This window comes from Abramis brama (genome assembly GCF_963993115.1).
Source record: "Abramis brama genome assembly, chromosome: 17".
Lineage (NCBI taxonomy): Eukaryota > Metazoa > Chordata > Actinopteri > Cypriniformes > Leuciscidae > Abramis > Abramis brama.
Genome location: NC_139979.1, coordinates 20405878 through 20472252, shown reverse-complemented (window position 1 = coordinate 20472252; position 66375 = coordinate 20405878). Strand labels below are relative to the sequence as shown.

Here is a 66375-nt window from a genome sequence, read left to right as displayed (position 1 = left end):
GCTTTTGCTGGTTTTGCACCTGTATATGCAAACACATTGAAGCCAATGAGCGCTCTTACTTTTTTTGAAACAGTATTCAATTTTTACAACCTGTTTACTGGTCTCAGTACAAATGTTTCAAAATCTATTAGTTTTGTGGTTCCTCGCTGGTTCTCCAGTCATGTCTGTTTCTTTCCTTAACGACCATTAAAGTAACTTCACTTATTATGAATTATTATTGATCTGATCATTATTATTACTATTGTTGTTGATACTACGAATGAATTATTATTTTTGTTGTTTTATTTCCTTGATATTGTCCCCCCCCCCACCACCCCTCACAAGTCTCCTCTCAGCTATGGAGATTTTGTCAGTTCCTCTTTGTTACAGCATTCATCGTCAACACCAGTTATAGAAGAAGTGTTGCCCTGACAGCCAGGTCAATTTGTGTATCAAAGGAACACTGGGAAAAACAAAAACTGGTGCCCTTGGTGATCACAAACTGCTTCCCCGAAATAAATGGATTTTTTTCTCTTTATTTCTGTGCACTAGCATTATAAAGACCCATCATACCATTTGCTCTGTCTTTCTCTTTTTTGTGCATGTAGGTGTTTTAGCAAACCGCCTTTTTTACCCAGTAATTTGCTGCCTGTTTCTCATCAGTGACAATATACTTTCTGCAGATGGATTTTGGGGTAATGTAGTCCTTACTTTTCTGCACTTCCACATGTGGATGACTATGAACATTTTGTGTTGTGACTCTTGTTTTCTTGATGTACAAATGCCCTAATGCATCAGTGTTACCCACACTGCACCTAGCCAAAGTAATGCAGGGGAATGTAGTCTTTTTCTCCAAGACCACAAATAAACTCTTGTTCTTACTCACTAAACACTAAGGTTGATTATTTTGTATGTCGTTTGTGCCTATTCTGTGCTACCAAGTGTAGTATCTTCCACTTCCTTACTAAAAAAATTGTTCATTAATAAAGCGCAGATCCGGATGATGTGTGTTCTTGAATTTTAACCGGCATGAAGGAAGCACCGCAAACAGCAATCTGTCAAACAGATGTAGCTTGTAGAAAACCTTTCTACCATCAAGCTAATACACAATGCTGTCATGAACTGCAGTTCATTCAGAATAATTTCTGAACATTGATTTATCAATTGATTTATTTATTCAGTCTTTATTCACCTTTTTCTCATGGTTTCTCAATAGAATTCATATAGAATAGCATAGCTCTAATCCTCTAACATGCCCTACCTGTGTAACTGGGGTTTAAACCTGGCTAGTGTCTTCTGCTGGTTAGATCAGCATTAAAGAATGATCTCAACTGTTAAATAACAGATCGGAGATTAAAATAGTATCAGATTTGTCTAATTTTAAACAAACACAAAAAACAGAGATGAAAAATTAACATAAGAAATTTACTTTTGCTATGGTCAAATAAATGGTCAGTGATATCTTCCAAAGATTTCTGAATTTTGGCGTAATTTTTTCTCTATATAGTGTTGATATGGCAACTAGTAAATGCAGTTTCGTCATGCTATCATGTGTGGAAGTATTTACAACTTGGTTGTGCCCCGCTCACCACTACAGTAAATGAAGAGGTACTCAAATATATAAAATCATACAAAATAGGGTTGAAAGATATTTGTTTAGAAAATAAATGGAAAAAAGAAACTGTAATCACAAATGATTATTGGTAATAAAAAATCATAAATAATTATGGAATTTAATTATTTGTATTATTTATCATTTTGTTTACTTATTTCAATTAATATATAACATTAAACATTTATTATTATAAGTATAATTGATAATATTTCTATAAATATTTAAACAATTAATTAAACTAATTTAAATGCCCACTCTTTGTCACGGTAATGTTCAGTATAATAGATCTCTTATTTTGATATTCTGTTCCTTTCCTTTGGTTCCTGTTTCCCTGATCTGTAATGTTTATCACCATAGATATCATATAATAGAGATTCGCGGCAAGATGGCGGACCAGGTGCATCTCGTGTTCTGAGCTCTGTGAGATAGTCCCAGTATTTATTTGCGTTCTGTAATCCATTTGTTATTATTTTGCCATTTTATTTAATTTTAAGCCCTCTAGCTTTCATACAGTTAATATTTGAAAATAAGTGCACCATGACGTCGAAAAAGAGTTCTACTCTAACCCGCTGCAGCGAGGCAATGGATTGCCACGAGTATGCCGTAAGGATGGAAGACTCCACTGAAAAGGCTAAAAGGAAAGACCCCTTCTCGCCGATGAAGAATCCTCCAGTAGCTAAAAAGAAAGACACTGGGTCAGAAGGTAAAGAGGGCATGAATGCTATCTTGGATGCTATAAAGCAGCTAACCGATAAAGTTGACTCATTTGGCTCTCAACTTCAGCAAAATGCTGCAATGCTAGCTAGTATTGTGAAGGCTGTCGAGTTTAACGCAGCAGAAATTAAAGACTGTAAATCCCAGGTGCAAACTACTGGTCGAGAAGTTTCGGTGTTAAAAAAAAATAACGAAGAGCTAAGGGAACGGGTCTTAGAACTAGAACGGTACAAACGCCGCTGGAATCTCAGGATTCGTGGGATAAAAGAAAAGGAAGGCGAAGATATACGCATGGTGGTTACCGACTTACTGGTGAAAATCTCCCCGTCATGGTCCCCGAACATTAACCACATCGTTGATACAGTCCACCGCGTGGGTAGACGTGAAGAAAACAAAACAAGGCACGTCATCATTCAATTCACTCAGAGAATACACCGAGACGCGTTGTGGCGGATGACCAAAGACCTCACCATGTGCAAAGATCTTGGAATCGGCTTCCTGGAAGATTACTGTAAGGCGGATAGGGATCTGCGGGCAGCGTTGTGGCCAAAGATACAGCAAGCGAGAGCAGCCGGCAAACGTGCGTACTACAGAGGTGGTGCTGGATACATCGATGGACAGAGAATCACTTGAGATCATGACATGAGGCATACTGACGAGGGCCTGTTGCGTTAAATAATACAAATGGTCTTCCGTCTGTTTTTTGAACAAAATCAGAATGGATTACAGTTACACAGTTATTGAAAAGGAATTTAAGGGACTGTGCCTGTTTTCTGGTTTTTCCTATATTTGTTGCCTTTTCTGGCTTCTTCAGTTTATAGTCTGTTGGACTAGGACTGCATCTAATTACGGTTGTTTGTTTATTTGTGTATTATGAATATTTGTTTTTCAGGTATTTCACTTAACGCTAGGGGATTAAGGGACAACATTAAGAGAAAATCTATATTTTTGTTCTGTAAGGGTGAAAAAGCTAACTTTATTTTATTACAAGAAACTCATTCAAAACCTGAGGATGAGAAATTTTGGGTAAACCAATGGGGAGACAAAATTCTTTTTGACCATGGTTCAACTAAATCTGCAGGATTAGCTATTTTGTTTTGCAATTCACCTGGTAAAGTAGTGACATCTAGGGGTAGCAATAACGGTCACTGGTTACTTTGCGTTTTGTCCATTGATGACCAGTATATCCTTCTAATAAATGTTTATGGATATAATAATTTAGTTCAAAACAGACAATTGATTTCAGATGTGTCAGACGTCATGGATGGCCTTAAAGTTTTCTATCCAACTGCTAACATAATTATGGGGGGCGACTTTAACATGGTATATGATGAATGGCTTGATCGATATCCTCCCAAATGTCAATATAGCTCTTATAACCCTACCCTGTCTGATTTCTGTCGCAAGCATAACGTACTAGATCCCTGGCGTATCAAACATCCGGATGTTGAACAATATTCTTGGTTTAAACCAAATAATACAGCAAAGTCAAGAATAGATTTCTGGTTAATCTCCTCCTCTATGATAAATATTGTTTCTGATTGTTGTATGTCAGCAGCACCTCTCACAGATCACTCTGTTATTAAGTTACTTCTCAATCCTTCTGGTGTTAGAGGCAATAATAAGGGGTATTGGAAATTTAATTCTAATCTATTAAAATGCCAATCTTTTCAGGATGGTATTAAAGACATAATCTCTAAGGTTAGGAACGATGATTCAATAATGTCCTATGTTGCTAAGTGGGAATTCCTTAAATTTAAAATGAGAGAATTTTCTATTCATTTTGGAAAATCCCTTAATAGAAAAAGCAAATTAACGGAAATTACAGTCATTAAGGAAATAAATGAATATTATAGCAGAACATCACTTACCGACACTGATAAACGGATGTTACAATGTCTACTAACTAAACTGGATGATATCTATCTTCAAAAAGCTGAAGGAGCCTTCATAAGATCTAGGGCAAAGTGGATTGAGGAAGGGGAGAAAAGTACCGCTTATTTCTGTCGTCTAGAAAAAAGAAGGCAGGAGAGACTTGCTATTAAAGCATTAATAATTAATGGTAATGTAGTCACAGACCGATCTTTGATTGCTAAGGAAGCTGTCTCTTTCTATAAAAAACTATATTCCTCAACCTTTTCCTCGGATAATGCTGAATCATTTTTCAGCCATATTAAAGATCTGATTCCCCGTATAGATGATGAGTATGCACTGTTATGTGATGCTGATATTACCTCTGATGAGCTGGATAATGCTGTAGACAGTTTGTCTGTAAATAAATCTCCAGGCAGCGATGGGTTCACAGCCAATTTCTATAAATATTTTTGGGGTTTATTGAAAGATCCTTTCTCTCTCATGTTAAAAGAAGCTACAGATAATATGACATTCCCCCTTACAATGAAACAAGGTGTAATAACTTTAATCCCTAAACCTGATAAGGACTCCAAATTTTTAAATAATTTCAGGCCCATTACTCTATTAAACACCGATTACAAAATTGTAACAACTGTCTACGCTAGCAGACTGAAAAAATTCCTACATAAAATTATAAGCGACTCTCAATCAGGTTTTATGAAAGGAAGATCTATCCATAACAATATTCGGTTAGTTCTGGATATTTTAGATTATAGACATCTTATTGATGATGATGGTTTTATTTTATTCCTTGATTTTTTTAAGGCATTTGATTCAATTGAACACCCATTTATTTTGAATAGTTTAAGGTTATTTGGTTTTGGAGAGAAATTTAGAAATACAATTGAATCCCTTTATGAAAATTCAAATAGTTCAATTTCTTTATCAGGAGGTACATCACCCCGATTCTCTATCAAACGTGGAGTTAAACAGGGTTGCCCCTTATCCCCATTTCTTTTTATAATATCTACTGAGCTGCTTTCTATCTTTCTTAAAAATTCAAATATAGCTCCGTTAGAGGTGTTTGGGCATCCAGTTCTCATAAGCCAGTTAGCTGATGACACTACCATTTTTATGAAGCAGCTTTCAGAAGTCCCCAAAATCCTGCAAAAAATCAAAATTTTCTCTAAAGCTTCTGGTTTAGAATTAAATTTACAAAAGTGTGAGCTGATGCCAGTTCATCAATGCCAGTTAACCGAGGCCTATAACATCCCTATTAAATCTATAGTGAAATATTTAGGAATATATCTTTCTAAAGATATAATGGAATGTGAAAATCTGAATCTGTGGAAAGTAGTTGACAATTGTCAATCCAAACTTAATTTATGGTTATTGAGAGATATTAGTTTATTGGGAAGGATTTTTTTAACCAAAATGGATAGTTTATCAAGATGTATCTACCCTGCATACTCTTTATCGATACCAAATAGAGTGATTAAAAAAATTAATCAGATCAACTTTGATTATATCTGGAGAAAAAAAGCTCATTACATTAAAAGAGCAGAGTTGACTAAAGAATTCAAAGATGGAGGTCTACAAGCCATTGATTTTGATTTCATAAATGGAACTCTTAAAATTAACTGGTTGAAATCCTTCCTTAATAATGATAATTTTTGGTTTCACATCCCCAGAGAAATATTTAAGAAAATGGGAGGGATTGAATTTTTGCTTAGATGTGACTTCATTCCCCAGCGTCTCCCTATCAAACTATCCCAGTTTCATCAGCAAGTCTTGTTGTACTGGAAGCTCTTATACAACCATAATTTTACACCACACAAAACCCCAATGTGGAATAATAGATATATCACAATAAGAAACAAATCATTGTATAAAAAAGAGTGGATGGAGAAAGGTATATGGTCGGTGTTTCATTTAATCGATAGCAGAGGATATTTTATATCACATGAGAGTTTCTGTCTCAAATATGATATAACCTGTAGTCAGAACACATTTAACTCTATGATTAAAGCTATCCCTAATGCTTTCATGTGTTTGGTTCAAGGATACCTTTCAACAACGAATCCTCCCATTTTTTGTCTCCCATTACTTTTAGTTGAAGGTGTCGATTTTAAAGAAATTAAACTTACAAACAAAATTATTAGAAATATGTTTGATAACATCTTATTCCCCATAGTATCCTATAGAAACTTGATTTCACAGTTTTTTTCAAAAAAAAATATTCACAGATTACGAACAATTTACTTAAAATTTCCTTTAACTCCCAAAGCTAAGGAAATCCATTTTAAAATTATAAATGGTGTATATCCATCCAGTGAATTTGTACAGCGAAGATTTGGATTTGAAACTAGTAATTGTATTTTTTGTGATAATGTTGAAACTACTGATCATCTATTTTTTCATTGTATGTATGTAGAGGCTTTATGGCTTGATATTCATGACTGGCTATATCCAAAGGTTCCTCATCTCGAAGTCTTCTCTCACAAGGACATTATTTATGGACTCGTTATGGAAAGCAACAAAGACGATTTTTTGGTTAATAGCATCCTTATTCTAGTGAAATTCTATATACACAAATCTAAATACCTGAAAGTGTATCCTAAATTCTGTGTATTTCACAATGAGTTTCTTTCTTATACAAATTCCCTTAAAATGATGAAAAGTAAAAATGCTAAAAAACTTTTTGCTATAATAGAAGAATATGACTTGAAAAGTAAACTCTAGCCCTTTTTTTTTTTTTTTTTTTTTTTTTTTTTTTTTTTTTTTTTTTTTTTACTTTTATTATTATTATTTTTTTTTTTTTTTGGTAATACAATTTTGCACCTGATTCTACTGTCATTATGTAATTGTATATATATTTTTTGCCATGTTGTTTGTACATGACATTGTTTAATAAAAAAAAAAAAAAAAAAAAAAAAAAAAAGATATCATATAATAAAGGCTAGATGTCTCGTGCGCGCTGCTGGCCAATGGAGGTCGACGTCCGCACGTGGCGGCCATCTTGCCACAGACAGCTCGCTCACTCGTAACATGGTGTTTTAATGGTGCATGTACTTTTAAATAACCAGAACTTGCTAAAATTTCTACCGATTTTCAAACGGTTTGGTTTGTTATAAACGTCAGAGATGTAGTTATGACACTGCATACATATGAATAATTATGACATACATGTTCAAGCATTCGGAATTATAGCCACGATAATAACGTTTGTAAGAAACCAAACCGTTTGTAAATCCGTCAAGATTTCAGCGAGATAAGAGTATTTGTGTTCGTGCTGATCACTCACCTTACATCAGAGCCTGCCTGTGACAAGATGGCCGAATGGTGATGCCGGAAGAGACTCCGCCGTAAGACATCTAGCCTTTATTATATGATCTCTATGTTTATCACTGCGTCCCAATTCCGCTACAATTGATTTAGACTAGAGAGCAGTCCTCCTGTCTCCTTGGCTTTCCCATCATGAAATACACTTCCCATAACCAATTGCCTCGACTCAATATGGTCTTATCACTTACACCTGTGTGTCATTGCCCTTGTTAACTCTGTCCATTAAGCCCTGTTTATTCAGTCATTCTCTCTGTATGTCACATTGCATTTCTGAGCACTCTTGCTTCTCCAGTGTTTTGGTTTTGATCTTCTGCCCTTCTGCCCAATTTCCTGGATTTTTTGCCTGTGCTTTCTACCCTGTTGCTTGTTTTGGATTGTTTTCCTTGTGGTTTTACCCTTTGCCTGTTAGTCATATCCTCCTGGGACCCAAGAATAGACTTTTGTCTACTGTAGTGGACATTATATTTTAGTGAATTTCTCTGACATCATACATGTCACATGACCTGGGTGTCCTGTAAAGAGCACATTCAGGACTTTTCAGAGATACGAAATGTTTGGAGGTTTCACCATGAAAACAACTTCTCCTTGGTCTTTAAAAATGTCTGACATTAATTTAGTGATCAAATGTAGCATTCTTATGGAAATATGCTAATATATTGTAATTATAATTTAAATTGGACTACTTTTCAGATTGTATTTCATAAAACAACATCTCAGGAAAATGTTAAGGGGTTTCAAAAAAAAAAAAAAATTCTGTTACAGAATAGGGCATTGATTTCAAACATGTCCACTGTAGAGGACACCAGGACTTAAATCATGTTTATCAGGCATTTTGTGAGACACAACAAGTGAATATGGAAATAAATTATACATCAATATTCCTATGAAATATTAGATATTATTATTCAAATGTTGCCAATTATTACTCCAATTATTACACTTCTTTTTTCATTAAATGTTGCTCCAAGAACACATTAAGGTGCAAATTAGATACAGTTTATAGATACATTGAATTGAATGGGAATATTAATTTATGGACATTTTACCCACATATTGCATAAAGTAAAATGGTGTATCAATTCATTCCGTTATTTCTTTCATAACATAGTTGAGAATAATCTTTATACAAATTTTGGTTGAAAAAATCCTGAAACCCCAAAATTTATTGGTGATTGAAAAAAAAAATCCCATTGTTTTTGCCTATACATATAATTTCATGTCATTTTATTTTTTAAACAACTTAGTCCTGGCGTCCACTACAGAGGACATAGCATAACGTATGAATAAAATATTATTTTTCAAAAATGTTTTTTTACCATTTGTTTATTGTGCTCTAAACAGTGTGATGACATGGAAAAAACTAAATTCAAAAAACTTTTTTTTTCTGGGTCCCAGGAGGATATGGATTATGATTTTGGATTACCCCTAATCAAAGCTGTGTTTGGATCCTCAACCTTTGTGTCTCGGGTTTGTGACATTAACATTGAATAAATATGTTTTCGTCAGGTTAGATATTATTAATCACTCAGACCTCTTTATCTAAACCTCTAACCGTTGGACTTCCAAACCCACCATTGTTTGTAGTTTTTAACACTCTTTATCTGTGTTTGTGTTTCTGATTGAATCCTTGTCCAACGCACAATGGGTTGTGGACAATATTAGCCGTTAGAGTGTGGACAGATCTGCACTTTGGATTTTAACTGGTAAAAGTAGACCATCCGGGTATCTTTGGAATACTCATTTCAACACACTATGATTTGGGACACACTGGCTGCGTCTGAATTTGCATACTCCCTTGAGTAGGTACTTATTTTGAATAATTAATTACTTCGACAGCTAAAAAAGTATGTTCTAATGTGAATGTGCAATGTTGTCATTATCATGTGACCTACCAGCGCCAGTTATGTCGCTTCACTGCCATTCATAAATCCTCTCCCGTGGCCTCATGGGATAGTAAAGCGTCCATCATATGCACACTTCAGAATCTTGCTGGAAGAAGTAGGTCATCCGGGTACTTTTTGCCTACTTTTTAATGAATATTGTGAATTCAGACAGACATCTTTTGTCACACTGTTTTTCGCCTACTATATACAGTAGTCAACATTTGAAGTGGATCAAAAAAGTTCATCAAAGTTGTCCTAAGACAAGAATGGGTATTGTTCAAAATTCATGTATAACTTTTACTGTAGTAGGAAGTATGCAATATCGGATGCAGCCTAATTCTAAATTTGAATACTATTTAGGACGGATAGTCTGTTTCGATGGTTGTTAATTTAATTACGCACGTGTCTCTAGTTTTGTTAATAGTCCTGTATATTTAAGCCCTTTTAGTTTCCTCAGTGTTCGGTCATGTCTTTAGTTTACGTGGTTGTGTGATCTATTTGTATAGTTAATAAAGTCTGTTCTTGCTTTGTTCTCCATCGTTCGTGTAATTCATTGCAACCCCACTTGCCACTCCTAGGTTCTGTGAATGGAAAAGTTTGAAAATGAGCATAAATACCAGAAATATCTTGGGGGTGTCTTCAAATATTGTCTTCGACAATTGCAGGCCTTGGAGTCAGAAAGGTTTAGATCCGCTGCTCTAAAACCTTTTTCAGTGTATTTGAAAAAACTTATTGTGCTCTCAAGGTCAACTAATATTTCAAGTGCATCAAAACCATTTTCCTGTGATGAGGAAGTCTTTAGACAAAGAGCTTGATAGCTCTTGCATGGATTTATGGGTCCAAATTAGCATGTTCTACAAAGAACTCTGTCTTTTTTAAAAAGGTGCCAATAGGTTTACCAAAGGATTCTGCTGGTGTGGCAAACCCAGGAACCCCACAGTGTAGTTTACTGTCCAGACATAACCTATGTAGACCTGTATCACCTCAGTGTCCTCACTGAAAGGAAAGTGAGTTACACTTAGTGAGTTGCCTCCAATCTTCCAAATCCAATATGATCTTCAGAGTACTCTTAGTAGTCTTTTCTTTATTATTTAAGATATTTATTATGGAAGAGTTCACCCTTTCTGACCAGTAAACAACAGCTTAAAGACAATATTGTGGATGTATGTTCATCCTTGAGAGATAAAGAGGTTTGTTTCATTCACTGAGTGTGACATTCATCAAAAGGGTGAGATAAATCAGTGGACGTAGCCTGAATGTGATTGTTTGTTGGTTTAGCTGGTCGTGTGGGAGCGTGTCACGTTTATCTGTCAAAGTGTGTATTTACTCTTGCTAAAGGAAGTTCCTTTCTGTCTTAGGATGCTGAGTTTAATTGTGGTGTGTTGAGATGTGTCGGCTCCCTCTTGCCGTATAACAGACACTTTGTTACAGTATTCGACTTGGCACTGTACGTTTGTATGTGGAGAAGAGTGTATCCACGAGGCCTGTCACTTGATGTGGGGGTAAGTGTGCGAGCTCTTTTGGCATCAATGGAATTGGGTGAAAGGTCATTTTTTCTGCGGAATTCTACCCAGTATTCAAGACACTCAATACGATCCAGATGTGTGTGTGCATGTACGGCAGCTCCACTCCTCCCTCGCCATCACACCATCACAAAACCCCCTCCTCCAGACTTTCCCCCATCTTTATATTCCCCCTTCTATCTCACTACCTCTTTCATAACCTCTACAGTAAGTGTCAGGGAAAGATGGAGCGATCTCTGCTTGTGTCTCTTCTGTGTGTGTGGGCCCTCAGCAGCCTGGCTGCAGCATCAGGTGAGCGTGTTAGTGTGCGTGGGTGGCTGAGAGAAAATGAAAGGATTATGGATGGCTTTCCATGTAAAACAGTTTTTTTCAATGATTTGTTAATGAATATTGAATGAATGACAGCTCATTTGATAGATTTTTGCCTTAGAGACTCTAGTTTTAAACTGGAGGTTCAGTATTAATTATTCATATTTTGTATTTAAAGAAAGTGTGATCTTTTTTCATTTATTTGAAAATACATTTTGAGTCTCCATCACATTGTTTATGAAATTTCGATTCAGCCAAAAATGAATATTCAGTCATTATTTACTTAACTGTATGTTACTCCCAACCTGCATGGTTAATTTATTATGTTAAACACATAATATATTTTGAAGAATGATTCAACTGTTTTTGCCAATACAATGAAAGTCAATGGGGTCCAAAACAACTTCAGACTCCACTGACTTTTATTGATGGATAAAAAAAAAATAGACATTTAAAAAATATATATATATTTTGTGTTATACATACATGTACAACTGTCTCTTTAAAATATGTCCGGTTTTTAATTTGATCATTTTCTACTATCATCCCCTCCCTTTCACATATTGCCTTGAGAATCTGTTTCTTAGAGCTGGTTTTCCATGAAATACGTAACACACAAACAGCCTGCTATTTTATGGCATGGATTAAATAGTTAAACAGACAAATGTACACTGTATTTAAAATGTGTTGATGGCATGGACGCTATGTATGCACTCTCTTATGCTTACCAAGGTTGCATTCATTTGATCAAAATACAGTAAAAACTGTAAAATTGTGAAGTATTAGGGACTGTTCGTTTTTTATTTAAGGGGCCACCGGAGTTTTGAGATCTGTTGTCAAAAAAGACATGACCCTCCCTTCGCCAGCAATACATTTTTCTATGACCCTCCAAAATAATTGTGAAAAAAGGCATGACCCTCCCCGATAATTTATTGATTAGCCTACTTCTGTACTGGTTTGCGCTTGACAAAGATGTTCAGATAGCCATTGTTTTTTTTTAGTTTTTTTTTTAAACCATAAACTCTTGCTTTCTCATCTTACTAGGGCTGTAACGATAGACCAAACCTACGATTCGGTTCGTATCACGATTTTTGATTTTAGATTTGAAAAAAATCATGTTTTCGGTGCTGATGCGGTGTGACAGAAAGCAGTCTGTTTTCCTTCGTTATGAATTGTTCTGTTTAAAAGTAGACATTTCAAGCTTTCTATATATTTCTCAGGTCTGTTAGGCAAGTAGAATACCTTACGCTGAGTTTCGGTTCATTTATGAGACAAGAGTCCAGTTCACTCGCCCGCACCTCCGTGTCATGATTAGGCCTATCTATTTTCTACTATATTTACTTCTTATTTATTAAATCCAGATAAAACATTGATTAAAATTAAGATACAATTAATAAAAAAACAAAATTCACTTTAAAGAAAGGCTTTGTGCTTTCTGTTTGAGGTCTCTGTGAAATTTATAGAATTACTAAAAAATATTTTGCCACCTAAAAGTTAAAGATTTTTTGTGTCACGTCACATGTGTATTTCCCTCATATTAAATATAAAACGCATGTGTAGACTGATATTTGTCTAATGTCTTGACTCCTTTCAGACGTTTCAAAATATTGGTATTAAATGCATTTTCTGAGAATTTATATTTCAAGTTTTGACTGCAAATGTCACGTCCATAACACTGGAATCGCCCAATTTTAACGAATTTATCCTCAACTAGTTTTTGTGGTATAGGTCTACGTATTTTATGTTAACTTAAATAATACTAATAGTAATTTAAAGATGTGGTAGCCCTACATCTCACACATCGTGGAAACAATAAGAATGGAAACTAAAATATGGTATTATCGCGCTACAGCGCACATTCTATCAGCTGCAGTTCTGGCGCCTCAGTCCTAATACTGTAAAACTCGACGTACGTTCATATCACATGTTAATGCAGCGGTAGAGTTACACTCAAAGGACACTGTGCACTTAACAAAAGTTCATTATTTGCTCGTGCTTTAAAGCTTTGCCGGGTAAACATTTTTTTGGCATTCTGTTCTGACATGATGCACTTTTTCTAAGCGCGAACTGAAGTGCGCGCGCACTATCAAACAGCGCCAAACTGGATTTGTGTTGGGTCAGACCCATCTGATATCGAAGGGGGGCTGATAACGCGAGATCAACATGGAGCTAAATGGAAAAAAAATAGCACCAAACAAGCCACTTTGAAATGTTGCTGTTTTCATGAATATAAAAGTTGGGTGACCCTCCCCCTAGACTAAAAAAAGTTGGATGACCCTCCCCTCAACAAAGAATAAAAAGACATGACCCTCCCCTATTTTCATCCGGTGGCCCCTTCCATAAATACCGAACGGTCCCTTACATTACACTGAAGACTGGAGTAATGATACTGAAAATTCAGCTATGCCATCACAGGAAAAAATTACACCTTAAAATATATTAAAATAGGAAACCATTATTTTAAATTGTAAAAAATATGTCACAATATTACTGTTTTTACTGTATTTTTGATAAAAAAAATAATGCAACCTTAAGCATAAGAGACTTCTTTCAAAAACATATATATTTTTTTACCTATTCTGATCCTTTGACCAGTAGTATGTGTGTCAGCTCAACTGCCTGTGAAACAAATTATGATCTGCATATTGTCTTTATTTCTGTACAGTGGATGTAACAGAACAGTGCCCAGAGAGAATACTGGGTAATGAGAGAAGACAAACATGCCCAAAAAAGTGTCAGCAAGATAAAGACTGTGTCAACAAACGTCAGTGTCTCTGCGACGGGCAGTGTGGACTCAGCTGTGTGGCCCCAGGTCAGAGCTAGAAACCCCATAATGCATTTATTATTAACCTTAAGAGCAAATAAACCTAAAAAAATTACTAAATCTATAATATATTATAAGGCAGTGTCCACAGTTTTCATGTGAGTATTCTTTGTGAACAGGTCGTACGTGTCCATGGCCTCTCCCACCTGCAAAAAATTTGGATGTAGTTCTCCTTTCCCCTTTGCCTTCTTTCTCTGCCCTGCTAGAGGTTCGTTGTAAGCCTGGGTACACCATGCATAACGGGCTGGACGCTACAATACGCCGCTGCCAGGGTGACCGACAGTGGAGTGGAGATGAGCCTGTTTGTACAGGTAGAAAGGAGTAAACATATTTTAACTGTTATGTATTGTTTTTTTGTTTTTTTTACTGTTTTTACAAAACATATTGTTTCAAAGCAAATGAAAATGACATCAGTCCTGTTGGGTCAGGTTGACCTCATCTTGTTTGCAAACCATCAAGTTATTGTCAGTATTATGCAATTTAGGATTACTTCATAGCATCAATATTATGGTGGTGATATTTAGCGCAGCCAGCCATGAATGCAAGAAGAAAAGAGAAATATGTGTCAGTGTCTGCATAATAATGCATTTTTGGATGCATGACTATTATGGAACAAAAGCTTGGAGCTTGTGGACCTGGGTCAGCGCTTATTTCTGGATGGTGGGGTTTTAGTCTAAAGACTCCAGCTCTGTGGAGAGGAGGCGTAAATCGGCAGAGCTCCAGGCTGCAGCATTCCCAGTATCACCCCCTCTGCAACACATGCACACATTCAAACACTCATTTCCTGGAGTAACATGAGAGGTATTTCTAGGAATGAGCTATCAAAAGAGCTGAGGTGTGGGCGTTTGGGGTCTGTGAGATATGTCCTGCAATACTCTATTATCTGCAGATCAGTGAATATTTAACAAGCAGAGACAGGCATGTAGATATGCCAGATTCACACACAAAGTTCAAGCACATTCAAAGCTGAATTGATGTACAGTGGAAGTTTGGTGTGTGTGCATGTTGACTGTATGATTTCCTCCCCCTTCATTAATCAGTCATCCTCACCAAAGAGGGAGAGATTCGATACATACTGTAACTGCATGAGTCAACTGCACAAGAGGGAATGTGAGAACAACTTGTTCCAGATGGATTTTTCTGATAAAACTTTGTTTTATCATTCACATTCTGTCCATCCATCATCTCGGTACCTGCTCAGCCATGCGGTGACTTGTGAATCCATTTGTTAACCCTTTTTACCTATCTGTTCATTCACCTAGTCATGTATTGTATGTTACCACATCTAGTGCAGTGGATAAAAGCTCCATGCCATTATCCACAGGATCATCCATTCGGATTCCTTTTCCGACTATGTATCAAAAATCAGGGAAGCTGAATAACGGAGGGCTTTTGATTGTAAATTCTCTTCCCTTACACCGCCTAAGCTCTTGTTTTGAACTTATACGGTGAAAAAAGGCACTTACCACCCTTAAACCATGCATGAGAACATTTAAATTATGTAAAACTTATTTTTTGTCTGTTTGTTAAGAAATACATAAAAATGCAATGTAATATTTACAATGACCTGCTTGAATAAACATTTTGTATGTTTTTAAAATCTATATTAATACTTTTGCGTTGCCCCAAGATTTGCATTCTCTTGCAAAGCTTTTGCGTTCCCCCAAAAAACTTGCGTTTGCTTGCAAAACTTTTGGGGTTGACTGCCTATATAAGTCACGCAGAAACGTCGTCAGTCAGAATCTTTCGACTGAGGAGCAGCTAGCATGACTCGCCGGGCAGCAAAGGTAGCACGGGAAGCTACGCAATACTCGTTCCCTTTATCTCAGGGAACCACTGTTACGTGAGTAACCATAAACGTTCTCTTTCGATACAGTTCACTCGCATTGTGCTCAATTGAGTGCCCCTAGACAAGCTGCATAGGGAGAGGCTCCTATACCTGCTACACAGCCCATAAATGTCTGAGACTGACATCACCCATGCTTGAAGAGCAGGGATGTCCAGGATGTAAAATCTGACAAAGGTGGATGGTGAGGACCAGCCGGCCGCCGCACAGATATTTGCGAGAGAGACTCCCCTGGACCACGCCCAAGGGACCAGGGCTCTGACGCAGCCGTGGGTCACCTTGAGAACGTGTCGGCCTATGCGCCACGCATGGGGTGAGACGAGACCTTTTAACCAGAGCTGGAGTGGTCGCATGTGGAGCAGGCCCAACGGAATGGTAGAGGAAGCTGCCGCCATGAGGCCCAGCATCTTTTGAAACCTCTTGAGGGGGTGAAAGGACCCCACTTTGGACGAGGTGGCCATGCTCCTGATTTTCAAGGCGCGTTCTTGTGAGAGCCAAGCCTTCATTTGGGCTGAGTCGAAGACTGCTCCCAGGAATGAAATTCGTTGGCTGGGGAGCAGCAAGCTCAAAGTTGACCCTGAAGCCCAAGTCCTCCATATGGCTGAGGAGCTGGGATCTGTGGATGCATAGCTCCTGTGTCGATTGGGCTATAAGTAGCCAATCATCGAGATAGTTGAGTATGTTGATTCCCTTCTGTCTCAGAGGGGAGAGAGCCGCTTCTACGCACTTCATAAAAGAACACGGAGCTAGAGAAAGTCAGAATGGAAGGACTGTATATTGGTATGCCACGCCCTCTAAATGAAATGTCAAGAACGGCCTGTAATGGGGGGCTATCTGTATATCTAATAAGCATTTAGATATTGAATTTGCGCAAGGATTTATTTGATAGTTAACATTCTGAAGGGCCATCTCATACTGGAACTGTCCCCATTGTTTTAAAAAGTAATCACGGAAAGCAAAATAAGGCATTAGCATGACCGCATCTTGCTAGCCAGGCCTTTCTAGTGTACCAGCTACGGGAGAAGCCTCGCACGGACTGCTTTCCTTTATCGTTAGCCTGCTGTTTGATAGAGATGGGCACTAAAAGGCACTTACCACCCCTAAACCATGCATGAGAACCATTTAAATTATGTAAAACTTATTTTTGTCTGTTTGTTAAGAAATACATAAAAATGCTATGTAATATATACAATGACCTGCTTGAATAAACATTTTGTATGTTTTTAAAATCTACATTAATACTTTTGCGTTGCCCCAAGATTTGCATTCTCGTGCAAAGCTTTTGCATTGCGTTGCTTTGGTCTGGCTCATGGGGGCCTTAGTGCCCTATATTGGCCAGCCGCCCCTGGCATAGACTGAACTTCAGCTCTGAGGACATGCAAACTGAGATCGTCTGAGACCGATGTTTGAATCATGCCCCTGAAGCGGGGCGGTCTACGAGCGAATTGGAGCAACCTCGTTCTATTATCCCCAAAATCCAGCTCAACACTCCGGGGATGGCCCGTCATGCCTGGAGTGGAGTGGCAAATGGTTGAAGTACTACAGGCTGTGTCTCGTGCTAGGGCGGGAGAACAGCACCTGTTACAGCATTGAAAGGAGGAAAAATTTTCTTTTTGTGAAAATGTTTTGGTTGGGTGCAAAAATGTTTTGGGTCCACAAACTGGTGGGACGGACCCAGAACCGGCAACAATTACATTGATTCTAGCGCCCTGAACTGAAGAGGGGACTGGAAGATGAGCACGCTTTGAGCACGGCCTTGGTGGGACTTAACCTTTTTCTCTGTCCTGAGGCATCAGGACTGCTTGACTGCACGGGGTCTAGCTCTAGCTTGGGACGAGGCCCTTGACACTTCAGATATGGGTAGCATTTGGCTGGGCGAGGCATTGCTTGACTTCCAGCTGGGGCTGAACGGGCACTGAGACTGGCCTGGGTCGCTGCTGGGTTGGCGGGGCCGTCTTGGAGCGACTGGAGGCAGTGGTGGAGCTGGTTCTTTTAGGCAAGAAGTGACGCATAGCCTGGGCCTTGATGTAGCATTCTGCGAAGCCGTCCACCACGGAGGCGAACAAGCCCGATGGGGAGACGGGATCAAGAAGAGTCCTGTCGGCGTCCTTAATCTCAGTGAGATTGACCCACAAGTGGCGCTTCAGCACCACTAGACTGGCCATAGCGAAGAGGAACAGTGGACTCGTGCCACATCTTAGTGAGTTCCTGGTGGACCTCCGGAAAGAATGGGGCTGGACACTGGCGAGGGTTTTTCTGGCACCGCCCCGGCTGCAGGAACCATTCGTTGAGTCGGCTGCGGGTGGGCTCTTCTGGGGCCGACCAGTCTAAGCTGAGCTCTTCGACAGCTTTAGTGAGGACTCGCAAAAGCTCTGAGTCCATGCAAGGCCGTGCTTTATCACTGTTTATGCGGCAGGGGAGCGGAGTCATCACCGGAGTTTGTTCACTCTTCGCAGTCAGAGGCGACCAGAGACATAGAGTCTAGTTCTTCCTCAGACCCGCCAAATGAGACCATGCCACTCGCACCAGATGAGGGGCGTTGATCCTCGCGGGTGAAGAACAGGGGACTCGTGACGGTGAAGGGAGAGCGAGGCACACAGGCGCTGGGCCGATGGCTGGGCCGATGTTAACTCGCTTCTGCCTTGCTGCTCAGCCTGGTGGCTCCGTTTCTTCTTTCACCTCAGCTCGAGAGGGCAAGGAGATGTGGAAGCGGCAGGATTGCTGAAGAGTGCTATCCAGACACTCAGCGTCACATGGTTCAGCTTCTTGCAGTGCGGGCAGCTTGAGTCTAGAAGCGCTGCCTCGGCGTGGGCCCAGGCAAGAGGTGCACTCAGAGTGCTCATCTAGAGCAGGCAGGTGAGCCCTGTACAAGCCACATTCACGGCACAACAGACATTTGAAACTGTCGCTGAAATTTGCTCTTAAAAGTTGCTCTTTTGTTTAACCTCCGGATGGCCGCAGGGGAGACACTCAATCAGCTTGCTTGCAGAGCACCGTTCAGTCAGCGTGTCAGCAGAGCGCCGTGCAGTCAGCTTGCTTGCAGAGCGTCTTGTTTCGCTGTGAGGCTCGTTCGATAGCAAGAAGCGAATAGAGGCTTCAGTCTTCTTCAGAACAGCGAGATTATCTTCGTGCTGAAGGAGAAAGATTCTGACTGATGGCATTTCTGCGTGACTTCCCTGCCCTTTTGGCGGGCTGAAATGCCACGCACAGACGTGAACCAATCAGGCTTCAGGATTCTGAGAAAACAGTTTTCCCCATAGGTGTCAGCTTATGCACCAAAGTATTTTTTTAACTCCTTCAGTATTTGGATTTACAGATTTTTGGCTGTTTTTGATAAGCCTATTATTTCTTAGGAAACAAAAACTGCTTTACTAATCAAAGTCACCCAATCAAAGTTGTGGTGCAACTAACATACAGTAACATGCAGTGTCAGTAACAGACTGTGTGTCAAGGTCAATAAGTATCTTGTAATATCAGATAATTTGACCATTTTATGACAAACAAGGTTCAGATTTGTAAAATGTCAATGGACACCCCAAAAACGGAATATGTATGAATTAATAATTCACAATATTTTAATTAAAAATGGAAAATATGTTACTAATTTTTATTTACTTGTTTTCACTTTCCTGAAAATGACAAAAGTTTTTTTTTTAAACAATAAGAAACACGAATACAAAGTGTACATTTCAAAGGACTTGACCAAATCAATTTAGCATTTAAATGCATTCTCAAGTGAAGAGATAAACAAGCTATTTTGATTTAGGTGGAGGTCTTGGAGCAGAGCCGGTTTTGGTGCCTGAGGTTTCCTGTTCTTTGCCTGATGATGATGATCTGCTCTCTGTGCAGGGCAGTGCTACTGTGGGATCCACCATCCAGTATCAATGTGCATCTGGGTGAGATTGAAGAGAAAAATAAAACTGGAAAGAGAAATATGTGACTGATATACAACAGAATGTCTCTTTTTATTATAATTATGCAATCTACACACCTTGTCCTTTTCCCCATACAGATCTGTGCTGATTGGAAATAGTGAGAATATCTGTCATGAGAACCAGACGTGGCAAAACCCTCACCCCATCTGTCGCCGTAAGTGTGTGTGTATGTGTGTGTGTGTGTGTGTCTGTCTGTCTACACATCCTCCTCCGCATGGGAATGACTGAGACAGAGATCTTGCTAAAAGGAAATAGCAGGTGTATTAGAATGTATGCTTGAGTGGAAGATGTTGATTCAAACTGCTAAAGAGATATTGTGTAGCTACAATTGCACAAAATGGTACAAAGTAATGAAAGAGAGATGAGAGGGACAGCGGGAGAGAGAAGAGCAATAAAGACTGTGTGGGTTTGAGAGTAGGCGGATAGGGCACTATGTGTAAATGATTTTTTTGAGTGTGTAGAGCTAGTGGAGCTTCACTAAAATGCCGGTTTCACTAAATTATTCTGGAGCAATGATGCCCCCTGTTGGATCAACATCATTTTTGCAGCCATGCTTGTTTTAAAGGCTTATTCCATTACGAAGTTATGTTCAATCGATTCGATAGCACCGTAATTTTGACTGGTCCTTTCTTTTCTTTTAAAAAATGCAAAGAATGTGCGTTAGGCTACTGTGAGGCGCTTTAAGTAAGACCGATCTGTAGAATGTAGAAAGCACCTCACCCTGCCTGGTTCTAAGCCTAAACTTGACATAAACTGTAAACTTCAGTACATAAACTGTAAACCCTCAAATCTGATTGGTTGATCGGAAAGTTGTTCCAGGATCAACAAAGATGTTGATCCAGGAACATGTGGTACTTGGTGAAATCTTGTTTGAGGGTTTACAGTTTATGTCAAAGGACATATATTTAGGGATAAGTTATGGGTAGGGTTAGGTTTAACAAAATTTTCAGACAGGAATGTTGTTCCAGGATCAACTAAATATATAGACCCTTTTACAGCCCACGTGATCAAATAGTTGCGCGCGCATTTTGGCAACGGAAGTGGTGTTTTTCCCCACTGGCTCTAACGTGTTGGCACCTCCGAAAGTTTATCAAAACGGTTTCCCAGCATCAAAATGTCTGGTTGTTGCGTTTACGGTTGCACTAATCGATATTCCACCAAGGGGCTTAAGTTTTATAGGATTCCGACAGGATCACGGCCATTTCAGAATAGTGGCTGCAGGCGATTAAACGTGTTGATTGGAGCGAGGACATAATAAAAAATGCTCGCGTCTGTTGTTTAATCCGCTCGCGTAGCTTGACACGCTGCTGATTCTCGCCATACTTCCGTTGCCAATATGCACGCGCATACGTCATCGTTGTGTACAAACAGTAAAAGGGTCTATTGATCCAGGAATACTTGGCAAAATCATGATGACCATAAAAATTTTACAGCTCAAATAATACACACATTATAACACAAAAAGTTATAATACATGATGTCGATTGAGCACAGGATTATTCCTTTACGAGTTTTCACATTAGACTTAAAGGAACACTTCGACTTTTTGGGACTTTGGCTTATTCACCATATCCCCCATAGTTAGATAAGTCCATACATACCTTTTTCATCTCTGTGCGTGCCGTAACTCTGTCTGACGCACCCACCGCTAGCCTAGCTTAGCACAAAGACTGGAGGTAAACGGCTACAGCTAGCATACTGCCTAGAGCCCTGCACGGGGCAAAACATCCAGCCCTAACCGAGACCTGGCCTGTGGTGTTCAAGCCCTAATCCGGCCCCAGCCCGAAAACGTCTGCAATTTTTCAGCCCGAACCTGACCCGAGACCAACATCAATATCACTTTGAGCTCTCTGATGCGCGCTGTCTCTGCTAGACGCACACACAAGACGCACACACATACACACACACGCTACTAGGTAAAATTTTATTATAGGCCTCAAACATAACTACCACCACCTACAATTATGCCCACAAATATTAATACAGACTGTCCATTACAGAGAAGCATAAGCATGCAGTAGAGAATATTATATAGCCAAATGTGATCCAGCAGTAAATAAAGATTTATGGCCTACCTTTTTTTGATGTCAAGTAACTTTACTGAAGAACAACGTTTCAAAGAACTCTTCGCCAACTGGCTAACGTTAAATAATAATAAAAATATAATAAAGAAAAAAAAATCCGTTAAACTGAGTAGGTTCATTCACTGTTTATTTGTGATCGTTGTGAAGAAAAAGAATAGCATCCACTGTTGAAGGCTTCAGGCTCGGAAATCAAATCAAAACTCTTTCAAAATGCAGCTTTTCCTGAAGTATTGGGAACTTTTAGTGACTCCTTACGCTCCAACTTCTCCCTGATGCTCTGCATGGTCAACTATCACATAATGCATTGCACGCACGTCGCGTTACTCGCGTGTTCGCGTATTGCGTTGCATATTTATAATATTAGCCTATCAAAATTATCAATATTCCATACAGTAGCCTGCGCTCTGCATGTATATTATGGGCACGATGAAAGGAGAAAAGCTAAATGAGCCCGAGTCCGACCAAAGCCCAATCTGTAAAAAAAAAAGAAAAAAAAAAAGACCCGACTGCTCCCAATAAGTGACAAAATAACGCCAACATTTTCCTATTTACATGTTGTGATTTGTATAGTCACAGCGTGTACAAATAACATGGTCACATATTCTCACAAAGCACTGCTAACTTGGGCGGAGTGATTTGCTCGCAGCGCCTGAGAAGCCCCGTGGTGAGGAGCAGAGTTCGCTCAGAATTGGAGTAAATCACTCCGCAGAAGTAACAGTGCTTCGTCTTCTGAGAATATAGTTCCCAGTATGTATACGGTTAAAAGATGGTTGTGTCTCATGTGACCTTGTTATTCGTACACGCTGTGACTATACAAATCACAACATGTAAATAGGAAAACGTTGGCATTATTTTGTCACTTATTGGGAGCAGTATGCTAGCTGTAGCTGTTTACCTCCAGTCTTTGTGCTAAGCTAGGCTAGCGGTGGGTGCGTCAGACAGAGTTACGGCACGCACGGAGATGAAAAAGGTATCTATGGACTTATCTAACTCTGGGGGATAAGGTGAATAAGCTAAAGTCCCAAAAAGTCGAAGTGTTCCTTTAAGGTTTTTAAACTGTAATTCTGGAAGCACATTTATGTGTATATAAGTGTGTGCATATGTTTGTTATCAGGTGTGGTTTGTCCTCCTCCTAAAGAGGTTGATCGTGGACACCTGGTGGCTGTCCAGAGAAATGAATATGAAGTTGGTGACACAATTTATTACCTTTGCAAGAAAACCTTCTTGTTGGATGGACCAAATCAAGTGACTTGTCTACCTAATGGGACATGGAGTGCAGAGCCTGCTTGCCGGGGTAAGAAAAGCTGGTAACAACACAATACGTTCAGTCATTATGGCTGTGTTGAACTTTTGCATTAAGCATTTTTATTTTCTCCAATGTAAGGTTTGGAGTGTTTTGGTTTCCAGCCGTGAATAATAAATCTCCTTTCCTTTTTGTCATGACAAAAATCTCCCATCATTCTCTTCACCATTTCTTCCCTTGCCCTTCCGATCAGCCCGCTGTCCAGTCCCAGCTCAACGCAGCAGGGTGATTGTGGGAGCACTAAAGCGCTGGCCATATGATTTGACTGATGGTGTGGTTGCCCATGGAGAGAATGTGACGTTTTTCTGTAAACATCCAGAAAAACATTGCAGCTTCACTGCCACGGAGGTCTGCGTAGATGGACAGCTCAATGCACCTAGTTGCTACCTTGGTACACAATTGCCACCACATTTATACACATAATACTTTACACTTAAAAATAACCCTGCATCACCTTCATCTACCTCTTTTCTCTTTAGACCCTACCTGGCTGCAGTTCAAGCTCTTCCCTCATCGACTGGTTTCTGAGATTGATACATGTGATCCTGCTGACCTTGAGTAAACTCATCTAATTATGACAACACATTTTATATGTTGGCACACACAGCTCTCTCCTCACTTTGGAGGAGAGAAACAATTGTTTTATTAATGTGCCACTACATTTTTATTTTGGACTGGATCTCACAGTTATGCCTCATTTAACTCTTCTCTCTTCTATTTTGTATGTTGCATTGACAAAGTTACCTTAAACAGAGTTTGTATCATATCTGATGTATGCAGACACCCTCATATTTGCTTGAGGTCGCGATTGAAGCTGCTATCTTTTGTTGTGTTTTGTGGCCATACTAAGTGTAAAAGTGCTTTTTTAGTTATAGCATTTATGTTTATCTTGTTATAATATTTTATTTCTTTGTTACAGGGATTGTTCACCCAAAAATGAAAATTCTGTCATCATTTACTCACCCTCAAGTTGTTCCAAACCTGTATGAGTTTCTTTCTTCTGTTGATGGTATAGCCATTGACTTTCATAGGGAAAAAAATATTTATGGATGTCAATAAACCCATCAACTGTCTGGTTACTGACCTTCTTCAAAATATATTATTTTGTGTTCAGCAGAAGAAAGAAACCCATACAGGTTTGGAACAACATGAGGGTGAGTAAATGATGACAGAATTTTCATTTTTGGGTGAACTATCCCTTTTAAAAAAAAATCCGCTAACTGATACATTTGTCAATACCACAATCAAGAAAGCACAGGCCAAAGGTGATCTCTGAAGTCATGCCATGTAGAGATGCTCTCTAATTTTACTGTATTCCAAAAGCAGTTAGCCTAACTGATTTTTGACTGGACTGCTGATTATAAGAAAAGAGTACACTTGGGAATATTATTGCATAAAAGCTTTGCTGCTGAATTGTGCTTTCATAAGGATTCAGTTTTGCATTGTGCGAACTTCATAATAAATAATCTTTGAATGTAGTTTTTTTTTTTCATCTCTCTTGGCGTGATTCTACAATAAAGAAATTGGAAACTGTTTGTTGTCATTAAAAGTACTGATTTTATTTTACTTGGTAAGTCTGTATGAATGATTTAGATTGAACAAAGAAATGTTTGAGTCATATATCTCAAAACTTAAACGAAAGTTAGAAAACTTAAATAAGTAAAACTTAAAACTTAAATGCATACAAATAAATGTTTGAGCCCTAGACCTCAAAACTTATAAAATACAGAAAATACACAAATAAGTTTTTTTTAATTAAGCTCTATTTGTTTTGTTTTTTTGCATTGACATTATTTTATGGATCCCCTTGCATTTGCATAACTGAAATGTATAAATATTGACTTAATACAGTAATGAAAATGGATTAACAATTAGATTACACAATTAATAATGGTATCGTTGTGACATTATACTTTTTTTTTTGTATTATTTCAAACCAGCATAGGCCTATATTAAATTCAGTACAAAAATGTAATTTTTAATGTGCTCAATATAAATGTGCTTAATTGCCATGAAAATAATGTTTTTAAAAAAACAATAAAGAATTCCTTTTATTTATACAATTTATTTCCTTTTAATTTTGGGGTGAAATTTGACCTGTAGACAGTTAAAGTGAGATTCACCCTTAGGTTTATGTTTTGTTTTATTCATCTCATAAACATACTGACAAATACACAACTAAAGTTATGTTAAAAATATTCAGCCCTAAACGAGTCCAGGTCGGACGTAGAAAACTGCAACACCACGACATCCCCCCTCCCCGCTCTCTCGCGCTCAACCTCTCCGCCCAGTCATTCATTCATATTTGGTCTTCCGGAAGTATCTCAGGGTCGGGCCAGTCAGTGCCTGCGCGAGCTGACTCGTGGGGTGAGAACAGTTTCATATTCAATATTTCAGTTATAAAGAAGCAATGTGTGTGAATGGCTGTAAGCTTTTGGGAAGAAATGTATGTTCTTGTGAGTAGCAGATACAGAGCGTTTGTTGTCTTGGAAAGTTTGAAATAGGGTTTCCAAAGCAGCAGTGTGTGAGCGCTGTCACTGGCTCGAACCCTCGGTACACATAAAATGGCTGGTCGCAGGTTCGAGCGCAGTCAGTGTTTTGACCAAAATATGGGAATAATTCAAGTGTATACATACCCACGTTATGGAAGGATATGTCCCTCAGACAGATAGCCTACTTTTGGTCATATAATGGCACGGGTTCGACTCACTGTCTGGACCCCGCAGACATCAAACGCGGTGTTTGGTTTTATATATTTTTTTTTTCTTTAAACGAACCTCCGACGCTTAATGGCGTCGAATGTCCCCGTGTTGATCTCTAACTCTCCCACAGTGCTGCATGGCTGACTGTACGGACAAAGGCGTTGGTGTCAAACCCTGAGCCATGCGCGCTGACAGATGAACGTACTTAATTTGTGATGAAAACCACGGGGAGGAGGAGTGAACCTGCTACCATGACAGCGCGACGTTCAAGCTCATTGCGTTGCGTTCTTATAAACGGCATGGCATGTGAGCACTTTTTCCAAATATTACACAGATATTGAATGTTGTAACTATTATAGGTCAGAACTGTTCCTTAGCTTGGCTAACTAGTGTTGGCGTCCTGTCAAGCTTTTCATTTCCAAAGAATTTGTCTGCTTTTAGTGTTTGTAATATTGTTAAATGTGAGAACTTTGTGTTTATGCAACACAATCTAAAACCTTTAATAACAAATTGCAATCATATTGTGTCATTCATATTAAAAATAAAGTACTGGTGGATTTCTCGTTTTAGGCTAATTATAGGATATTGTGTATAAATAGTGTGCCATAATAACATGTAATAATGCTGTTTCTAAAAATAAAGTGGTTTATTGTTTTAATTTACTGTCAGAAGTGTTATAATAAATGCTGTTAGTTTTGTATTGTTGACATATTAGAGGTTGATACAAATGAAAACAACTGCTAAAATATGATCCACCAACCATGTCCTTTGAAATGTGATTTAAGCTTTCGAAATATATTAGCCTAATACTAGATTTGTTGACCATAACAACACAACTAGAGAAAGTTGATAATAACAGTATTCTGTAGTTTAGGAGGGTTCAGGATACACCTGAGAAAATGATGTACTAAATTAGTATGCTAAACTTTTAATGACAACAAACAGTTTCCAATTTCTTTATTGTAGAATCATGCCAAGAGAGATGAAAAAAAAACCTACATTCAAGTGATTGTTAAATTCCGATATAAAATATTTTTAAGCTTTTAAAATAACCTGTCAAGAAGTTTGTGTTCTTGTTGTTTTTTCATTGCGAGTTGCTCAGGGATGTCGTCATTGTCAACATCTGATCTTACTGTTGAATGTATGTTTTAGTAGGCATCAGTATTAAATGAAAATAACTTGAAATTTAATCATGTTGTTGTTAACAATGAAGAAAATTTGTTTATTATTTTTATATTACCATTACATTATTAGCACTAATCCCTAGATGAAATATAATTACAGATTCTTATCAAGGCGCCCTATATCGCCTCCTCTGTTTGCTCTGTTTAACTGCATCTGCAGCTGTCTGTTGTTTTTAATTCAATATGTTATGATTCTGTTATGCTTTTGAAGTATAAGTGCTTCATAAATGCTTGTAAACCAACCCCTTATAGATCAGAAAATGAACAAATGATTATACAATTTTTTCTTAGCCACATCAAAACTTAGTATCCATTTTTATGCACTGTATGATGCATTCTTTTTATATTTAATTTTAAATACACCATATTAAACATTTATTCAATATATTATTAAATAATGTTTAAAAAAATTTATTATATATGAATATATAAAGTGGCTATAACTTTAAAAAGGTGATTATTAGTAAAAGATGCAGTTAATTTCTACATTTTGACAGCACTAATGTTTTCTGAAGAATTGTTACCTTAACATTTGAGATCTGTCTTTGTATTTTAAGTTTTGCTATTTCTATTATAGAATTCAGAATCATATTTTGTCTTTTTTTTTCCAGATTGATGCCTTAGATGAGTAGAAGGTCCTGACTGATGGCAGTGCCAGAGACATGGGTGAAAATCAGCTGTTACGTCAGATGGACAATGAAATGGATATGGTGCCATTACTTGGATTATGCAAGATTCTGTGGCCCTGCCAGGCAATATTTCAATGTTCTCTCAGGTTATAATGAACTGACTTACTCCACAAGTACTGAATAATATGATTTCTTCGCTACTGCTGAATGTACAGAGGTTGCTATGCGCAAACAACACGCATTGGACGGGATAGGTGAGACCATTCCACATATTAAGTGGACTGACCTTTCTGCAACCAAAGATTGCCAAATGTCTGTGGGTCAAGAGGGCGAATTATCAGACGAGAGGCTCTCATTGAGGACAGAATCTAAGAACAAAGATGTGTTTCTTGTTCCAGCACAAGAGCAGACAGAAGTTTTAAAGGATTACAGCAAGCAGAACTCTGTGAGCAGTGAGCAGAACTCACCAAAATATGAATCAGATTCAAACCAGACGATTCCTCTTGAAAACCAGACTGTTAAAAATAAATGTCTTACTTTTGATGAGAATACAAGGAGTCTACCAACAAACATGCAGCTGATACCCAAGATGGAGTCTGTTAATGCTAGGACCGAAGTTTGTGAAGTCACAACCAAAGCTACAAACATTGCGAAGATCTCAACCAATGATTTACTAGAGATTAAAGTTCAACAACAATCTATTTTAAATAAAAGTTTTCATAATGATAAACTACCATCACCTGCTGGATGCAACCACACAAGCAAGGAGTTGTGCACTAATAATAAGACACATGTTGTTGATGTGGCACATGCAAGAGAGAGTAAACTTGGGATGGATATAAATCCAAACAAAAGATTAGAATATAGTAAAGACTGCATTGAAAATTATAAAACACAAATTCTATGTAATGTAAGAGAGGAGAGACTTGATTTTGGAAGGAATACTGCAATGACAAGTGCAGGAGATTCTTTTGGACGAAATGAAGGGGATGAGGTATTAGACTTAAGCCTCCCAAAAAAGAAAGACCGAAATAATGAGAGGCAGAGCGAATGGGTTGTAGACCCTGAATATGAAGGTTCACTTCATATGGAAGTTGATGAAATTGAGGATGAGCCTCAACATATAGAAGTGGAGCAGGAGGACGATAATGAAATGTGCTGGATTCCATTAGTAAGTGAAGCTCATACATATCTCCCACAGTATTGGGATGGACATTTGTCCTCCCCTGCACTTGAACCCATGCCAAATGCATCGTACCCCACCATCATAACCCCAGATCCGATGGATACACTACTTATAGATGACCAGGGGATTCCTTACACACTCACCCCAGATGGACATAAAGTCCCACAAATTGATAATATACAACATGCTGAGGGGCTTTCTGAACAAACAGTTCTAAGCCCAAGGCAAGCTGAAGATAAGCCCTCTTCCTTTGCTGATGTTGAGGATATTGCAGACTCAAGACTGCAGACACAACCCAAGTCACTGTGTCCAAATATGTCTCTAGGTCATGTCTCAGTGAAAGCCTCACAAGTTGCCCCAAACCTTAAGCCAACATCTTCTGTAGCTCTTGCTACACCCTCCATCATACCTGCTGTGTCTGACTTGGCATCAGTTCCAATTCAGATTTTGGCTAATACTACAGGGTCAAACACTCCCATTCTTCTTCTTCCTCCATCTCAGCTTCAGTCGCTTTCCTCATCAGCTTCTAAGGCTAGCCCAGGGCTAATTACCCTTTCCTTACCGATTCCTCTTAGTCAGAACACTCAGTCCTCCTCCATGTTCCTAGTTTTGTCATCTCCGGTGTCCTCAACTCAGAGTTCATCCTCTCCTGGTCAATTATCTCAGATTTCCCCCTCTTCCACTGTTCCCTCAGCTACTTGTCCACTTGATTTGGGATCTACATTAAGTTCATGTCCATCACTTCTTAGCCTCAGCACGGTTTCCTCTGCCACAGCTACAGACATCTCAGGATTGAATAACCCCTCTAATCTTCCTGCTAGCCCTACCTCATCAACTGCTTCCTCTAGCACTTCCACAGTGACCTCTACAAGTTCAACCAAGCAATTCAGCACTGATGCCTACTCCGACACACCAGTGCCCACTTCCTTTCGGGAAGCTCTTCTCAGATTGGCTGTGTCTGTGGAGAAGAAACAAGAAAACAAGCCTGAGATTCATTCGGTCACTACTCCATCCTTGTGTTCTGAAGCAACTAAGTCGGATTCCTCTTCCACAGTACATGAGAGCAAAAACCACCAGACAGAGATAAACTGTGACGGTGACACTGAGTCTACCTCAGTAGACCAAACAGACGCATTAGATACCATCTCTTCCACATCACCCCTTCGTCCCATATCACCCGTAAATCCCATCAATCACCCAAAGAACCAAGACCCGCAAGCATTAGGCCCACGTCGCATTCTTTACTGTCAGTACTGTCCGCGGGTCTTCTACTATCTTTCAGACCTTGAGCGCCATTCCATCACACACTCCCAAAGCAAACCCCACGTATGTCATCTTTGTGGCAAGGCGTTCAAAAGATCAAGCCATCTTGAGCGACATAAACACATCCATACAGGTCAGAGAAACTTTGTGTGCCAGCTTTGCCCGAGGCGTTTTCGTGAATCAGGGGAGCTAATGAGACACCAGAGAGTACACACCGGTGAGAAACCTTTTCAGTGCTTAATATGCCACATGCGTTTTGCAGAGCGCAACACACTGCGACGCCACACAAAGCGCAAGCACCAAGGCCAGCATCTGGAGGCAATGGGCATGAAGGTGAAACCAGAAAGTGGAGAGATTTCCCTCGCTGGTGTACAAGGAGAGTCAGAAGAGAATGCAGAGTGGTACAGTTCAACAGTTCCTGAAATGGAGTCTGACAGTGACACAGGGGGGGAATGAACTACATGAGGGCATGAAAAAACAGATTTTCAAGACAAGTATAGTTGTAAATACGTTTATTGAGAGAACAATTCCATACTTCTCACAAGACTGAAGACTCATATAATTGTCTATATTTCATTCCATTAACTCTCGAGACCTTTACTGGTGATGACTGAATCCTGCAATATTCACTTCAGATTCATTCTAATAAGCTTTAGTTATTGAGATAGACCACTTGATAAAAAACATTTGTTTCAATTATTCATCTTGAATAACTTTGAATTACCATTATTTGCTACTTATTGTTCTCATTTCAGTTTTTCGCATGTACAGCTTTCAAGGGTATGATGTAGTTATTGTAAAAGACTACGGGACTTAGTATCAATATTTATAATTTTATATTATGATATATTGAAGTAATGACACAGAGACAAGGAATTGCCTAGATCAGTGCATCTCTAAATCATGACTAGGCCCACACAGATTTTGTGTCCACAAAACTCTGCAGATTTCCACAGAATTGGAACATACATCATTCTCAAACTTCTAAACATCTTCCGCTCATTTCACGTTCATTTATTATGTATGGCTAATTTGATCATGCTTTTAGCTACTAAAAACTATGCTTCGGTTTTCTTGTCTTTCAAACATGTTTGATGCAAGTGCATTGTGGCTGCTTTGTGATTCTCCACCTGACCTGCAGGGGACAGTATGGTGTCGGGTTTTCTTTATACTCTTTCAAACTTGAGTTGTGCAGATGCTGGGATCTTCTGACCTGGCACTGTTGTCACTTACACATTTGTCTTTTGTTGTTTTTATTGGCATTTTCTGTCATCTTCTTTGACTTAAAGCAACAGCCCAACTATGAGAGTTGCTACCAATTAGACTAATGACTACAGTCAATTGGCAGAGGGTGTTTACAGACACACTCATGTGTGTGTGGATAAAACATTTGTGCCATTTGTGTCATGAGAAATATATATATATATTATAATTTATTTTCTTTTTTTTTCAACAAATTTGCTATGGAAAAGTAAAGCATGCACCTGGTTACAGAGTTTAGTACTCCTTTAAAACATTCTATCATGCTTTCTTTAAAATCTATTTTACATTGGCACCTATTCTGTAGAATTCTACAGATTTCCCCTAAAATGGTAAAAAAAGAAAGGAAAAAAAAAACACCTTCTGGGCCTTCTCATTACTCAACTTTTATATTTCATTTTCAGACATTATGCATTATGAAACATTTTGCTCTTTGTTCATTTCGGTTTCTCCCTTTTGTCTTTTTTTCCAGAAGAGAGAATTTTTAGTCACCTTAGTATTTTTCTTTTAAATGATCTGCATTGTTCTTTTTTAATATTGAACATGAATATTTGGTTTATAAACTTTTCCCTCTTCAGGGGCCCGTTTCATTTTATTAGCTTGAAATATTTTTTTTCATCTGGACAAAGAAGGTTTTACTTCTCATGATAGCTTGTCAGACATCTGTTACAAATTGTTGCAGAATGTTTTAATTTGAAGTTCATCTGCACATGTTCTTTTCGATATATCATTTTATTTATTTAAGACAAGATTTCAAGTTGCAGTTTTCAACTTTGATTAGCTGAATGTCTAACTTATTAGTTAAAAAAAAATAATAATTAAGTTCTATGTTTGATAAGTTTAAAAAAACGTGCTTGAAAAAAGGTTTAACCCCTGCTGATTTATTTATTTTTATGTAATTCGCCGTGTAAATAACCAAACATCATGCATGGACTGGACACCTTGGGCTAATCTAAAATTCTGTTGGTTAAATCTCAGATTTGATTAAGAATCGGAATATTTGTGCACGCTAATTAAAGCTCGTCAAGCCCTTTTCTTTTGCGGTGGTTACCATGCTTAATTAACTTTGCTTCAGGCTCATGGCAGCACATATTCTGCATGCTGTGGAAGTGTCCAGCTGCTGAACAATATCACTAAATTTGGTTTGCACAGTTGTTTACATATCACTTTATTCATATATATTCAGATTGATTTAGTGTTTTTATTGAGCACATTTCACAATAGATTTATCATGCATTTAAAAAATGTTTGGTTCCTTCTTGCAATGTTAAGATGAATGCTCAGAGTGTGCTTAACGAAGAACAATCATGCACCAATGAGAACTATTTATTTATGGTGAAAATGTATATATTTAAAATGGTGTGTTATGTCACAGAACACTTATATATTTAATACACAATTTAAAAATAAGACTGCAGATATTTAAACAGCCTAATTTCTGTAACCTGTGTCACAGGATTTTGAATAAAATGAATCAAATCGAAATGGTGAAAAGTCATCCATCTTTTTCAGACAAAATTATTCTATTATGAAAGTGTGCCATAACATTGTGTGTTATACATTTATAGACTTTATATGATAGGCTACATAGACTTTAATTTATCCATTCAGTGAATTAATGAAATGCACAATATTACTGGTTCATATAACTCAGATTTAAAGTGTTTATGAATGTACTTCACCTCCTTTAACCTTACAAGCTGTGCTAGACTCGAGTGTCTGTGTACGTGTGAGTGACAGCTCTGATGTGCAGAGAAGGGTCGGTGTTCAATTTGGCAGCATCAAGGAGAGAGGCTCCCACAATCAAGCTGACAGCAGGCGTGAGTGTCGAGTATGAATGCGTGCATTTGTGTGTAAGAGCGAGAAAGAGAGAAACCGTAAAAAATGTAGTTGACTTTTTCTGCGAGACTATGTGCTTGTTACATTGATGGTTGTTACCTGCCTTTAATGTGGTATGTGCATAATAATCAGTAGCCTATCTGTGTAAGCCTGCAACAGTCTCTTGAAATGAATTCTCAGGCAGTAGGCTATAAACAATTTCCAGATAACAGTGAAGAGGCAACATTTTAGACAAAATGGCATTTGTTTTGGTGGCAAGGAGAGGCTTGTTACTATGAAATGCTTAGGGAAGAGTGTTATTTTAATTATGCTGGACATTTATGTTTTCTGAGATGTAGATGTTGAGGCACAAGGCAGATCTGCAATGGAGTTGTTAGCATAGCACTGGTGAAGAAGATTGGATGAGCGGTCTGAAAGACCTGGCGGAGATGGAAGATGATTCGAGGTTCAAGCTCAAAGACTTATGGAACTGTAGTTGTTGAGGAAGCTGGATGAGGAGTGCGAGTATTTTTTCGGATAGGAAAGCGTAATGTATGACAGAACCTATCATATTCTAGATCTAGGATGTTGTTGCATATTTATGCCACCAGAGGTCAAACTCACTCCAAGTTATGCATGGCCACATCAACCTGAAGCCATGCAAGTAACTAGCGTTGCAACATTTAAAGTTAGCCATCTTCTCTATTTTCAGTGGTTCTCAACTGCTGGGTCATAACTCATAAAGGGGTCACACAGTGGGTTGTTCTGCTGAATGCAAATTATTAAACGCAACTAACTATATAATCATGAATATCTTACCTTTTTAAAGGCTAATGCAAATACAATATTTGACCAATTTTAAAACCCTATTCATCTTATGTCATTCCTGCTTACATTTGAATGATACACAATTCTGGTACTGTGTGTAAAAACTGCTTCCTAAAGTGACACCAGCTAAGAACCACTGGCCTATTTACACTGCTTTTGATCAATTACTAAAAAAGCTGACACTTTCTGTAGCTGTAAAATCTAATATTTCTTTGCAGATATTAGTTAGTTCAATTATTGTTTTGACACGATTAGCAATTCCAACCCTATCCTATTTTCTGCAGGCCTATGAATTCATATTGCCTGGAGAATGACATGAAATGAAATAGAGGTTCCCACCTTGTGTGCAGGGATATCTGTCATTTTTAAAAAAATGCTTGCATCTTTCAAAGCCAATTAGACATGTGGCGTCAATAGTATGTATGGAATGTGTTGTTTCAGTTAAGCTGCTCCTGCTGTGACACAAAATGAAACAAGCTAATTGAGGTGAGCTAGAGGAATGACAGAGAGACAAAGATGGACAGTAACAGGTTCTAATCACAGAGGGATTCCCGAAAGGGGGGCTCGGGGGGTCAATGGAAGGAAGCATGATTACATCACTTTTCCCCCAATAGTACATCATGGCATAAATTGCATGTGCGTCACACAATAAGCGGCCACGTTTTTTCTAATTCTGTCATTCACAGCCTTCATGCTCATAATGGTTCGTATGGTTATATTCAGTGTCAAGGTTGGGACACTAATGTCTCTTATTAAAATGGCTAATATTGGCTTTACCAGCTGCTCAATGCTGTTGTGAACAGATTTCAATTTTGTGTGCATTTCTTCTATCTTTCTTCTGTCTGTCTCACACAAATTGTTGTGCACTCAACTTGTAACTCTTGTTTTGGACTGTTCTGCCTTTTTTTTGCTCTTGTATCTCTCTTTCTCTCTCAGTGGCTGGCTGTCTGTGACCTGCTGATACAGCAGCACACACCAACCTGTCTGTCAAAGCCACCAAACAGGTGGTGCAGTAATGATCTCCCTTTCCCAACCCCCTCCTCTTCCCCTGGCCCCCGTCTCTCACTCATAGACAAACATATTTGCATGTTTGTGGATTAAAATTGAACTTCTTGGCTAATGTGATGTTTTACATGCTATGTATCTCTATATTTATACGTACATAACTTTTGATGGAGCAAATTCATCATTTAGACTTTAGAGTATATTGTAGTTCACTCAAAAATGAAAATTCTGTCATTATTTCCTCACCCTGATGTTGTTCTAAATCAGTTGTGTGAAGAACATTGGGGTCTAAACAACACTGGACCACATTGACTTTAAATGTATGGACATTTTTTCTCAATATCTCCCAAAATTAGAAGAAAGAAAATCATACAGGTTTGGAACAACATGAGAGTGAGTAAATGATAACAAAATTGTCATTTTGGGTGTGCTATCCCTTTAAGACCTCATGTCTGCATTACTGACCTTTTTCATGAATAGGAATGCAGTTCACAAAGTCAAGCTTCCCAATAAAAAAGTTGAGTTAAAATAAAAATGAAAAATTGAATGCAGTGAAATACAGTTTCTTTCTCCGTATCCCTTTCTGATCCAGCAGCGTCATATGTCTGTAGCTTTTATACTGTACATAATGTGCCGCTGAAAGTCACCAGCTTTTACAAGCTCCTTTAGGTACCTGTGGGGGAAGGTCTGGCCTTGTCACCCCAGACAGAGAAAGAGGAGATAGGGAACACCGCAAGTTACCCACCCATTAGTGTCACCCACAATGAATTTATCAGCAAATGTGTGTGTGTGTGTGTGTGTGTGTGTGTCTGTGTGTCTGTGTGTGTGTGTGTGTGGGGGGGGTGAGGGGGCAGGGGCAGGACGTCAGGGTGCTCTTTTGATAGCCCAACACAGTTGGCTCAACTCCTCTGTGTGGGGGTAGAGAGAGAGAGAGAGAGATAGAACGAGGTGTGCTGGGTGAATTCTGCGTGGAAGAAAAGAGGAAGAAACACAGGGCCCTTTTCTCCCTAGATTCACCTGTGGAAGGGAATGAACAAGCAGGCGCAAAAGAAGATAAGGAACAACCTTGTCATTGAGCGTTGCCCCGATTTAGCGTGCCTCAAGTTCTGCCCTCATTTTCCACCTCAATCACAAGAATCTCTCTCTCTCTCCACTTTAATCTCTGTTCAACGCCACTCTTGACAAAACTCGGGGGAGTTCAGTCTGACTGTGAGTATTCATTTTCATTCATGCTATTGTGTTTATACATTTATCTGTGAATATATGTGTTCTTTTGTGAAGGCATCTGTGTGTGTATGTTTGACAATAGAGGTTTTTGTGATTTTTATCTAAGGCCAATTTGTTGCTTCAGTATTTCTAGTCAGTGGGTAGTGCATTCTGATTAACATTAAAGAGAGATGTACAGTGAAAGGTACTTGAACTCCAACTCTAAGGCACATAAATAATAACAAATAATTTCTGTAACTCAAGCCTCTGAACATACACTCACTTTCATAGGCTCCAACAAGCCATTTTAGCCTTGGCTAGTTGGGCAAAAATTCCTCCCAGTGGAATAGTTTAAAAATATGGTTAATCCAAATGAAAACCAAATGTTCACTCAACCTCATGTATAACTTCAAACTTGTGTAACTTACTTTCTTCTGTGAAACACAGAATGTTTTATAAAAAAAAATGTAGCTCTTTTACATGCAAATACAGTCAATGGGGTCTGGAGCACAAATAAATATATTTTCAATGAAACCACAGAAACCTGATTTTTAATGTATACCACTTCAAAAAGCTCATAAAGATATTGCAAAAGTAATCCATATGAATCAAGTTGTTTTCAAAGATGAATGAAGGTCTTGTGGTTTTGGTACGACATGAGGGTGATGACCACATTTTCATTTTTAGGTGAACTAACCTTTTAAAGTTTCAAAAAAGGATTAAAAAGCACCGTAAAAGTGTTGCATGACTTTTGCACTGTATTCCAAGTCTTTTGAAGCCACATGATAGCTTTGTGTGAGGAACGGATAGAAATTGAAGTCGTTTTTAAACCACTGAGATGTTACTCGCTGCAAGTGATTTATAAACAAATGATTCAGACTGGTTTTGTGAATCAAATTAACGGATTCATTAAAAAGATCTGGCTCAAAGGAATGATTTGTTTAGTCTCTACTTCTATAAGAACATGCCATGGACCACTAGTGTAGATGCCAAGATTCTCTTAAATAACAAATTGAAAAATGTCCTGTTTATTACACAAACCTATGGTATGGCTGCAGAAGACTTGGAACATGGACGTATGAACCACTTTTGATGCTTTTGCTTCCTTTTTGAAACTTGAAAGCGCTAGTGTCTGTTCATTGCATAGAAAGAAGGAAATCTGCTGTGATTTAAGCAATGCTGTTTACTTTCTCTCTGATATACTGTTAGAATAGCAGTTAGCTTCTGATTCCCCCTGTTTCTGTCAGTCGTACACAGACTTTGCTAGTTGTTTGGTTCTGGTGTTTTGCCGTTTTGATGGCGACTAAGAGAAGTTCAGGCCTCCTGTGACTTTGCTTTCTTTCTCTTCAGGGAGAGGAAAGGGCGTAAGAAATCATCATAAGTATCTGCCCTGCAGGAGGAAGACATTTCTTTAAAGCCCCCACACCTTCTTCCTCTGCTATCTCTCCATTATGACCTTGCTGGCGTCTGAGAGGTCATTGCTCATCCGCAATAAGTTCCGTTCAGGTAAGAACAAAGGAAGGTTCACACGACTGTATCCAAGCTGGTTTTGAAAGCCAACATGTGTAGCTGTCTGTCTATTTTGGTTGGTGATGTGAGTTCTAGATGATGCTCCCAGTGGCTGGTCTGGTGATGGAGTCTGAGTGAAGCTCTTTGCGGCTTTGCAAACCTCTGTGAATATAGCTGGTCTTACAGGCCTCTGGCCTGTTCCATAAAACAATTTTACCAAACAAGCCAGGCTTTTTTCAGTTAGTCTGACTCATTGTCAGTTGATTTGGCTAAGCCTTGTTTTGACTTGGCTAAGTTGTTGCAGAGTTTATCTGAAGCCTGGGACACACCAAGCTGACGTCAAAGAACTAGCGGTGTTGAAAGCTGACTGTGTTGTCGCCTCTCGTCGGCTGCGTCCGGCCAAAAATCTGGACAACACCAAAAGGACTACAGGCAACTGTTAATTATCATGTGTTTTCTGCGCCTGTGTGTAAGTTATTATTTTTCTGTATCAGCAGGTATCAATAGTCTATAATCGTCTTTCAAAAAGGGAAACCGGAACTAGGACTGCAGATATACAAACCATAAACAAAGCAGCGCTTGTTTACCATTTTAAATATCGATCACGCTTATCACTTTTTTCATTCTAGTCGGCTCATGGAAATATATTATGAAAATATTTGTGCCTTCGAATGCTCAGGTAAGATGACGTAAAATTAAAACAGCTTTCTGTCTGTACCGTCTTGACTTTTTTGCTCGCTTTCATCATTTTCGATTTTATTTGTGCACTGACTCCTTCGCTAAGCTGAACAGCCAATCAGAGTTCTCTCGCTGACCAACGGCCCTAAAAACCCAGATGGCGTCCGACTAGAGCCACCGGTGTGGAACACACCGAAAAAAAATAAGCCGACCAACGCTCAAAAACGGCCCGACGGCCAGCCATCGGCTTGGTGTGTCCCGGCCTTAACACTGACCGACAGGAACAAAATGATATTACCACTGACTCTCTTGCATACCATTATTTGACTATTACCCACTATCAGTCCAAAAAAAAAAAAAAAACAGTATTTCTACTAACATTTACAGATGAAAAATATACCTGTGAAATGTAAGTTATGCATTAAAAAAGCATTAAAATGCATTAAACAGCACAAAATATAGTTAGCCACAGTGGATCGACTTGATCAATGATCGACCTTTAGGGCTGCTTAATTAAGCATAACGTGCACATCAAATGGTCTTGACGCATTGAACATGGGTCAAATTAGTGAGATTGCGTGAACTTAAATTGTCCTTTATGGAACCGCTTTAGTCCTGACTGATTTGTTAGGTCAATTCAAATCAGGTTTTGGACTGTAATCCCCAATTTTCCTGCCGCACTTTATGGAACAGGCCCCATAAGTTGATGGTGCTTGCTTGAATACAGTTTTCTGAATGAGCTACTCATGCAGCTTTATGTAACTAAAAACTGTGTTTAATCTATACCTTTTTAAAGCTGTAAACATTCGGACAAGTCTGTCAACCAATCTTGTTTTTTTGACAAACCTTCCTTTTCTTTTTAAACTTAACACTTATTGGAGTTATATGAATTTCAGTTAATTACAACTGGAATTTAAAAAACATTCTCAATTCAGTTCAATTCAAACCTGTTGTGCATTCTCAATGCATCACATTATAAAATGTGGAGATTGGAAATTTTACCAACCAACACGTCTTCATGAGGTTCCACGGTCTCTCGCACTTCCCCATATTGTACAAATGGGGCCAGCAGTGTGGTCCTCCCTGAAGGACATGTGGACAGTGGACAGATTGTCTTTGTTGGTTCCCATCTGTGGTTGGAACCCCTTCAAAAGCGGTGCCCTCTCTTCTTGGGTTCCCTAAACATCCTGCTGGCAAGATTCTCAGACAAATGTCCAGCAGCACTCTTTGGTAATAACAAGACTCTTCCATCAAAAGTGCATTGAAATAACACTTTATAAACTTAAACAGTTTAGCTAATATCCTAAAAAGGACTGTAATTTAAAAAAGGATGATCATATGTATAGACAGCAAGGAGAATGCGAAGAACCTTGTCTTGCTCTGGTACTGACCCTTGGATCAGCTGTGACCTTGGATATGCTGTGTTGTGTTGTGTTGTGTTGTGAGAAAGATGGCTGCCCTGGCAAATCCTGAGTCATAGTGTAAACAAAGGGTAAATGTATAAAATACACTTGGAAAACAATGTAAAAACATTTAAGATTTATAACAAATTGTCATTTATTTCTCATTGACTATTTAAATTATAGTCTTAATGCTATAATTATTGCTTTTTTTTAATCTAGTGTGAGGATGAACATAGGGAAATTTGCCAATATCTATGAATTTAGTCTATGTTTATGAAATTTGTATATTTAAATGATTACATTGGCAACAAATATGTCTCTTTTTCATTATTGCTTTACAGGCTGCCAGGTGATTGATCTAGTTTTTTCATCATGTGTTGATTATGCAATAAATATTGAATTAGCCATGGAGGGATCTTGTATTATTTTAAATAATGACATTGTTTCACATTTTACATTATTTTTTTTAGAAAACCAGATTCCAAAGATGTAATATGATATAGACTTCTTATTAAAAGTAACTATTAAAGATATATATTGAAATATTGCCCTATGTTGTTTGTTTCTAAACACTGAAGCTTGTTTTTAAAATTAGATTTCATTTTAAATTTTACTTGTTTGTTCCTTTTTTTTAATACCACACTGCTAATCTGACAGATATCAGTGAAATTGGTGTCCTGAGAAATAACACTGGTCTCTGTGGCAGCCTTAGGCTCCACCAAAAAGAAAGAAAGAAAGAAAACAAAATCTGATTCTACACATAGCAGCCTTCAATGTTTTCCTCTTTTCAGGTCTGAATGAAAAACCTAATGATAACACAATTACCTTATTAAAATTACTACATTAAAAAAAAACAGATATTATTCAGGTTGTGAATCTTAACGACAAGCTGTAAAAATGAAGAGTAAAGACCATTTCAATGTCAGAGATGTCAGAGATAATGTAAAACAAATGCACAAGGGTACAAAACCATATCCAAGTGTTTGGATGTATCAGAGGGCACTTTTGGCTCAATTATCAGGAAGGAGGCTTCATTAAACTGCCCAGATGCTGCCGCTAAAGGTCAACCGCTAAACTTTCTGCACAAACAAGAAGGATATTTAGAGAAGCCAACAATCACTTTGAAAGAGTTCAGTAGCTGAGAACGGAGTAAAAGTGCACCAGTCAACCACAACAGTAGGGCTGTTTAATGCAGAGAAATACTACAGAAAGGAACTGCTGAAAGATGGTAGGGACGGGTAGTACATAACGACATATTAATGCTCTCATTCCTGCACACTATGGCTTTACACAATATTGAAATGTTGGGCTCAAACACTGATTAACGGTTCGAGTGAAAAGTTGATGTTTGTCCCTCTATTGCTTCACTGATGATTTGAGAATGATTTAATCCTAAAACCTTTTTAAAACTTTTTATTTATTTATTTTTTGTACAGAGGAAAGTTCTCTGTGTGAATGTCTCTCTATATGTATGTATATATATGTAGGATATATATATGAAGAGTTCAGATGCAAAAGCCTCTAAGTGCCATCTGAAATGTTCTTCTAGAATGATCATTTTTATCAAACTTGTATATTTAAGTTCAGTAATTTCACTTAAATGGCAATGAAAATTACCTATTAATTGTCATTTAAGTGAAATTATTGAACTTAAATATACGAGCTTGATAAAAATGATCATTCTAAAAGAAAATTTCAGATGGCACTTAGAGGCTTTTGCATCTGAACTCTTCATTTATATAGTAGAATATGTAATAGAGACCTTATATTACTTTATTTATTGTAAGAAAACAAAACTAATTTAATTCTAACCTGTCATTATACAGTGAATTAGAAAGTGGTTTTTTGATATGTACTGATTTTCAGGCATATAATAGTAATATCAGCGGCTTACAGTTAGTAGTGAACAAAACTTGAACTATCATTATGCATCTCTGCCATTATGTGATCAGAGCACACCAGTTATCGTCATTACTATAAGTTGCAGTGGCACTCAGTAAATTTTTAATCCCAGAATTCCAACCTGATTTGGCTTGACGCCACTCAGCATGTAATTCTCTTCCAGAGTAAAGTAAAAAGGAAGAATTTACTTAGCACGATTGACAGCGAGAGAGCAGAGCGAAAGACAGTCAGCGAGCGAGTGAGCGAGAGAGAGAGAGAGAGAGAGAGAGAGAGAGAGAGACAGCTGGGTGGGGGATGGGAAGGATACAGAAATAGACATTCAGAGGGATAAATAGTTACCCCCTTCCTCTCACGTCCACTCTCAGATCTCAAAACTCAGCACAGAGGTGCATCATGGGACAAGCGACTCCTCCCACCTCTGGCCTAGCTGTAATTCACCTGCTGGTTCCAGCATGTTCGTTTGTGCAGAACTTGTTTTAAGTGCCACAAACAGTGATTGCATGTTTTAGGGAACAGTGTATGTTTGCAGTGCCTATTTCATATCTAACTCATTTATGATCAACCGAGTGGTGAAATTACAGTCATAAATTGAGCTATATGATCCACAGGGTAACACTGCACATTCCTCAAGGTGGGAAACTCAGGCATAAAAGTTTTCTGAAACACAGAGACTGTATTTTAAATAAAGCATTGCAGATATTGTTTTTATTGCATAATAATAAACAAGTATATGTTTTTCAGTCCTGCAGTTGAGAATACAGAACCGCAGACAGCAGAATGAACTTAATGCAGAGTCTGGTGAGTCTGTGTCTTTATGAATTTTGATCATTGTGTTTGGCCACAGAAAGTCAATGAAATTTCCCCTTATGGGGCAGGACAATCATAATATATTTGATTCACACTTTTCAAACCAGCTGGACTGCTCTCTTTATGCATTTCCAATTCTAAATAATAGCTTTATAACAGCTTGTCTTTTTGTTCATTCTTAATTTCTCTGTGCTCTATAGGTACAAAGGCCTCTGTCTCTGATAAAGTTGGAGAGAAAGAAGTCAGCAGTGGTTTGGTGAGACATTATTTATCTATGTTTCAGGAGAAATTGGCAAATATAGACTAGCAGCAAACAAAACTAAAATATATGTTTCCATGAAATAGCTGATTATGCAACTGAAACCTTTTCAAAGTTAATTTGAGGGAGAAGTTCCAAACTAAAACTATGGTCGGATCTAATGGCTTCCACGCTTGACACACTCCAGCAGCAGTATGTGTATGCCTTTGGTTTATATGAAAACAGACTGATGTGAAACAGGGTGCCAGTGTAGATAAGCAAAGTACTCAGTGATGCCAAAAACGGTCTGATAACTGACATGAGTTGGTCTTCAACCTCTTTAGCATAATTTAATGTTTGTAATTACATGTCTAGTTACTGTCGCAAACTATTAGTATTAGCTGTGAAACACTGTTAGCACAGTTAATTATGTTTTGTAAGACAGTAAACAGCAGCTGGTTCAAGATAATTACTGTCAGGAGGGAAAATGTAGTCTTACAGGAGAATGTTACCACCAAAAGCAAACAATTAGTTCTTTTCAGAAACTTCACCCGTGTGCTATCTTTCATGAACTATTGGAGAAATAAAGGTTTACAGTACTTGATGTTTTCTGATGTTGATTTGACTGGGCTGTTTCCCAATGCAGCGTCAGACAGAAGATGGTGCCATTCAGAAGTCGCCCCCTAGTGGTCTGACTGCTCAAACTGCACCAGGTGATGCCATTGAGAGTTTTCCAATAATCCATGACCTTCAGTTACAGCCAACACCAGAACTAAACAAAGGTGTAACCTTAAAGCTGGAATGAGCGGTTTGTCCATTAGCGGTGCCCATTCATCAAACAGCTCTTTGTGTTTGCAAATCATTCAGCTGAAGGTCCTTCTGTACCGCACTTATTATCAGTAGCTTTCTGAATGCCTGAATTGGATTATCCAACAACAAATTCTTTTGTGAAAAATCATTCATATCTGTCTTTAAAATATTCCTCTTCTTCTCCTCTTGTATTATAAAGCAGAGCAATTGATCTTCCATTTACATTCCCCATCTTTCACTATTCATTTTGTTCTCTCTCTGATTCACCCGTTTCTTGTTTTCACTTTCTCTCTTCGTATTGTCTCTCACTCACAGACAGGAGTTATAGTGGAGCTCACAGGCAGAAGAAGGCTCGTCTGGCTGAGGATCTTAGTGAGAAAATTCAGAGTCGGCCTGGACCACTTGAACTCCTGCAGAGGCATATTCTGCCTCTAGAGAACAGTGAGTCATTGAAAATAACTGAAACTGATGCCTCACAAAATAGCATAAACTCAAACTAAATATTTTATAGAGTCATAGACAAACACTCACACACAAACAAATACTCTCTTATGTAATATTAACATGTAATTGAGATCATATTTCTCATAGTGTTTTGTGATTAAAGGGTTAGTTCACCCAAAATTGAAAATTCTGTCAGTAATTACTCACCCTCATGTTGTTCCAACGCCGTAAGACTTTCGTTCATCTTCGGAACACAAATTAAAATTGAAGAAATCTGAGAGCTGGCTCACTCCTTAATAGGCTGCAAGGTAATTGATATCCGCCAGCCCAGAAAAGTTAGTAAAGACATCGTTAAAATAGTCCAAGTGACTACAGTGGCTCAACCTTAAGTTTATCAAGCGACGAGAACTAACCCTTTAACAAATAATTTTTTGTGACTAAAGAGGGAAAGCTATAATGAATATTTATTACACAATTATTGGCATCAGCAATTTGTGTGGATGACACTCATAGCATAATATATGTGCATATATGTACAGTAAAAACACCAGTCAGATGTTAAACTTATGCAAAAGAGACAATATAAAAAAAACATAAAGTGGAACATTTTAGGGTACAGGCTAAGCAAGAAGGCTAATCGGTTAGCGATATGCTAAGCTTGTATGTTAAGTGGTTAGCTTGTACAACATAACCATAAAAATCTCAAAATATAGCTTCAGGTTATATATTATTATATAATAATTTTAATGGGCATAATAACAGTTCATATGGTACACACATCATAAAATACCATAGTCCCATACCATAAAATACTAATTAAAAGTTTTTTTCAGCCAATGGAATTCGCTCTTAGGCAGACTTGATTCAGCGGGCAGACCAAATTGTTCATAACAGCAGCCCTGATCAGATCAGTTGACTTAGAGACTTCCAATTTTTTTTTTTTAAATCACACCAAATGAAGTACAAATCACATAAAACATAAAACATTGAACAGCATTAAAAAAATGTTTTGTGCATTGCTATTACAGGTAAAGTTTATAGTGTACCTAGTGTATTAATGATAATTATATTCATGCCAATAGCCGGCAGTGCTTCGACACGTAGCTTGGTTGCGCTTCGGATGACCCAAGTTCGAATCCTTATGGACCTCTCCAATCCCATTCCGTCTCTCTCTTCCTGCCAACTCTTCAACTATCCTGTCTAAATAAAGAAAATTATAAAATTGATTCTGAAAAAATATACATTCTGACAAGGTGTAGATGTGTAAACAAAACTTGCATTACTATCTATTAGTTTCACATTTCCACATGACATTTAACTTATACCCAGAATTGTTGCAGAAAAGCTTCACACATCACCATTTCTTCTGCCTCAGCTGCTTCTTTGCCATCAGATGTCTTTGAAGATGACAACTCCTCTTCTGCCTCTGCATCTCCCGAGCAACTCGGGATGCACCAATCTCCTGGCTTCTCATCATCACCTGGGCAAGGAGGTGACCAATCACCAAGTGATGCGTCACCTATTGCTACGCCGATCAGCCCAAACAATGCACAGGTATAAGAGGTGTAAAACACCCAATATTAGACGTTTTGCCCTTTTTCAGTTTAAAGATGAAGTGTGTAATTTTGTTAACTGTGGAGCTATCAAAATATTTCTCTGTTCATTTGAGCATCCCTACCACCCAAACATTGCAACAGTGGGTGAACCAATGTGGTGATATTGGTTGCTATCTGTTTGCCGTGTTTGATGGAAAACAGCTGAGGATGAACATATTCTGTTTCGTACCACTAGTGGTGCAAAAATTACGCAAATTTTACCTTTAGGTTCAGGTTAAATGGCTGGATGATAGTTGCTCAGAATTTTCACCAGTATCAACTCATCTTCTCAAAACAGTGCAGATTGGCATTGCTCCCGGCAACCGAGTGCATCAGCCAACCAATGACCATGACAGTAACGGGGTCAAACTCCATATCAACGACTGGGAGACCCAAAGGGATGTACATGCCCTCCCAGACACCACCACTGCTGCCAAAGGTAAGCATTCACACATAGATTTGAAATAATGATTTGTTTTACTCGCCCCATTTCATCATTCATTATTTCCCCATGTCATTTTTCCAAGTTATAGTACTCACATTCTTTTTCTGTATGCCTCAAGACAGCACAACCTCCAGCTCCATCTTCTCATTCCATTCTGGGTGGGTCCTTAACTTCATCCCGCCCTCCACGGCCACGAAAGCCTCGCGATTCCAAACCTAAAATGAGGAAGCTGAAATACCATCAGTACATTCCCCCAGATCAAAGGACTGGGACTGGAAACGGAGCCGGAAATGTTTCGCAAAAGAATAACAACAGTCAGGCTCCGACCACTGATTCCTCTTACTCCCACCTCTTGCAACAACAGCAAGTGTACTTACAACTACAAATTCTTAACCAGCAACAACAGCTCACTGTGACAAACAGGTAAACCTCCAAATAAAGCACCCATGAAAAAGACCATGATTTGTACAACTAAAGCCGGGAGCACGCTGCACGATTTTTACAGTCATCTTGAGTAAAAGCCATGGCACACTGGGCAAGATCTTTTTTTTTTATGTTAGACTGTATAATCAGAGCAGCCACTGACCAAATTGGGTCGGTGGAGTGGGGGTTTGAAATCCTCAGACTAGATGGCTGTAACCATCATACACAATGTGAAATCTGTCAACTCTAAGCTCCCAAAATGTGTACACTGGCTCTGACCCAAGGCAACTAGCATCAACTTGCCCCAACTGCAAAATTGGGGCAAAAGTCTGAATTTAAGTTGTGTAGTGTAAGCCAGCGCTATGTGATCTAAGACTGATGGTTTTACCCTATGAGGAGAAATCGTTTGTGATCCCTAAAATTTGTCTCAGAGAGCAAAATCATAGCTAGCGTAGAAATCGTACAGTGCAAACCCAGCTTAAGAGATTCTACTCTGTGATCTGAATAGCAATCAGGAAACAATTACTTATATACCTATACTATACATCTAACTAATAGTGAGAACCATTCGAAGATTTCTGGAACTACACCTCAAAGTTCCCCTCAGTCTGGAACCCCTTCAACAAACCCCTCTACTCCTGATACAAGTCCCATCCACCAGGCAGAGTTACTCCCCTCAAACCTTGATGACCTAACGGTAGGAATATCATTGGCTAAGATTACTCACTCTAGATCCAGATGAGCAGGTGTCCAATCCTGCTCTTGGAGGAATACTTCCTGCAGACTTCAGTTCCAATCCTTCTCCAACACACCTAATTATTATTTTCAAGTAATCATGAACACCTTGATGACCTGGTTCTTGTGTGGTTGATTAGGGTTGGAGGTAAACTCTGCAGTACAGTGGCCCTCCAGAAGTAGGTTTGGACACCCTTGCTCTAGATTATCTGGTCTTCATAAACTGTTTGTTTGAACAAGCTTTGTATAGAACATTGACTGTATTCCTTCTTCTCAGGTGTCAGTTCTTCGTCAGCAGTTGCGGAAACGTGGACTCCCAGTTTCCGGCACTAAGCCGGCACTACTAGAAAGACTCCGTCCTTTCCAGATGCCGCGTCCCCCGTTAACCCCTGGCCCACTTGGCCAGCTAGGGGCCACACTAGAACCCTCCCACCCTGCTGCACTCAACCAAATCCCTTCCAGTGTAAACACCTCCACCAAGTCTGTTCCAATGTACATCCACCCTTCGGGTTTAGCGGAGCAAAGTATAGCTGGTGACAGTTACCTCACTTCTCCTTCTTCTGCTGGCTCCAGTCCTACCTTACATACATCCTCTTCTCCAATGCCCTCTGGTGCCACGTGGAGGCCAGGCCAGCCAGTAGATGAACTTAGTGTGGAGCTGGAAATGAGAGAGAGGTTGAGGAGCAGACCCAGAGAAGTAGCGAAGGACTCTCAAGTGAGTATGGATAATTGATATAGGTGGATTTTTTGGACATTGGTGGCATTTCCTAATATTGGCGATTTTTTTTTTTGGTGAATCTATTTAGTCATAAGTACTTTAAGCATTCAATGTACTATTTCATTCCTTCTGTTTTTTTCCAGCTGTGTGGAAATTCCCTTCATTCGTTCCTGCAACAGGAGCCAGGATGCACCAGAGGGAAACCAGACACAGGCGGACAGGAACTGCTCTTTACGTACTGCACTGGTGAAGGAAAAGTACGTACTTTGAATATTTAGTAAGACAAGCAGGGACATACTAGTAAGACAGTACTGTGACATACTACCGCACCATTAAAGGGTTAATTCACCCAAAAATGTCAATTCTGTCATTAATTGCTCACCCTCATATCGTTCTAAACCCATTCAACTTCGGAACACAAATGAAGAAATAAAAATGAAGTATGAATATTTTAATGAAGTTTTGTTCCTCCATTGACAGCTACGCAACTACCACTTTGACACCTCAAAAAGTTTATATAGAGATTGTAAAACTAATCTAAACTAATGGTTTAGTCCAGATTTTCTGAAGAGACACTTTATACGCTGAACAGATTGAATTTAGGCTTTTATTCACACATAAACATTCATCAACGCACACATCAATAATGATAAATGGAAGCTCGAGCATGCTTGCTTGACGTGCGATAACCAATGAGGTTCATTCCTGTATGTTACACAGCACGTTTGATCTAAAAATATGAGCTATTAAAATATCTTCATTTGCGTTCCGAAGATGAACGCAAGTTTTATGGGTTTGGAACGACATGAGGGTGAGCATTTTTGGGTGAACTATCCTTTTAAATTGCTTCTTGATGTACTGAGGTATTTCGTAGTTTAAATAAATGTGGGTAATATTAGACACACACACACACACACACACACACAAAAAAGAACATGCACAGATATATATATCACTATTGAAATGAATTACATTCTTTGTATTTTTTCCTAATATTAGGCGAACTGCTGTCAGCTTTGTGATGTAATTGGTCAAGACTTTGATTTGCCTATGCAAATCACTGCCAGTCCAGCACAGGCATCGCCCACTGTCCGGAGTTTGGAAGAGGAACTACAGGAGGCTATTCAAAGAGTGCAGGTGAGTGTTTTTGAGTTTGTGTGCTGTCTGCTCTCTCACAATTACCTATGTTATGCAACTATTGATGTATTGATTGCTGTTCATCAACAATGAGCACTAAGCGTTTGACTTCCTGTCTACTCTTTCTCTCACCATTTAAGATGGACCCTACTCAATCCATAGATGACATTTTGGACGAGACTATTGGTTGTTCAGGTGAGTGAAATTTTAATCAGTGGTGGTTGAAACATTTCAGGAGAGAGGAAGCAAAGATGTTGCTTACCAATGGCAAAAAACAATATATTTTCAAGATGACATTTTAGGGTGGCCGGACATACTGACATGCCTGTGTTGAACTTATCTTTCAGATAACTCCTCACTCATCACAGACGTCCAATCAGCCACCACCATCCTCTCAGGCTCTTCCCCTGCCCCACAGCCTGACCAATCACAGCTCACCAAGCGCCAAAAAGAAGACAACTTTCTTTCCTCTCCTCTGTGCTCTTCGCTTCTTTTAGAGCTTCCACCCTCACCTAACAACGCTTCACCCCTGGGTTCAACCCCAACTCCACTTCCTCCTCCCCCCATCTGCACCACTCCACCATCCAGCTCACTGTCCAGGAAAAGAAGGTCTGAGGTTCTTGTTTTTGACCCTGCTGATTGGCTGGAGACCTTGACCTCTGGCCTACACCCGCTAACGCCCCCAACCGCCCCATTTTTAGAGAACGACTTTGGCCTTGACTCAGACCTGAACGTCAACAGGGTCCTCGATTTGATGGTGGAGCAATGGTGAGGAAGGGGCGTAGTGTGTGTCTGCATGTGTATGTGGCTAATTGGATGCATGATTGGAAATTAACCACCTTTCAAATTCTGTACCCTCGAGAGGCGACCCCTCATCCTCATTCGTTCCTTCGTTTTTGCATCCATCCATCTCTGTCAACTGATATGACCAAACAGGTCTGACTGGTGTTGACTGCTAACCTCTACTCCACGCAATGTCGAGAGAAAGAGGGAAACGGAAAAGAGATATGCTTTGGTAACTTGTTCAGAAAGAGCCACAAAGAGCATGTGCACAAACGCCACACTTTCACAATGACTTGTATTTTTATAAAAGTAAATAAAATAAATTAATTATAAATTATACAAAAAAGCGGGTTTCCCCGTTGATTTGCCTCTTGCTTCAGCGCCAGACAAACTGTCGGCATGTGGCAACTGTGTGGAGCAGCGGGAGCTTCAAACAATCTGTGTGTATTTACAGGGAAGTGTATGCGCTCCCTGTATGTGTGAGCACGCTTCTCTTGGCTGCTTTATCTGTGTGTGTGTGTGTGTTTGTGTTTGTGTTGGCGCATACACACGTGCCAGCATGTTCTGTATCTACAATTTCAATGAAACATAAATGAGGTGCCTAAAGCATCCAAATGCACTTGTTTCTGTTTATGCTGGTGTACATTTTTCCATTTAGGATCAAATTATGATCTGCTTTGTCTGAACTAGTGCATCATAGCACTGATGTTAACCCAAAAGCATTGGCCTAACAACAGATCCTTTTTTGATTTTAGACAGAATAACTCAAGCTACCTTTAAGCACCAATACAGTGTACAATAATGCTGGTCGGACGCCAATATGCACCTTCAGCAAGATTGAAACCATAAATTAGGTTAGGAACTTGTGAGGAAAATGTGTTTTTAAAAGGCCTAACGTAATTAAGTTGGAAAATCTAAAGGCTTTTGTACTGATTTATCAGCCTGCCCAAACAACACTGTGCAAAGTTAAAAAAGGAATCTTTCAACTGCTACTGTTTAAATTTTCTTAATGGGACCCATATAACATTGTCTACCATTGTTGTTTACAGACATTTGACCTTTTGACTGCTAGTTGCTTTTATGCATTACTACAACAGGGATACAGCACATTTAAATGTTCAAAGAAAGTGACTCTTTATTCTGTCCCAGTCTTATATGTGAAAGTGTATGTGTAAATAGGACAATGTGTTTGATAATCAAATATATTGCCCTGAGTTCAGTATGCAGACAGGTGCTGGAGAATCACGGCATTTGTGCAGCTGGATATTGTTGGCTCTCAAATGAGTTTTTTTTAATGTAACCCTACAAAATGTAAGCCACATGTCTAAATAAATAAATGACCAATCAACCAACCAACAAAAAGAAAATATATTAAGTGTTTGATCAGATATGTTCACTGATATATTTATTAAGTAATTTATTTAAACTCTGTCAACTATCCACATTAAAGTCCTATAGTAAACTTAAAACAAATTAAAGTCTTAATTGATTTTCCCACCTGTGTCTGTTTCTTTGTCTTTATGTTTTTTTTTTTTTTGTTATACTGATGAGCTCAGCTCAGAAAGTTTCATTATTAAATACGTTTGGTAAATTTAGTATACCTTGTGTGAAATTACTCTAAGCAATCATGGTGATCACTATGCCTTCATTTTCTTTTAAATGTCCCTTAGGCTGCCTCATTGAATCATTTCACTGCCCATAATGTTCCTGTAATGTGGTGTCAGCAATTAAATCTTCGCACACCGTTTCAGTCTATAACCGCCTCCGCTCCTGCTAGAAATGGGTTGAGCCTCTGTGAAGTTCATTTAATTTCCAACATTTCAAATCTACATTTGTAGATGGTCAGAACTTAGCAGGAGCTTGATTGCCTTTCTGTCTAGATCATGGTTAGTGTTAAACTGTGCTGTAAATCATCTAAGCAGAGAAGGCTTTTGAAGATGCTGGATGGTAGAAATGAAACGTATACATCAGGTAACCCTTATGAGAATATCTGCTTTCCGATTTGAAACACACTTCACACCAATCATATTAATTCACACCAACTGATTAACTATTCAGTGATCCTAATAAATACAGTTTACACAACCATGCATTATTCATATTTGCTACCTTTTGCAAAGCAGAATTTCAGCTTCTCTGTGCTTTAATTACTTGAATGTGTTTAATAGATCGCTCAAAATGTTTGACACGGGCTGTGAGCTCACTAACACAACGTGACAAATTCAATATACATCTTGATCAAAGAAAATATGTCAAATTAGTGGCATCTTATACGAGACATTGGCATAATATGATTATGGGTTAGGTTAAAAAAATGTGTTGTTTATTGTTGATTCTGTTGTAATGTGCATTGCATTAGAGCATATAGATTTTTTATTTATTTATTATAATTTTATAGTTTTAGATCATTATTTTATTACACAGCTTTCTGGATAATCGTGGCATTGAGTGATACAATTTTTCTATATATTCACTGCTTAACTAGATATCACTCCACTGTCTCTCACTTTTCATACCAATAGTTCATTGCTGCTATATTGTGACTCGCAATGGTTTCTATAACTATTACGAATTAAAAACAGCATTATTTATTCAGTACGGTTTATATGGATTGACAGTGGGTCGACACAGTTTTGAAAAAAGAGAACCGTTCTGCCTGATAATGTCAGAGTCTATTTGATTTGTTGGTAGGCCAATTTTTTTTCTATTTGAAATTAAATGATATAGCCCTCTAACATGCATAGCCTTGACAAATAGCAGGCTTACAGCAAATTTCACAACATGGACACACCTCTTGCAAATACCAACAAATTCCATCTGACATAGGCCACTCAGGCAAATTAAGATTAATAATGTAGTACGGGGATTTTTTTATTTGCTGCATTTCTGGTTTTTGATGTTCAGAGAGATAAAAGGTTCTTAAACATGTGAACTGTGTAAAACGATGATAACCATCAAAGAAGAAGCTTAATCCAGCATAAATCAAGCATGCATTTATCCGTCTCCACACTGAAGGCCTCACTTAAGCCAATCCAGTGATTTAACGCTCTGCTCATGTGAACGGTATGTAATGAGTTTCCGTATAATGACTTCTGCTGTCACGGATAACCTGCTTTCTTGCTTGGTGCTGAGTTTTACTCCAACTTCATGGAAATTAACCGCTAAAAGGTACATTTCATGTGTAAAGCAGCCGAGTAGAGATGGAGTCTCTGTGCACGTTTTTGCATCTTCTTCGTTCTCCCACCGTGTGGATCCATTGGGACGCACAGTGAATGAAAGTCAGGTTAGTTTGATTGCATACTATTCTGACCCTGATCAACCCCCCTCAGGCGCACGAGCGGAAGGAGCGTTTAGTTGTGGGGAGCATGATCAGACACTTGAAGCATGGTTTTCAACTGAGGGTCCAGGAAAGTATATATATACTATATTGCCAAAAGTATTGGGACAACTCTCCAAATAATTGAATTCAGGTGTTCCAATCACTTCCATGGCCACAGTTGTATAAAATCAAGCACCTAGGCATGCAGACTGCTTCTACAAATATTTGTGAAAGAGTGTACAGTTTGGTGGAGGGGGGATTATGGTGTGGGGTTGTTTTTCAGCTAAAAGGAACTCTTAATCCTTCAGCATACCAAGACATTTTGGACAATTTCATGCTCCCAACTTTGTGGGAACAGTTTGGGGATGGCCCCTTCCTGTTCCAACATGACTGCGCACCAGTGCACAAAGCAAGATCCATAAAGACATGGATGAACGAGTTTGGTGTGGAGGAACTTGACTGGCCTGCACAGTCCTGACCTCAACCGGATAGAACACCTTTGGGATGAATTAGAGCGGAGACTGCGAGCCAGGCTTTCTCATCCAACATCAATGCCTGACCTCACAAATGCACTTCTAAGAATGGTCAAAATTCCTATAAAAACACTCCTAAACCTTGTGGAAAGCCTTCCCAGAAGAGTTGAAGCTGTTATAGCTTCAGAGGGTGGGCCAACTCTATATTAAACCTTACGGATTAAGAATGGGATGTCATTAAAGTTTATGTTCATGTAAAGGCATTCGTCCCAAAACCTTTGGCAATTTAGTGTATATATATCTGGCACAGGTTTTACGCCGGATTCCCTTCCTGACGCACACTCACACACACACACACTCATACGGTCAATTTGGCATATCCAATCCACCTCATGCATGCATACATTCATACATATATACATACATTAATTAATTCATTCATTCAAAAGAAACAACTTATTATATAATCCTTGGCTGATTTAGTTGCTTTACAGTAAAACCAGATGTAAATATCTTTCTGTACAATACAGTAGTGGGGCAATTAACCCAAACTATTTAAGGATTTTAAGGATATTTAAAGGAGAACTCCGGTCAATTTTAACATTGAGCTAATTTTTTTGTAAATTTGGAGTGCTGTCAATACAGAGAACAACGACAAAAATCGGTGTTGCCTACACCATGTTATCCTATTTTTAAAATTTGCACCCTGTTGACTTCAATGGGGCAAGTTTTAAACCTGCTTTTAACCTCTTAACATCCTTGATGTGTCATTACAAGTGCCCATCCATGTGAGTGATTCCTTCAGAGTGAACACGGGTGAATCTGACTGCAGTAGATGTGAAAGATATGAATAAAAGTGATGTTATTTCAGCCAGCGCACATACCTGTATTTACATCCTGTTTTCGGTCGAAGTCCACAGTAATCGATTGTCGAGTTGACGCGCATAGGTTTAGTTACCTATGATCACGCGCGTGAACTCGACAATTGATTACTGTGGACTGTGGACCTGAGCTCAATGTTAAAATTGACCGGAGTTCTCCTTTAAAGTAAGTAATTGATAAAGTAAATTGAGTTTAGCATAATGCATTTTTTTGTGTTTGTCAAAGTTATTAAAGTTATTAATTATGTTGTGTTACCAAGAAATCTGGCATTTTCAGATTTTCACATTAGGAGGTCCACGTGTTGACTGAAAAGGCGTGTTCACATCAAGGACGATAACGATAGGCCTATAGTTTTATAAATTGTTCCAAAAGTAAAAGAATAACGAGTCCACACAACAACTATAAAGATAACGGCACAGAAAAACAATATCACTGAAATCACTTTAAAGGGCTTTAGCATTTAAAGTGACCGACAACAGTACTGCAGAGTGTGCTTATAATAAAAAGAACAATATTGTTTGTTGGTGTGGACGCTAATATATTTATCATTATTTTATCGTTCATAGTTTGAACGGACCTAGAGGGGGGTCCATGGGTTCATGATTGAGAACCTCTGACTTAGTGAGACTGATCCAGTAAACATAAAAAATGTGAGTATATCAATCAATCAATCAATCAATCAATCAATCAATCAATCAATCAATCAATCCAATGCCTGGTTCAATGTCTGAATGTGTGTGTGTGTGTGTGTGTGTGTGTGAGAGAGAGAGAGAGAGAGAGAGAGAGAGAGAGAGAGAGAGAGAGAGAGAGAGAGAGAGAGACCATGAGTTAGAGGAGCTCATGATCCATGTTGCCTGCGCCTGCCTGAGCTTTTATTGATCCCTTTAGATTCTCTTACCTTGACCAATCATAATTTTTACAACTTGAGTCGTATTCACTCCATTACACACTGAAGACAGACCACACATCAGCACTATGTTAGAGCCTTGCTGGGAACTGGAGACTTTTATATATTACTCAGTGGTCTGATGTGATTTGGATGATATTTTTGTAACAACTTTGCCTGTTTTAGACCTAAAATAAGTTGCCTCTAGTATCTTTGAAAGGCATGTAGTGTTTTGAAATAAAGAGGAGATACAGGGGTTTTACACTAAAAAAATGTCTGTAACAAATAAGGTCCAATGACTTTGTTAATATAAAGGAATTTTCCCTATTGATGTTCCCCAGGATATTTTCCATTTTTATATGTATTTTTTCTTACAGTGCACTTCATTGCCTCCCATAAGCAGGTTAATCCATGTGCCCCTTTATTACTGAACTGTTAATTACAGCTGCAGTCCGTAGTTTTTCCTCTTTGTCGCCCTCTCTGTTCGAAATCTGCAATTGCAGTTATTCACGGAATTATCGGCTGCGTTCGAAACCGCATACTCAATGAGTAGGTACTTAATTTCAATGAGTACTTACTTAACGAGCGCTAAAAGAGTGGGTATAGCCAGATCTCGTTGAGTATGAATGCGAACCGGACATCTGCCATGTTGACGTTATCATGTGACCTACGACGCGTTATCACACGCGCAACAACTTAAAAGATTTGAACGACACGTTTAATTCATCTATCTGTAAATATCTTGATATTGATTAAACTTGCTAATTTTGTGGTCTTTTTGAAGAAACTGCTGCCCATTTATTTTGTGAATACATTTAGGGTTGATTTAAGTTCTTATATTTAACCCTACTAATGTGACCCACCGTTTTATCCTTAACGATATTATTTATTTTTATTACGAAATCCCAAAATTGTCATCTCTTGAATATGTTGTTAATTTTATTTAATATCCAAACATTTTCACCCACAAGTAAAAGTGGCTTACTGCTTTATGTTTTCCTCTTTTTCTTGTTGAATTTAACTCTCATTTCATCCCTCAGGCCTAGGCCTATAAATAACAACAACAAAAAAAATGCTTTTTCTTTTTTTTTTTAAATGTATTATAATTATTTAAGAAAATATATATTAAGATATTCAACCTTGTAGGTTCTTTTTTCCTGTGTAAAAAATCTCATATGTATGCAAACCCATATATATATATATATATATATATATATATATATATATATATATACATACCTCATAACATCAGTAACTCGACAGACCTACCTAGAACGGTTTTCCTCAGCATTTGTAATGTCTGCACAAAGGGCAGCTGTGCGAAGATTCGCCTTTGGAGAAAACTGTTGATTTTGTCCTCGAAAAATTTAAGTATCATTAATATTAAAAATTAATATTACCTCAGAATGAATTGCATTGCTATCCCACCCCAAAACATACAATAATAACAACGATAAATGCTGACCAATACTTAATTATTACTTTTTACTGAAAATGATATAATTCAATAAAACAAACAAAATGTAATGTATGTCATATGACATAGCTATGCATGATTGAATACACTCTAGATGTGTATATAATGAACATATCTACATTTTCTTTCAAACAATTAAATAAAACATTAATTAAATAATTATATTTTATTTACTGACAACAATGAGAAATATTAATAAATTAATAAAAGAATGAATGAAAGTCACCGTGTGATGGTGACTTTCATTCATTCTTTTACTAATTTATTAATATTTCAATTTATTAATAAACAAATGCATATACAAGTCAACACATGAAACAAAGCTTTATTCAAACTACAGTCATGTATGTAGGCTACAGGCGCTGAACCCCACATCCTTCTGCCATCTCAACACAGCGGTTCCCATTCTGCGGCTTTATCCTGATGAATCAGCTGACCGCCCGAGGTGAGCCGTGCCTTCATGCTGGAGGTTGTTGCATGTTGTGTTGTGCTTCACAATCTGAGGCAATAAAGGCAGGTGGAGTGATGGAGGGTCTCATAAGGGCAGGTGGAGTGATGGAGGGACCATCTCCAGGATTCAGCTCTGGGCTCCTCATCCTCAGTGCTCACACCAGCCTGCTGACATTTCAGATCCTACAAAAATACATAACACAAAAGCAGTAATTTCAACCGCATAATGTCATTTGATTTCAGTATTATTTAGAAGACAAAAACGCTTTTTTTCACAAATGCCGCCATCATCTTTCCTTGTAGGTCCTGCTCCACTACAAAAAATCTGCAGCAAATGCACAGAAATCAAGAATCAGAAAAGTGATGTAATAGCTCTGTTTGAAATTACAATAATTACAATAATTAAAATAAACTTAATATTTAAATAGTTGTTGTTATTCATTTCTGTAGTGTCACTCAAAGCCTTTGATGGCAGAATTAAGCTTCATGAGCCACTCTCCACCGGATAAACACACATCTGTTCATCTGTCCCTGTAACATCCAGACAAGATTCGCATTACCTCTGTGATTTATGAACTAAACACTACATTTACATGTTGAGGTTGTTTTAACTTTTTATCCAACATAAATGTTCCTCAATTTATCAACTAGCCTACTAATAGACAAATAAAATAGATAACTTATGTTTAGTTACTTTATAGATTTGTTCTACATAATAGCACACATTCATCACTCAGATGTCCATTTCATGTTGTGATATTTCAAGATTTTCCTGTCAGATGTAAATAGACATTTAAAATAAGCGTCTGTTTATGTAAATCCACTTTAGAGACTGTAACTTACGTGTCCTTACTGGAGCTCCCCTGTTAACTAACGTTATACATAATAAAACGTGTTTTTACAGCAAAATCACAACTATACTTTACTGTGTAACGTCTTTACACCTTCAACAATTCAACAGTTTACTCTACAGTAGTTCAACACATGCAATTTTAACAAAAGGAACCGTGTTTACTCACATTTGAAAGCACCCGCGTCGCTTATCTCTGCGATGTTTGATAATGACGTATCCTCGCGTGGCCTCCTGGGATAGAAGAGTATCCATCGGTTGAGCACTCGAAAATCTGGCCTGAAGCAGTAAGCCATCCGGGAACTTCTCGCCTACTCTTTTATGAATACTGACGTTTCGAACGTACTGCTTCCTTCACGTACTGTTTTCGCCTACTATATAGTAGGAAAGTAGGCATATTCGAACGCACTTAAAGGCACAATATGTAACTTTTTTGCTTTAAAAATAGCAAAAATCACTAAATCTATGTTATATATATTTTTTAGTTGTGTACTTACATTATCCCGACTGTTTCCAACAACTTTTAAACCAGGAGAAATTTGTAATTTAATTCGAGAAACGTCCCGTTTCTTTATTTCCGTTTTGTCGCCGCCAATGCCGTCATATCCGCGTTGTCTCTGGTTTCCGCTCGTGCTGCCATGGCAACCAGAGCTATGAACCAGAGCCGTCTGATAGTAACCAAAGCGACAGACGCGGACAACTTTGTAGTTCGCAATGTCTATTTGCACGCTGTTGTTGTTTCGTTCAAACATTATGGACCATGGCAAGCAGACTTTGGATAAAAAAAGGAGAACTAAAACGAGAATCAATATCAGCGCGGTGTTTTCGAGATGCCTAGAGCTCCCATAGACAGTATATAAACGAGAGCTCCACGTCCGAGACTTCGACCGCTCCTACATGTACTTTATTAAACAGGTGAGTACATTTACATAAAACTAATCAATGTTTTATAGTTCAACAATGATAAAATGTCAGAATATGATCTGTATGTTATTCTAATGTTGATCTAGTTTACTGCTAGTCTCATACAGACAGACTCAGGGACGGACTGGGACTAAAAAACGGCCCTGGACTTTGACTAGGCCCGGCCCAAAGCAATCGGCGGGCGGAAACTCGACAACAACAACAATAACGCCTGGCATGAGTGCCACAAGACTTTAATTGTGGCTCATGATACTATACCATCCAAATTATAGCAATAGCACTGATGTTGACTAGATGTTGTGTTAAAAGCATATTATTCTAGATTAACTTGAATTCTCACATATAAATGGACTTGGTCTAAGCTCAACCTGAATAAACAGATCGAATGGATTTTAAAAAAAACAACAGGTTTTATTCAAAGATAGCATGGATGGAATAGATTATATAATATGCTGTTATAACAGCATATTATACAATCTATTCCATGCTGTCTTAAAATGAATTTATTACTTAATAATCTTAATTAATTTATGCAGTAATTAATCTTACTGCACAAATAATAATACCACATCTAAATGAAAATACACCATTACAAATGTAACCAAAGTTTGTAAGCATTAACTGTAACGTTACCAACATTTTTAAAAGTAAAAGCACAACATATTTCTTAATATTAGCTACTGCATGTGGCATTTTACAGCTAAAATGTTGAAGTTTAGCTGTTTTAACTACTGTAATCATTAAAAACGTAGCAACCTGAATATCACTTCCTAACATCATCCCTACCAAGTAACTCTCTTTCTCCTCTCATGTTCCATACTTACTTGCCCTGGATCTGCCTGTGGAACCAGCTCATCTTTCTGTCCCTCATCACTGGTGGCATGTTGCTGCATAGCTGTCTGGCTCACTTCTTCACTGCTGCTAATATTTAACTGCGAGGTGCTGCTGCTGGCTGTGCTGCTAAATATTTCACTTAGTTTGCGATATTTAGCGGCTTCAGTATCTAAATTCCGCAATTTTTTTTTCTCTCGCCTTCTCAGCCACACCCTTTTCTTTCCGTTTTTTACCCGCGGCCGCGTTGCATATTGCTTGCTTGTTTCTATGCTTCTATCTAACGTCTTTGCTTTTCCTTACTTGGCGGCCACAGCCAGTGCAGTGCCTGCCACCTACAGTACTGGAGTGTGAAACAGATTAGTAGGGGAAAAAAACAGGTGATGACTGCGTGCGTGGCGGGTGGTGGGTCGGCCCGCCGGCCGTCCTGGAGTACCGGCCGTTCTGTGATTCTCCAGATCACACAGATGGCCAGTCCGCCCCTGGACAGACTAACACTAGTGATGTATGTCTCGAGACCGGTCTTGGTCTCGGTCTTGTCACGGCCTTGACGGTCTTTGGTCTTGGTCTTGTCTTGGCCTCGGACCTCTTGGTCTTGTCTAGGTCTCGCTGTCTCAGACCGACATAGTGGTCGGGGGATTTAGCAATAATACAATACTACAATATCCACGACGACACAACGTTCGATAATGCAACATTATTATCCGCAACGGAACAAGTAGCGCGCGTCCGAGTGCTGACAGTGCGGCGTGTGCGCGAACCACACGAGAAAACACTTTGGGCCCTATCTTGCACCCAGCGCAATTGACTTTGTACACTGACGCATGTATCATTCCTATTTTGCACCCGCGCAAAGCGGACTTTTCCCTCCACAGATGCACGTCGGTTAACTAGCAAATACACTTGCGCTCCCCGGGGCGGTTCAGCGCAAAGAGGAGGCGTGTTCCGGCGCAAACGTTCCCTCATGCTATTTTGCAGGTTTAGAAAACAATTCCGCCAGTGACCAGGAAAAACCTAGTCTAAAGTCAGTGGCGCCTTGCGCATGTTATTCATGCTATTTTAAGGGCGCATGCTTGGCCATAATCAATGTAGCGTGTGCACAACGCGCATTACAATTTGATGCTCTCATCTACACAGAAGCAGCCGTTTTCATTTTTGCAAATCATACATTATTACTAGGAAAAATATTAGGTCTTGTAGGTCTTGATAAGCCTAGGGCTTCTACGTATCCCTTTTCGAACAGTGTGATTATTATGCAAAAAAAAAAAAAAAAAAGGTTTTGTTTTTCTTGATTTTGTTTTATTTTTATTGATGGATATTTAATGTGTTGCTGTCTTTGGTTTAATTTATTTTTTAATTGTTCGAAATAAAGATTTCATTCATTTATTCATATTAATACACGAGGGAAATCATTGTTGTGTCCATGAAGATGTGAAAATAAAATAGGCATAAATCTAGCTTACACATTTAATCACACGCCCAAATTATCATACGCCTGTTTAACCGAAGCTAATTTGGGTGTGTTTGTTTCTCCATCCCCAATGTCACTTCTCTGTGTTTTACGGCCGTGACGAGGACGTCGGTCTCCTCGGCTGTGAACCGCTCCTGGCGCGCGCCTGGCAAATCCGCCGTTATAATAGGAATCCGCTTAGAAAAAGCGCGCCTGCTCTTAAAGGGAATGTGAGATGTCGCTCTGATTGGTTTATTTCACGTTACGCCCAAACCACACCTATGAATAATGAAGCTACTTCAGACCAACCCCTTTTAGATTTGCGTCGGGCGCAAGAGTCATTTATCCCGCCGGGAAAATAGCAACAGCGCCGAGACCCGCCCACAAAGTTACTTGCGCTTTGCGCTTTGACACTTGCGTTTCAGATCGTTAAAATAGGGCCCTTTATCCGCGGCCACTGATCGCAGCGGCAACAAGCACTTTGATCACTTGGTTTAAAAAACACATATCAGTGACATGATGGGTTTTAACTTCATTCAGGAGATTTTGGGTAACTGCACAACTGACAGATGACTTTGAGCGCACCGCCAACGTATGTGTGTGTTTGTGTGTAACCATAGCGACAAAACGACCAAATTTCGGATCCTGCACTTAAGCCTATAATTTCGTTTTTAAACATTTTATTATGTATTTAAAAGTTGCAGAATGGATTCATTTGGAGACTCTGAAATCGGCAGAGATAGGCAGGCATTTGCTTAGATGAATTTGTCTCTTTGAAATCTCTCTGTGTGTGTGTGCGTGTGCGTGCGTGCGTGTGTGTTGTTTGATTACAGTATATTTAAGATGGCGTTAGACTAAATAAATTGTCTTTTAAATATCATCTGCATATCTCCGTTGTGTTGACTAAACATTAGGCCTAATCCAAGTTTATAATTGTGTATCTTTAATTTGATGTTACAATTTCATCTACACATTAAGTATAATTTCAATTGGTTACATATTTCTCATTCTTTAGACAGTTGTTGGAGGAGCAAGATGGTGTTGGAGGTGTTTGATATTTTGTCAGATGAACCAGTCAGTACCAGTCATGTCAGTCCTCAACAGTACACAAAAGTTAAGGGAGTCTCAGTCCTCTAATAGTGCAGTAACAGCCGTCATGCAATTGCTACACATAGTTCTTGATCTCACCCAATCTGCAAAAACATTTACAGTGAGCTCACAGTCACACACACGACATGGTCTGTCTCTGTATTGTTCTGCCTGTGTAGTTGAAGTAATACCGTCTAATATGTATTGAATGTAAACTGCGGCTGAACCCTAGTATGCTGCTGTTCTTGAATTCATACAAGTTATTGCTTAGCTTCAACAGTAGTCTGTTTTTTTCCCCTCCAGTCTCGACTTGGTCTCGGTCTTGGTCTCGACTTAGTCTTGGTCTTGACTTGGTCTGTCTTGGTCTTGGTCTTGTCTTGGTCTCGATACCCTCTGGTCTTGGTAGTGCCTTGGTCTCGGTTTAGACGGTCTTGACTACAAGTCTAACTAACACATACATTTCACAGGGCTGCCAACTTTTGAGTTTAGCTTGGAGTGAGATTTTATTTTTTTTTGCGAGGGGGGGGGGTGTATGTAAAAACAAATATTGCATCACAATAAGTGTAATTGTGATTGTCAAAACATTTGGTAACTAAATAGAATTTTATGAAGTTTAGTGACAACATGTTACAATGTTTACATTGTACAATGGCTGGTATAGGATACAGTTTTTATTATTGCTTGACAAAAATTTCAAGATTTCAATTCCATTCTTGTGATTTGATTCCGATTTTGATTCAATATTGACTATTTTGGATACATGTTTATTTTAAATTTTATTTTAAAAAAGAATCTCACCTAATGCTGTAAACATAGAGGGCCCAATCTGCTGGTATTATTAAAGGTTAAAAATAATATTAAATTAAATATAATGCAGTTTTTGTTATAATAACAATTATTTAATGACATAAGTAAAAATATAATAAATATGTAATATAGTGCTCAGCTAAATCTCCTCTCTAGCTATTTTTTCTATTTAATTAACATGCTATGGTCGTTAAATGGCTTTCCTGAGGTAAATGTAACATTATGTGACATAATTGTTCTCCTGCTGTTATATTGACCTCTTTCCGTGGTTGAAAAACACTAATTGGTCGATATCATGTATACTTTCGGTAAGTTGTACTGCATCTTTAAAAAAAAAAAGTAACAGGTGATCGGTTCACGTGCACTTGAACTGAGGCGCTCAGCCATCTGTCACGTCACATTTACAAGCGCCAAAGGTATTTTTGTCTGAATTTCGTAATAAAATTGACGGAATCTAAGAGCTGAGAATTAGTTTAATATTAAAAGTACCTCTTTGCTCCACAATTTTTCTGTGCGTGAGAAAATGGATGTGTGGCGTGAGAGCGTGTGAAAAGTGTCAATTGCGTGAGTCTCACGCTCAATGCGTGAGAGTTGGCAGCCCTGATTTCAACACATTCAAATGCAGTTTAGTGTGATAGTGTAATGTTAGACCAAGTGAAACAGCGCTGCGTTACCTCACAAGTTTAATTTGTCTAATAAACTGACCTGTGAGTAGTAATTCTGCGTGTAGTTCGGTAGAATGAAATGTCCATATTCCTTTTATATCCGCGGGACTCGCGTCGCGTTTGGAGCTGATAGCTGTCTCTTAGCAATCCCGACCTGCTTCATATCACAGTCATATGATAAAAACATTTATATTCAGTATTTACTCATCCATAAACATTATTAGATCGGTCGGCTTGACGTTGACGACAAGATCCATAATTCTTAGCAAATGTTGCGTCATCAATCTACGCCTTTGTTATTGTAAATAGGTTAGCGACCCCTAGTGGCGAAAAATGCCATACTGTGCCTTTAAGTCCGAATCTCGCGATAATAGCTTGTTTGCATATGACGTCACCTCACTGCGTTGCCATGGCGCGAAATACAGATGGAGGGCAGGAAGTGATTTGCTACATTTAGAACCACTATAACAAACTCAAAATGCCTATGTTTTGCGTCGTTTATGGTTGCTCAAATCGATGAAACCACGAGGAGTTTTTATCGAGTACCAAAAGTTGTTGTTCATAAGGGGGAAAAAGGCAAGAAATTGACCGAAAAACGCCGGAAAAAAATGGCTTGCAAACCTACGTCGGAAAATGCCTGTGTGTGCAGTGATCACTTTATCAAAGGTGAATTAACTTATGTGGCTATGTTTGTGTAACGTACCAGTTTCTGAACTTTGTAAAGTCAAAGTAATTGTTTCTTCTTTTCTTTGAGTTTGTAAGTTACCCCTGTAACTGAAGACAAACTCGTAACGTTACAGGCAAAATCTTTCAATTCAGTTGAAAAATCGCTCCTCTTCATAACGTAAGGATCACGTCCAACATATGTTTCGATTTTTTTGTTGTATATTTCTCTTGTAATAGTGTCAAAAGTAGTCCAGTACGGACTTTCCGCCATCTCGTCCATTCCGCTCTTCACTTCCTGCCCTCCATCTGAATTTTGCGCGTCATCACAATCACGTGACTGCAAACCACCTATTAGTACGTCACCCAGGTAATTCTCGCCTACTCTTTTGGATTCGTACATACTTTTTCGCTCGCCTACTCTTTTTCCCATACTAAATAGTAGGGAAGTATGCGGTTTCGAACGCAGCCATCAACTTTACTTGGGTTATGCCTCGGCACGGCACAGCGCGGATGAATCCAATGTTTTGAGGAGAATGTGCGGCTGTCAGTCACCGCGCCGGTGTGGATACTGTCATTCGCAATCACAGATTCTACTTTTTGGAAGTATGACCAACATAAGAATTTTCCCCAGAAAATTTCGTCTGAACAAGTAAGTAACATCCACTTTTGTTCTGACCAACTAAAGGAAAAAAAAGCATTGCAGTAAATTGTGCTGATTAAATTTAACGATCGCTTAATTATTACATCAAACCGTGCAAATTATACTTTGTTCTCAAATTGTTAATGTTAACAACATCAGCATTGCGTGACTACATTTAATGTGTATTAGGGCTACCTGTAGTTCAGTTTCCATTTATGTGCAGTCTAATTTCTAATTGTCATACCAACAAATTAATGTTCCTTAGAATTGGTTCTCTTTGAAATATAAACACACATATCTGTAATCAGATGCATATTTAAAACTGGAATATAATCCAATTTTTACTTTTCAAAAACCCTTCCGATATTTATCCGTTTTCGCACGGGCCCGGTTGCAGTCTCTTTTTTTCTGTAGCCACTCCGAATTCCGAAGTCTTTTGCATTTTACAACGGGTGAATCTCCAGTTGTCAGTGGTGATTGTCGTTTGAACCTTTCTGAATCCGCCATCAAATTGATAAGTTTAATTATATCAAGTGCTGTGAGAAAAGGCTATAAATCTCCACCTCCAACATCCTCTCACGCAATATAGCCTACTAGCCAGGACACCTTCTTAATATGTGTACAGATGTGACATAATGACGCAAAGACATGCTCGAGTTTCCCATGGAAATCCACCAGTACCACTAGAATTAAAAACATTATTACAAGCTAACCGTTCTGAATCGAGCTAAGGCAAGCAGATCGTTTTGAACACACTGGCTAGTTATGTACTTGCTCAAAAATTTATTTTGGATAATTACCCAAAAAAGTTACGGATTGCAGTTTTAAAATGTTAAAACACAGTTTTTGCCATTTCTGTTTTTGCCACACACAGGGTTATCAGATTATGAATAAACAGGCTGCATTCCAGGTGATAAATAGAAACAATTATATATAATAAAGAGCTCATCATAAGTACTATATGAAAGTTGCCATTTGATCTGCCAGCACTTCACAACCACCACACATTACTACCATTTTCAAAGAAAGTGCGATAATGGTTAA

The 66375-nt window shown here is 38.5% G+C and overlaps 3 protein-coding genes across 5 annotated transcripts; all 3 read left to right on the top strand.

Moving 5' to 3' along the window:
* The first annotated feature begins 11107 nt into the window (after positions 1–11107).
* ntd5 (ntl-dependent gene 5) lies at positions 11108–24747 on the top strand. The gene is made up of 8 exons (XM_084088178.1): positions 11108–11204; positions 13888–14034; positions 14166–14357; positions 19659–19788; positions 19905–19981; positions 23026–23205; positions 23408–23605; positions 23694–24747. The coding sequence occupies exons 1-8, from the start codon at positions 11138–11140 to the stop codon at positions 23774–23776; spliced, it is 1074 nt and encodes a 357-aa protein (XP_083944304.1). The 5' UTR covers positions 11108–11137; the 3' UTR covers positions 23777–24747.
* A 774-nt stretch (positions 24748–25521) lies between these two features.
* LOC311066800 (uncharacterized protein) lies at positions 25522–32919 on the top strand. 2 transcript variants are annotated; one of them, XM_084088176.1, is made up of 3 exons: positions 25537–25581; positions 26047–26222; positions 27712–32919. In XM_084088176.1, the coding sequence occupies exon 3, from the start codon at positions 27953–27955 to the stop codon at positions 30632–30634; it is 2682 nt and encodes an 893-aa protein (XP_083944302.1). In that variant the 5' UTR covers positions 25537–25581; positions 26047–26222; positions 27712–27952; the 3' UTR covers positions 30635–32919. The 2 variants fall into 2 exon arrangements, with proteins under 2 accessions (XP_083944303.1, XP_083944302.1); XM_084088177.1 differs by lacking the exon at positions 26047–26222 and having other exon boundaries at positions 25522–25581.
* Positions 32920–35993: 3074 nt separating this feature from the next.
* On the top strand, positions 35994–51419 carry LOC311067828 (uncharacterized protein). Of its 2 annotated transcripts, none has more exons than XM_084089967.1 (15): positions 35994–36298; positions 37646–37801; positions 42529–42585; positions 42795–42850; positions 43479–43545; positions 43958–44083; positions 45480–45640; positions 45980–46120; positions 46245–46549; positions 47108–47246; positions 47562–47999; positions 48146–48259; positions 49002–49139; positions 49280–49334; positions 49487–51419. In XM_084089967.1, the coding sequence occupies exons 2-15, from the start codon at positions 37747–37749 to the stop codon at positions 49909–49911; spliced, it is 2277 nt and encodes a 758-aa protein (XP_083946093.1). In that variant the 5' UTR covers positions 35994–36298; positions 37646–37746; the 3' UTR covers positions 49912–51419. The 2 variants fall into 2 exon arrangements, with proteins under 2 accessions (XP_083946093.1, XP_083946092.1); XM_084089966.1 differs by having other exon boundaries at positions 45462–45640.
* Positions 51420–66375: the final 14956 nt, after the last annotated feature.

What these genes read in the sequence shown, in the direction of transcription:
- ntd5 (XM_084088178.1), top strand. Translation starts at nt 11,138, where the DNA reads ATGGAGCGATCTCTGCTTGTGTCTCTTCTGTGTGTGTGGGCCCTCAGC. An exon ending in CAGCCTGGCTGCAGCATCAG is followed by an intron (nt 11,205 to 13,887) that starts GTGAGCGTGTTA and finishes ATTTCTGTACAG; the next exon opens with TGGATGTAACAGAACAGTGC. An exon ending in AGATGAGCCTGTTTGTACAG is followed by an intron (nt 14,358 to 19,658) that starts GTAGAAAGGAGT and finishes ATTTTGATTTAG; the next exon opens with GTGGAGGTCTTGGAGCAGAG.
- LOC311066800 (XM_084088177.1), top strand. Translation starts at nt 27,953, where the DNA reads ATGCGCAAACAACACGCATTGGACGGGATAGGTGAGACCATTCCACAT.
- LOC311067828 (XM_084089966.1), top strand. Translation starts at nt 37,747, where the DNA reads ATGACCTTGCTGGCGTCTGAGAGGTCATTGCTCATCCGCAATAAGTTC. An exon ending in TGAACTTAATGCAGAGTCTG is followed by an intron (nt 42,586 to 42,794) that starts GTGAGTCTGTGT and finishes TGTGCTCTATAG; the next exon opens with GTACAAAGGCCTCTGTCTCT. An exon ending in CAAACCTTGATGACCTAACG is followed by an intron (nt 47,247 to 47,561) that starts GTAGGAATATCA and finishes CCTTCTTCTCAG; the next exon opens with GTGTCAGTTCTTCGTCAGCA.